Here is a 71,043-nt window from a genome sequence, read left to right as displayed (position 1 = left end):
TAAAGGGCAAGGGAGATCTCAGACCTCTTATAAGGGTACTGACCCCATTCACAAGAGTTCTGCCCTCATGACCTAATCACCTTCCAAAGGCCTCACTTCTTAATACCGTAACATGGGGGATTAGGTTTCAACATAAATTTTGGAGGGACATAAACATTTAGTCTATAGTAAGTTGCTAAGCATCAGTAGAAATTAAGAATGTGTGTATTTTCCACACCTTTTATTTACCAATCAAGACCTGTGACCATCCTATCCAGGTCATCATAGAAAAGGGGTTTCATTTTCTACACTTGTTTCTATCTGGTGTTACTCTCTACACAGCCTCCTTTAGACCTTGAGGAGTCTACTTTTTTCCTCTGAGTACCATTTGACCAGGAGCTGCATGATAATTCCAGAGACTCAAGTTTTTATAATCTAATTGCAGTTTAAGGCATGTCAAAGGATTTGCTGTATATTTAACTGAGAACTCTGGCCCTTTGTATTTATTTCAGTATATGTTCTTTTTATCCCTGGTGTTCATTTAGTCTGTGTGTTTGTACCCTGACATGAATCTTGGAAATTTTAGTGTTCTGCTATAAACTAAATTTGACTACTCTTACCCCAGCCTACTGTCAATAAAAATGTTATTTATATATTGTCAGAAATGTTTGTAAATTGCTCAAAAATTCTCCAACTTTAAGCATATTTTAAGAGGTAAAGACCAACCATAAAATGTCTTCATATCATTCAGGAAACCAATCACATTTCTAATTGTTCATCTGGGCTTTACAACTTTTGGTGTCACAGATTGGGGAATACCTTCCACAGCCTATGTATCTGTGAGAAGATTAAAGAGTAGAGGAAAGATGTTTCTACTAAATGGTGCTTAGCATCCTCAGGTCAAGTACAGGCACCACTCACTTAGGGACAATGGTGGAAAAAGGGAAGGAAGAACAAACTTCATATAAAAAGTAGTTAAAACTAGGCAAGATAGGGTAAAAAGCTGATTTAGTGTAAATTTTAAATTACATTTGGGTTTTGGGAGGACAATATCACCTAGAAGTATAAAAACGATAATATAATAATACCAATCCCTATTCAAATTGCTAGTAATCTACTAGTCCAATTATGTATTAAAGGTCTTATAATTTTTTCACGTTTTCACTTTTTTAAATATTACAACAGGACTTAAGCTGGAAGCTCTTTGCCCCTGCGTTTGCCTTTTCCTTACCTAATTCTTTTCTAGGTCCCAACTGGACAGCCTGGAGATTTAGAGCCAATTGAGCTGTCCTACACCATAGGTATTATTGGAAAGGGGGAAGGGTGTTGTTCCCCTGTAGTAATATGTATAATGTGACATCTGTGGATTACCCTGTCATTCCAATTAATGCCCTCAAAAAAATTTAAAAATCAGATTTTTTTTACTGAATTGTTCTTTATGTTTTTTTTTTTTTTAATGTAGCCTATCTTTTAACTTCTGTTCATCTATAAACCAGATAATCTGCCCGTAGGTTGAGTTGACTATACATAAAATGTGCATACCTCACACCCCATCCCATTCTTGCCAATTCACCCATATACATTATCATCGTGTCAGAAAATTTCACATATCTGAAGAATCTAAGAGGTGAAACCAGATAGATACTCAGGCATTGCTAGATATGGACCATTTACCTCCATCTCTGTTCTACTTCTGTATTGGCTATATTTTCATCTGTCTCCTGCAGTGATGACAAATCTATCTACTGGCAATTCCAAGCTAGTACGATCCTTAGCTTTTGTAGTCCTAAGAATCTCTCTTTTGAAATAACCAGTAAAATCACCATGGTTTGCTTGAGTCATGCTGATCACCAAACCATCTACTGCCTTGAATCGGGGTCCTTTCATTGACCAGGACTGACTCCCATGTAAAATCCCAAGGCTGGAGAGAGTGATATTCATCCCACTCAAACAGTTTACACTGCAGAAAGGAAGGGTTGTTTCCCTAAAAGAAATCCAGGGATACTGGGCAGATAAACATGTCTACTGCAATTGAATAGCAAACTTCAGCATAAATAAATCTGTCCAATCTCCTCCTCCCCGTCTTCCCCAAAAAATCACTTGTTTTCCAAAGATCAGTGACACACTGGTAGAAAGCCAAAACCTAAGGAAATATTCACACACAGGATTTCAGTGGAGATTACAAGATGACACGTGAAAATGCTTTGTAAACTTTAAATCATGTTGCAAAATCATAATTTTCTTCAAATGTCATGCTCTGGTGTATAATATGTATGTACGTATATAAATAAAGCATATCCTTCTCACCAGAGTGCCAATTCTTAATGCTAACTTGTGCTACCTATCTACTGTGGGTTGGCAGGGAGTCTTTGCTCATCAATAGCTATGTTTCCAAGGTGATAAAGAGTAGCTACTATCTTAAATGTTACTTTTGGCATACCAAAACATGAGTATTTTATGTATAGTCGACTCAATTCTCAGTCTTATGATTCATGCATCCCATGTTTTAGTGAGTTAAATCTACTGGGTTATCTATGACTCAATTTGTGAAAACCCATTTCAGGCAAGCTTAAACAAAAAGAGCTTAGAGAGTTTAAGGGTTAGATATGGCTTCAGATATGACTGCATTCAAGTACTCAAAAGATATCATCAGATCATTCTCTAGTTATCTTAGCTCTTTTCCTTCAGATTGGTTCCATTCTCAGGCAGGAAGAATGATAGAGATGGTCATTGCAGCTTTTGGCTTGAGTTATTGTAACAGCTGTTGATTTCAGAGAACAGAGTATTTCATTATCCATAGTGCCATTAAAAGTTTCAGGGTGGATTCTGATTGAATTATTTAGATCCCATACCCATCTCTGAACCAATCAATATGGCCAAAAGAATTGAGTACTCTGAAAAGAGTAGGAAAGAAGGGGAGAAGGGAAAGCATGCTGAGGGACAGAGGCTGTAATTACTAAGATAGTACAGAATGAGGGTATTTTGCCTTCTATAGACTTGGAAAGCAGTAGAGTAAAAAAATGACTAGTGTGAACATGAATTACTCTACTTATTTGTCCCTCTTCAGGAGTTGTAGTTTCCTTCAGATTTATGGCAACCCAAAAGTATTGAAGAACTTGGCTCTTTATTTCCAGGGATTTTATTTCAAAGGGTTTGATGTGAATGTGGACATAAACATTGAAACAAAGATCCCTCAAGCCCTCCACAGAAAAGCTGCTGATGACCATCTCTGCCATTCTTCCTGCCTTAATTCCATCTTCTTTACATTTAGAACCATGTATATGTGTAGTTACTCGGTTCGAGTCCCCTGATGTCATCTGTAATAGACATGATTGAAAATTGGAGAGGGAAACCCTTTGGGTTTGCCTGATGGTGGAGGAGATTGACCACATCCAATCCCAGATATCCTATAGCAATAGAGTCCTAAGAAGAGATAAACATGTGAGAAAGAGGAGATATTGTGTGATAATTTTTCCCCTGCAGTGAGACTACAGAAAGATATCTGAGATTTTCCCTATCACTTAACTAAATTGTGAAGTTAGCTAACCGCTGCAATGCCATCATTTGCCTTGGCCTTCTCACTAGAATGCCAATTAGTAATGCTTGTTTGTGTGACCTATTCATTGTAGACTGGCAAGAAGGTTCTCATCACAGCCTCTCAGGGACCCAAGCTGATAAAGCGGCCACCATCTCATTGTTTTCACCATGCTAGAAGAAAAGGAACAATCTAGAGGGTCTTGCACTGACATACAGTTTTATTCACCAAAACAGGTCATATGCTCCCACCCATCCTTAAGTGGGGAAATGCCATCTTCTTTACTGCTCTCTACAAGAGAGGAAGCTCACTCTCCCACTTTCCATACATTGTAGGATTAGTAGATGACACAACATCCTTGCCGTTTGAAACCCTCATCAATCTCCATATGCAAACACCTTCTCTGAGGCTACTGCCTCTGACTCTACCACTTCTCTTCCTCGTTTCCATCATCTACTGACTCCTTGTTCACTCCTCTATATTCTTTGAACTTTTTGGCCTCCTCTTTTGACAATCCTGTCAGTGTCATTCTGAGTGATATCAGAGCCCATGTGGATGACACCTCTAATATCCTGACATCACAATTATTTGTACTCAGTTGTTCTATTGAAGTATAATTGATATATACCATTATATTAGTTTCAGGTGTACAACATAATATGTATATGTTGTAAAATGATCATCACAGTATGTCCACTTAACATCCATCACCATACATAGTTACAAAATTTTTTTCTTGTGAGAACTCCTCAATTTTAATGACCACTTCTTTTTACTCCAGCATCTTGCTCCCATGGTCATTCCCTATCTACACCCAGAATTGTTCAGTAAGTATTTTTGAGCAACTACTCTGGGCCAGGTACTATATACTAGATGCTGGGGATAAAATGATGACTAATACACAGTCTCTGCTCTTTTTTTCCTCCTCTTTAATTCCCACTCCCACTTTCACCCCGACCTATCGATGTGGCTGTTTCCCCTTAAGAACTGGATCTCTGAAGGCAGGGTGTCTCCCCAAACATGTTTGTGGCATGTACCCAGGGGGCTGGTGCACCAGGGTATGGGCTGTGGCTCCACCTGGGGCGCAAACCCAGGACCTTCTGCATGTAAAGCAGACGTGCTGACCACTACACTATGGAGCCACCTCAGTCCCTGCCCTTAGCTAAGAGATATTACTGAGTACAAGCAATTGCAATAAGTGCTTGAACTTATACCATAAGTTCAAGGAATGCATAAGACACTATAGAAACACACAAGAAGAGCAACCAATACAGCCTTTTGTGGTTAGAGTAGTTGGCATCTTTAAAAGCCAGAAAGATGCCATTATACTTGGATACCAAGGAAAAGGAACTACACAGTGAAGAGATTAGGTGGGAGGGCATGATATTCTAGGCAGAAGGAGCAATGTGTGAGGTGGAGGATGGTGTGTTTTAGGAATTATGTGTGGTTTAGCTCTTCATGCCTAGCACATAGAAAACAAGAATGGCAGTGGTGAAAACTTAAGATAAGCTCATTAATGGGCAGATCTTGAAGGGCCTTGTGAGTTAATTTGGAGTTAATCCTGAAGGATGTGAATATGGAAGGATATGGTAGGTTTTGAATTGTTATTTTTGTTAAGAGTGGCATGTTCAAATTTTCATTTTTGAGCTATCACCATGACTGCAATGTCAAGAATGGACTGGAAAAGGGTGAAATTGATGGCCAGGAGCAAGTTTGGAAGTTTACAGCAGTAATACAGGGAAAAGACAATGATGCTCGATTAAGATTTCTCTTTTCTTGCCCTTCTGTATAGGGTTCTTTATGTTCTTCCATTGCTTGTCTAGATTTCAAAGCTATAATTAAAAGCTCTTAAAGACACACACTCACACAATACACTGTTTCATAGTGTATAATTAGTAGACATTTTTGTTTTTATTATAACATTCATACCACAAAAGCAGTTTACAGTATCCAGTACAGAAACCCAGGAGGTAAAATGTGTCAGCATACACTTTTTTAAAAGTTAAAAATATGACTCATAAATATATAGTAAACATGTCAAAAATTTATTGAACTCATTAATGAGGGAACTGTGAGGCTAGTCAGGCTGGTTCGGAGATATCAGAAACTTGTGTGTATATAGTCAGTGAAGGAAAGAATGCTGGGATAAGAGTGCTAGATTAGACAATATTGTCTACGGGACAATAAAACCATGACCTTTGGGGCCATCTTTCCTACCAAATAGAAATTCTTTGCAATTTATCAGGATATTTTGGTTCTTGTTTTTTTACAAGTCAACAAATGACTTCACAGAGTCTGATCCTAATCGATAGTAAATAGTTTTACCTCCTCTTGTTAAGAGCAGACTATCACTTAAGCAAAGATATAACCAAATTCTAATGTTATAGTAACATAATATTTAGAATTAAATATTTCACAAACATTCAATGAATAAACCCATCAAAATCAAGCCAACTTTTGTCAAAATAGTAACATGTTTTATTGCTTCTTTTTAATATTTGCAGCTATTATAAACACAAGTAATGTTCATTTTCCCTTGAAACTTCTAAGACTTATTGTATCCACTCCAGTTTTGTCTTCTACTTCTACATTCTGGAACAACTAGACCTTTCACTTTAAGACAAAATTACTCTTTTTCAAAAAAACAAAAACATCCCATTCTCTTACATACATGTTTGGGGGTCTCCAAGATGACTGCTAGGCTCAATTTTTGGCTGAAAAGACTCACAGAACTCAATATATTTTCACACTCATGACTGTAATTTTTACAGTGAAAAGATACAAAACAAAATTATTAAAGAGAAAAGGCACACAGGGCAAACATTGGAGGAAAAAAGGTGCAGGTTTCCAACAGTCCTTTCCTAGTAGAGTCACATAGAACATACTTAATTGTTATGATAACATATGTGAAATGTTTACCAAGGAAGCTCACTAGAATCTCAATACCCAAAGTTTTTATAAGGTGCTGGTCACATAGGCACCTTCTCTAGACTGTACTCAAACTGCAGATTTCCAGAAGGACAGCAAGTGTTTATCATGAACCACATTGTTTGTATAAACATTTTAGGCACAGTGGCCACTCATCAGTTCTAGAAATGTTGGGAACCATCCAAAGTCAAAGTTTCTACATGCCAACCAAGGGCTAACCTTGTCAGGCCTTTCTAAAGATACCAATCTCAGGCTTGCTATATTAAGTCTTTTCTGCAGTTTTGTTGTCACTATTTTTCCAATATAATCTTTCAAACATGTCAATCACAGCTTTGCTAACCAAAGTAATTAACTGGAACACATGTGATCGAAAACTCTGTTATACACAAGCAATTTAGCAGATGAGAAAAGCTCACAAGCTTAATATGACCTCAGCCACACATATCCCTTTTACACTTTCTTAACATGGCAAAAGTGATCTCATATACTTGTATATCTATAGATTTATATACATACATGTATTTCCTAGCTTTGTTCACTTAAAGAGGCTAGAAGCAAACACCCAAGTCACAATGAGCTCAGATCTTGATTTCTGATACCATTTTCCACTAAAAGGAACCAGAGTTCCTCAGAGAAATGGCTGATTCCAGGTCTGAGGGAAGGCAGTTACAAGAAGACCCTGAAACATTTTGTTCCAGAAAATAAGGTATTACTCAAAAAATGATGAAAGTAGGTCAAAAAAGCAAAGGAGCAAGCTTGAGTAACCCTCACTGACCAAATCTGGGACAATTTGAGCACCAAAACAAGACAATAATGAATTATTAAACCACTGAAAAAAATACTGCATGAATTCTCACGATAAGAAGAAGTAAATATACAAGGGAAAACAGCTTTTGCTTACAGCAGAATGCCAGATGCAAACTGGTAATAGTGAAGCTGGAAAATCATTTCACAGCCATCACCATAAAGATTGGTTCAGGCAAATATCCTCAATGGACAATAAATCTAAGAGGGGACCTTTTGATGAGGAACAGGATATTTGCATAGTATTAAAATATCTTCTCTATAGATTGCGTGTTAAAATTGGCAATTGCAAGGAAAATAATATAATCATTTTAAATAATCATATAATAATATATGGGAAACACCTTGATTAAAAATTAATATAATGGCCAAGGGGTAAATGGCCATTATGTGCCCCAGATGTGATACCATGAGAAAGATACAACATAACTTATGTGATATTACAGAGTGCATAACTGGAATCTAATCATGAGGAAACAGTCAACAAACCTCAAAATGAGAACTGTAAAAACAAAAGGGCTGAATTTCTCAAAAATGTTAATGTCATAAAAGACAAAGAAAGACTGACTACCCGTTCCAGATAAAAAGGGACTGAAGAAATATGACAGCTAAATACAATATACGATCCTTGACTGGATCTTACATAAGAGGGAATATACTATAAAGGTCATTATTGGTTCAATTTTTCAAAAGTGGAATACAAGAAGTAGAGTGGATAAAAGTATAAGATCAATGTTAACTTTACTGAAGTTGATAACTATACCATGGTTATGTTAAATAATATCCTGATTATTGAAAATGCACATTGAGGTATTTAGCGGTAAAAAAGTATAATGTATGCAATTTACTCTAAAATTTAAAAAAAAAAATGTGTTTAGAGAGAGCAAATGATGAAACAGGATGAAATGTTAACAATAAGTGAATCTGACCAAAGGGAACATGGATATCCTTTGTACTTCTAATACATCTTTTCTGTAAGTTTCAGGTTATTCTTGAATTAAAAAATGTAAGTAAACAGATACATTAATGTGATCCAAAGTCAGACATAGTCTATAACATGAAAATAAGAGGCAAAAATATACATAATACAAATATGCTCAATCACTTTTTTATCATATTTAAAACCTAAATATCTAAAGATTATCCATTAAATAAACTATTTTTGAATGAGAGAAAATATTTTTACATTTAACTGAAAAAGTCTCAAGAATTTATTTTTTAAAATTCCTCAGAATCATTTAGAAACATTAACAGCACAGTAAAAAAAAAAATGTGCAAAAAATTTGCAGATGCTTAAAAACAATATATAAATTTTTAATAAACACATATAAAAAGGTGCTCATGCCTTTTAGTAATTAAAAAACCAAAATAAATAAAGATGAACTACCACCACCTAATAACCAAAATAGCTAAAATGAGAGAGCCTGACACAATCAAGTAATTCCCAGTATTGTGTAGAGGGAATAACTATGACTATCACGGTTTCTACTCTGGACATCAAGAAAGAAGATATAAACTAATTAGAACTCTCTTAAATAGGTGGTTGAATTGCATATTGGTCAAACATCTTTGGAATACTTTTTAGTGACGTGTATTAGATTTGAACATATGCAGTCACTATGACCAAGCTATTTTATTTGTAAGTCCATACTTAACTAAAATATCTATGCATGTGCACCAAAAGAAATGAACAATAAAGGTCATAGTTACATTACTGCTAATAGCCCCAAACTGAAAGTAAACCAAATGTCCATCAATAGCAGTATTGATAAATATGGTATATTCATACACAGAATACCACAGAGCAGCAAAAATGAATGGATTATTCCATGAAACCACATGGATGAACATCAGAAATATAATGCCAAGGAAAAGAAGTCAGATACAGAATGATTCTTACTGGTTCTAAATACAGAAATTTATAAAATAGAAGGTACTAATCTGTAGTGTTAAAAACTAGATGATAGTTAGCTTTGGCAAGATGAAATAAGTAATGGTCAGGGGCTATCAGGAGATGAGCTTCTGGGTTGCTAGTTTCGTCATATTTTATTGAACTGTGTTTTTGTTGCAAGGGCATATCCATTTTGTGATAAATTACTGGGTAGTAGAGTTGTGATTTCTTTGCTTTTTGGTATATATGTTATACTTCAATAAATGCATTTGAATACATTTTTGCTATTAGGACAAACAATATAAGTTATAATAAGAATTTACAATCTTAATATTATTTCCATTGCATGAAAAATAGTCACTCAAAGGACTCCAAACTTAAGTGTTTCAATTATAGAGTTTATATTTACAAATATGTATATATATATATATTTGAAATCCACAGCTATCTGATTTAATGTCATTTGAGTTTAGAAAAGCACAATTACATTAACAGCTGAATCCATAATTTTTTAGGTGAAAGTTGAACTAGTTTTCCACACCTGTCAATGAAATTGCTTTCACAGAAGAGTCTAATCCATGACAATTGATAGAGACTTCAGAAAAGTCATTTCTTCTTCATTATCTATGTAAAACATTAGATTTCTTAGAAGCACCAAACTCTCATTTCAGGGTTTTCTTTTATTACTTTCTATTGTTTCTGGTTCTGGGGAGTCCTGGAACTCCCAGTTCTTGATTCTTGGTGTCTAGCAACAATGAATTGAAGACAGACGCCCCAGCAGTTTATAAGCAAGCTAGTTTTATTGAAAGTGAAAGTACATTCACAGACAGGCGAGTAGGCTGCAAAGGGCAGTCAACCTGGAAGGTAAAGTATGCTCTCAGAAGGGAGAGTAGGATGCCGAGAGAGGCCAGTTGTGAAGACGCCTGCTTTGGGCTCTATTATTCTGCCTGCAAGGCTTTGGTCCTCCTCCATCACCACAGCCCTTTCCCTATAATCCTTGATTAACAGATAGTTTTCTTATATAACTTTCTTCTATCTCAGCATGCATATACCCATAATGCACTCGGTTTGTCCATAACAGAGGTCAAACGGCAATGTAAATTTATTACAATGATTATATAATGAAGCAGCGGTGAATTCTAGGTCACGCCAGCTGTTCTTCTGAGGATACCTATGTTGGAGAATTTTCCTATCACTGCCTTGCTATCGTGTCAGGTCCACAATCGTGTGAGCAAGAGCTAGGACCTCATAAAGACAGACCAAAACCTATATCCATTCTTGATGTCTCTGACCTTAGTGACGGATGTGTCCTGCGGAAGCCAGGACCCTTTGTCATAGAGCTAAACAGACATCTGTAACCCAAGAAAGAGGAACTAAAGGAAAAATCCAGGAGACAGCAAAGCAACTGCAGGTCTAGCTTTTGCTTCATGCCAGTGAGGTGAGTCAACAGATCAGCAACAATGTGCATGTGTGTGTGCTCATGCTAAAAAATACAACTGGTTCATTTTATTATTAGTTCTAGGTCTTAAAGTTAACTAAGTCCTTTGGAAATTATGTATCAGCTAACTACAGAGCAACACAATTATTGTTGATAATAAAAAGTTTTTCACAAATATAATTCAATGCATTAAACATGTTAAATTTTCTTAGTGTTAAGCATATGGAAGTAATATAATTTAGCTAAGTAAAACCAGAAGTTTAGATTAACTAAGCCCCCGCATAAGGGTGGGGATTGGTTGCCAGGAAAACCAACCATGTGATCAAAGGGTTGAATTTTCAGTCCAAGCACCTGACCTTTGGCGGAGTAAGGAGGGGCTAGATCAGCAACCAATGATCAATGATTTAATCAACCATGCCTAGTTAATGAAGATTCCATAAAAACCCCCAAAAAAAGGGTTCGCAGAGCTTCCAGGTTGGTGAACACATGCTGGAAATTTGGGGAAAGCAGTGTGCTTGGAGCAGACATGGAAGCTCCACACCCTTCCCCCATACCTTGCTCTATGGATTTCTTCCATCTAGCTATTCCTGAGTTATATATATTTTTTATAATAAAATGGTGATCTAGTAAGTAAAATGTTTCTCTGAGTTCTGCGAGCCTCCATAAAAAATTAATTGAACCCAAGGGGTGGGGAGAGGGATGTCGGAACCTCTGATCTCTAGCCAATGGGTCAGAAGTACAGGTAACAACCTGTACTTGCAACTGGCAATTGAAGTGAAGGTAGAGGGGTCAGTCTTATAGAAATGAGTCCTTAATCTTTTGGATCTGATGCTATGCTATCTCTGGGTAGATGGTGTCGGGATTGAATTAAATTGTAGGACACCCAACTGATGTCTGAGAATCGCTTGGAGGGAAAAAACACAATTGGAACTGGTGATCAAAAACGTACCAAGTCTTACAAAAAAATAGAATGCATGCTTACAGTATATTCTGTACTGATAAAACTCAGGAAGAAACATCCGGCTCTTTTTAAACCAAAATTATAAGTCATTCTAATTTGTTCACAGGTCCATATTAATTATAAACACTTAAATTCATATATAAAAATCCCTCTAACTAATGTTTCTATGAGAAGTTTTAGTTTTAGTTTCCTTAAAAGGCTGCATTCAGAATATTAGAAATTTAGTCTCTTTCTTTGGAAATCCTAGAGTTTCCTTATATTAGACCCTTATAATTCTCTATAAATTAATCAGAACTCCTTTACCTTAAGAGTCTTTATAACCTAATTTATTAATTTCTTCCAACTGTATGAAAATATTTAAAATACACACAGTGAGGTAAAAGTAAATGTGTCTCATTTCCAGACATAGATACCAATATAGCTTGCAGCTCCATTTCACCAAGCTTACCCACAGGTCAAAAGTAAACAATAAAGAAGCTCACCTGTGCAGGTTTATAGGACTATTCTCTTTTTGGGTGGATATGAGTCATTTTCTGGAGTTGTATGAAGTCACATACAAACAAATAAGATTTTCTGTTTTCTCTCGCACATCAGAGAATATCGCCTACCCCAAAAAGATCTGATCTGAAGAATTTTCTAAAGCAGAAAAAACCTAGGGGGCTAGAATGGGAAAACTTAAAAAATAATGTTATTAGCAGTTCATTGTGGAAAAATCCCCTAGCAACACAACAAGGGGTGTCATCTGATGTAGAGTTCAATTTCTTACAAGATACCTCAAAATAGGGGGTTCTGGTCAAGATAGTGGAGAGGGTAAATGCTGTGTTTGACTCTTCCCATGACCACATTAAAACTGCTATTAAATTATAGAACAATCAACCTGGAGAACTATCCGAAGCCTAGCTAAACAAAATTTCTACAACTAAGGATATAAAGAAGCAGCCATGTCAAGATTGGTAGGAAGGGCAGAGATGTGAAACAGGCTGACTCCACACCCACATGTGGCAGTTGAGAATTGAGAGGGATAGCTCAGCTACAGAGTACCCTCCTGAGGAGTGAGTGGTCCCAGCCCTACACCAGGCTCCCCAGCCCAGGGTTCCAGTGCCAGGAAGAGGAGTTCCCACAAAATCTGGCTGTAAAAATCAGTGGGGATTCTGACTATGTAGGTGAAACAGAAGGGAGCTGGAAACCCAGACCTCCCCTTAAAGGCACTGCGCACAGACTCACCTGTAGGCAATCACCTTGGATTCTAGCAGAGGGACAACCGTTTGGAAGGTGCTAAAGACATACAGGGGAAGACTAGGATGTGTGGCTTCAGGATGAGGACTGTAAGGACAGCTGCTATTATCCCTGTGTTGAACCCTACCCCACATGGCCAAATCTGAATCTACATTGGCTTGGTGAAATATGCTGTCTCCACCCTGGCGATTCTCTGGGACCCCACCCTCACCCAACTCGCACACTGCCAGAAGCATTTTTGGTGGTTGGTGGGGGCCAGTAGGCAGCTGGGGTTGGCCAACACTGAAGACTGACTTGGACAACTTTCAGGGATCTGCAGACCTCAGGTGGTCAGTGGCTGAGCCTTATGGGCAGCCTGGCGGGCAGCCTGGCAGGCAGCAGCAGGCCTTGGGATGCCCTGGGCCTTTTGCTGAGCTCTCCAGGCCTTGTACTCCTGGCAGCCAGCCTCAGTTCATAGCATGGCCTCTTTCACGCACTTCCAGATCCAGTACAGGCAATGAGCAACTGCGGATTGCTTTGTAGCTCCTACCAAGTAGCCCCAGGACAGTCACAGACAGTGGCTAATCTTGCCCTGCACAGGATCACCTCCCAAGAAACCCCAAAACCAACACACGCAGAGGCTGGCTTCAGACCACAACAGAGCACCACCCAATTAGCCTCACAAGTAGCACACCCAAAGAGTGGTCTCAGCAGGCACCATAGCCCACTGAGGTGAATCCCACTCGGTGGGGCTAACCCTTGGACATGGCCAGTCCTCACTGCCAGTCAGCCTGAGTGTCATTCCCACCCACTGATGTGCCAAAAGCATTCAGAGCTCAATTACAAGAGGAGAGCACACACGAACCACACAAGGGACACTCCTGGAACATCTGACTCAGGCGACCAAGGAGACTGTGCCACTAGGTCCCACAGGACACCTACTACATAAGGCCACTCTGCAAAGACTGGGAGACATAGCAGATCTACCTAATACATAGAAACAAACAGAGAGGCAGCCAAAATGAAGAAACAAAGAAACATGTTCCAAATGAAACAACAGGAGAAAATACCAGGAAGAGGACTAAATGAAAAACAGAGGCAAGCAATCTATCACATACAGAGTTCCAAAAACCAGTTATAAAGATGCTCGAGGAATTTAGTGAGAACTTTTAACAAAGAGATAGTAAACATAAGACATGACATAAAAACTATAAAAAAAGAAAGTCAAAAAATGAAGAATACAATAACTGAATGAGGAATACACTACAAGGAATCAATAGCAAAGCAGATAAACCAGAGGATCAAATCAGTGTTGTGGAACACACAATAGTGGAAAACACTCAGAACAAAAAAGAAAAAAGAGTATAGTTTAAAGAACCTCTGATGAAAGAAATAGATATGCAAGTGTAGGAAGTGCAGAGTCCCAAACAAAATGAACCCAAAGAGGCCCACACCAAAACACATAATTAAAATGGCAAAGGTTAAAGACAGAGAGAATCTTAAAAGAGAAAGGCAGTTAGTTACCTACAAAGGAGTTCGCATAAGACTATCAGCTGACTTCTCAACAGAAACTTTGCAAGCCAGAAGGGATTTTCATGAAATATTCAAAGTGATGAAAAGTAAGGACCTACAACCAAGATTACTCTACCCAGCAAGGCTAACATTTAAAATTGAAGGAAAGATAAGGAGCTTCCCAGGCAATAAAAAGCTAAACAAGTTCATCATAAAACCAGCATTATGAGAAATGTTAGAGACTTTTTAAGAAAAGTAAAAATATGAATAACAAATTGGAATAACTACATACCTATCAATAATCACTCTAAATGTAAATGAATTAAATGTTCCAATTAAAAGACACAGAGTGGTAGAATGGATAAGAAAACAAGACTCATACATTTGCTGCATACAAGAGACCCACTTCAGATTAAAAGACAAACACAGACTAAAAGTTAATGATGGAAAAAAATATTTCATATAAATGGAAACAAAATAAAGGGTAGTAATACTTATATCAGACAAAATAGACTTTAAAACAAAGGCTAGAACAAGAGATAAAGAGGTACCCAGCAATTCCACTTCTGGGTATTATTTCAAAGAAACCCAAAATAATAATTCAAAAAGACACATGCACCTCTATGTTCATTGCAGCATTATTTATAATAGTCAAAATATGGAAGCAACCTAAGTGTCCATCAATAGATTATTGGATAAAGAAAATGTGGCACATGCAATAGAATATGACTTAGCCATACCAAAAAAAAAAGAAAGAAAAAGAAATCTTACCATTTGCAACAACATGGATGGACCTAGAGGCTATTATGCTAAGTGAAATAAGTCAAACAGAAAAAGAAAAATATCATCTGACTTCACTCATGCATGGAATCTAAAAAACAAAATGAATGAACAAAACAAACAAACTCATCAGTACAGAGAACATTTTGATGGTTGTCAGATGTTTGGGGGACTGAGTAAAAAAGGGGAAAGGACTGAGATGTGCAAAATGTGAGTTATAAATATAGTCACAGGGATGTAAAATACAGCATAGGAAATACAGTCATAATGCAATAACTATGTATGGTCTCAGATGGGTACTAGACTTATCAAGGTGAGTGCTTTTTAAGTTATATAAATGTCAAATTCGTAATTTTGCATTCCTAAACATGGCAAAGTGAAAGCCATCCCCAGGTCTCACCCCTTGAAACAATAAGCTGACCATCTAAAACTCAACAAACACCCAAACCGAAGGAAAAAAAAAAAAACCCGCACTCCACATCAGCATGTCTGAACATGGGTTCTGCACATAAAAGCTGCCACAGGTTAGAACGGCAGGAGTAGGGCGGCACTGGGAGAAAAAAAGAAGCTGCCTCATGCAGTCGGAACTTCATGTAAGAGGAGGAAGGAGGAGAGAAGTTGAGTGGAGTTCCCTGAACAGCCCTGCCTGGGAGAGCTAGGAGCTCTACATGGCCAGCGGCCATGCCCAGGACTCAGCGCAGAGTGCAGAGAAGTAGGAACATCAGAGAAGCAGGGATGGCTGAGAAGCAACAGTTGATTTTTACCAGCTGTGGTTGCAAAACACAAGGCTGAGCCTCAGCCCCCATCCCCCAACCAGAGGGTCCCTCCCCCCATGTCTTCCGAGAACTATCACCACAGAATACCAGGGGAATCTGAGCAAATGCTACCAAAACTGTCACTAACACTAATAGGGACTGAGATTGAGGATAGTGAGAGTGATTGAATTTAAGAAAAAAAAAAAGGCATTATTAAGACTTTATATAAAGCAGGGATAGAAAAGGCTTAGACACTACCTACTGGAATCCAAAAGAAAAATGCCGTCTTTGCAAGAGCTAAAGAGAGATCTCTATATAATAAATCTTCTTTCTGGAAAAACAGCATAATACACCTCCATTGATGCCCAGGCAGAGAAATAGTCCATTAAACACCATGAATATCCAAGGTGACAAGGCAGCTCAGAAAGAAAAAGAAAAATCTCCAGAAAATAAGTTAACAACATAGAAATATGAGACTTAAATGACAGATAATTCAGGATGATACTTCTGAAAAAGCTCTATGAGATCCAAAACAACTCATATCGACGATTTCAGAAACTGAAAAACAACTAGATGAGTAGAACGACTTTTTAGCAAGAAGATTGAAACCATCAAAAGAAACCAAATAGAACTTCTGGAGATGAAGAACATACTGCAAGAGACGAAACATTAAAAAGCAAGCTTGGGAAATAGAGTCAACCAAATAGAGGGAAGGATCAGTGATATTGAAGACAGAATTCTAGAAATAAATCAGAAAGAAGAAGAGAGACACAAAAGAATGAAAAATAATGAAAGAGAAATTCAAGAACTAGCTGATACTGTAAGGAGAGGAAACATAAGAAAAATGGACATTCTCTAAGGAGAAAAAAAGGAGCAGGGATTAGAAAGCATTTTCAGACAAATAGTTGATGAGAATTTCCCAAATCTAAAGAATGAGCTGGAGCTTGACTTCAAGAAGTCAACAGAACACCCAATTATCTCAACCCCCCCAAAAAAAACCTTCACCAAGACACATTGTAAAATTATCAAAAATCAATGAGAAAGAAAGAATTCTCAGGACAGCCAGAAAAAAGAAGACAGTAACCTATAAAGGAAAACCCATTAGATTATCATTGGACTTCTAAGCACAAACCTTACAATCCAGAAAGGAGTGGAATCAAATATTTGAACTATTAAATGAAAGGAACTACCAGCCAAGAACAATATATCTAGCAAAGCTCTCCTTTAGATATGAAGGAGAAATAAAGACCTTCCCAGACATACAAAAGTTGAGGGAATTTTCCACTACAAGGCCAAAATTATAGGAACTAATGAAATGGGATAGCTCGCCTAAAACAAAATAATCAAAACACACACACACAAACACACACACATACACACACACACACACATACACACACACAATTAGGAGTAAGGTGACTAGCAGGCAGATAAAATAAAAGCAAAGGAGTGCAATCCTTACTAAGAACAGGACTATAGTCTTAAACAATAAGATATTTGCTATTGCAAGATAGCAATAAATTTCAGCATACATAGGAACAAATTAGATAAAAATGACTGAGAAGATTGGGATTCAAAGATGCAAATTTGCAAAGGGGAATGGAGATAAGGCATGTGCAGAAGAAAATGGACGGCTGTATATATAAATATATAACTATTCTTTACATATTCATAATGGTAACCATATGCCAAAGATTCAGAACCATAGTGTATAACATAAAGCAAGAAGACCAGAAGCAAAAACCACTAAAGCCAACCAAAATAATGGAACAGAAACACAAAGGCAAATAAGCAATGGAAACACTGTGCTACCAGAAAGCAAAAGATAAATGGATATTAAGAAGACATCATAGTTCAATAATCACCTTAAATGTCAATGGACTAAACTCACCAATAAAAAGGCACAGAGTTGCAGAATGGATCAGAAAACAAAACCCAACCATATGCTGCCTCCAGGAGACACATCTCAGCTCCAAAGACAAATATACTCAGAGTGAAAGGGTGGAAAATGATATTTCAAGCAAATGGCATTCAGAGAAAAGTGGAAGTAGTGGTACTAATATCAGATGAAATAGACTTCAAAATGAAAAAGGTAAAGAGAATACTGAGGGACACTTCATAATGATAAAAGGAATCATGCACCAAGAAGACATAACATTTATTAATATCTATGCTCTCAATCAAGGAGCCTCAAAATATGTACAGTGATTACTAATAGTACTAAACAAAGAAACAGACCAAAGACTATCATAGTAGGGCACCTAAATATCCCACTGTCAGATAAGAACAGATCATCCAAACAGAAAATCAAGAAGGAAATAACATCCTTAAATGACACATTAGACCAACTGGACATAATTTACATTTACAGAGCCTTCCATCCCAAAACAGCTGCTTATGCATTCTTCTCTAGTGCACATGGAACATTCTTAAGGACTGACCTCATACTGGGACACAGAGATAGCCTCAACAAATATAAAAGGGTTGAAATCATACTAACCATATTCTCTGATTATAATGCTTTAAAACTAGAGATCAACTGCAAAAAGAAAGAGAGAAGAACCACAAATACATGGAGATTAAACAATATGCTACTGAAAAATAACTGGGTCAGGGAAGAAATAAAAAGAGAGATCAAGAGACACATAGAAACAAATGATAATGATAGTACAACATATCAAAACTTTTGGGACATGGAAAAAGTGGCCATAAGAGGAAAGTTCATATCATTACGGGCCCAGCTCAAAAAACAAGAATGAGCCCAAATAAACAACCTAACATTTCATCTTTAAAAACTAGAAAGGAAGAACAAATAAGGCCTTAAGTCAGCAGAAAGAAAGAAAGAATCAAAATTAAAGCAGAAATAAATGAAATTGAAAGCAAAAAAAAAAAAAGATAGAAAAAATAAATGCAACAAAGAGCTGGTTCTTTGTGAAGGTCAATAACTTGACATATCCCTAGCTAGACTTACTAAAGAAAAAAAGAGAAAAGACACAAATAAACAAAATTAGGAATGAAAGAGGGGAAATAAGACTGACATCGCAGAAATAGAAAGGATCATACATGAATACTATGAAAAAGCAAATAACAACAATTTTAATAACCTAGAAGAAATGGACCAGTACTTAGAAAAATACAACCTTCCTAGACTGAATCAAGAACTGGAATATCTAAATATACAGATCAGCAGTATGGAAATGAAAACAATGATCACGAACCTGCCAAAAAGTAAAAGTCCAGGGCCAGACGGCTTCACCAGTGAATTCTACCAAACATTCAAAGATTTAACACTTATTCTCTTCAAACACTTCCAAAAAATCGAAGAGGAGGCAATACTTTCCAACTCATTTTATAAAACCAACATTACCCTAATACCAAAACTTGGTAAAGATAACAAAAAAAAAGAAAAAAGAGCAATATCTCTCATGAACACAGATGCAAAAATTCTAAATAAGATACTAGCAAAACAAATAAAGCAACATATTAAAAAGATTATACACCACAATCAAGTGGGCTTCATCCCAGAGGCACAGGGATAGTTCAACATACACAAATCGAATAATATGATACACCACATAAACAGATTAAAAAATAAGTTATATGATCATATCAATAGATGCAGCCAAAGCCTTCCACAATATACAGCATCCATTTACGATCAAAACACATAACAAAATCAGTATAGAAGAAAAATACCTTAACATAATAAAGGTCATATACAACATACCCTCAGCTAACATTAAACAAAATGGTGAAAAACTAAAAATCTTCCAAAATCAGGAACAAGGCAAGACTGTCCACTATCACCATTCTTATTGAATATAATATTGGAGGTCCTAGCAAGTGCATTCAGAAAAGGGAAAGATATAAAAGGCATCCAACTAGGAAATGAAGAATTCAAACTGTCACTATTTGCAGATAACATGATACTCTTATGTAGAAAACCCTAAAGACTTAACAAGAATACTACTTGAAACGATAAGCAAATACAGTAAATTTCTGAATACAAAATCAATGTTCAAAAATCCATAGTATTCCTATACTATAATAATGAAGCGTCAGAAAAAGAAATGGAAAAAATGATTCCTTTTGCAATTGCAATGAAAGCAATAAAATTCATAGAAATAAATTTAATGAAACATGTGAAGGACCTATATAATGAAAATGACAAGACCTTATTAAAAGAAATAAAAGACACAAAGAAATGGAAAGGTATTACATGTGTTTGGATTGGAAGAATCAACATAGTTAAAATGACCATTTACCTAAAGCATTATACAGATTTAACTCAATCCCCATCAAAGTCCAATCAGCATTTTTAATGAAGTGGAACAAAAAAATCATCAGATTTGTATGAAAGCGCAAAAGATACCAAATTGCCAAAGCCACCCTGAGAAAAAAGAATCACTCTGCCTCACTTCAAATTATACTACAAAGCAACAGTAATCAAAACGGCATGGTATTGGCAGCAAAACAAACACACAGACCAGTGGAACAGAATTGAGAGTCCAGAAGTAAACCCATATTTATATAGAAAACTAATAATCGATAAAAAAGCCAAAAACAGACAGTGAAGAAAGGAAAGCCTCTTCAATAAATGGTGTGGGAAAACTGGAAAGCCACCTACAAAAGAATGAAATAGACTCTTGTCTATCACCACACACCAAAATTAACTCAAAATGGATTAAGGACATGAATATAAGACCTGAAACAATAAAATGCATTGAATGAACCATAGGAACTAAACTCAAGGACCTTGGACTAAACAGGATTTTTATGAATTTGATCTCAAAGGCAAGAGAATAAAACTAAAATAAATGAATAGGATTGCATCAAGGTAAAAAGCTTTTCTGCTCAGCAAAAGAAATCATCAACAAGATAAAGAGACAACCATCCAAATGGGAAAATGTATTTGCAAGCAATGCCTCCAATAAGGGCCTAATATCTAAAATATACAAAGAACTCATATGACTGAATAAAAACAACAAAAAAATGAACCAATCAAAAAATTGGCTGACGACCTGAACAGACACTTCTCCCTAGAGGACATACAAATGGCCAACAATCATATGAAAAGATGTTCAACATTGCTAGCTATTAGGTAAATGCAAATCAAAACCACAATGAGATACCATATCCCACCTGTTAGAATAGCTATAATCAACAGGACAAGTAATAACAAATGTTGGAGAGGATGCAGAGAAAAAGGAACCCTCATACACTGCTGGTGGGACTGTACATTGGTACAGCCACTATGGAAAACAGCATGGAGTTTCCTGAAAAACCTAGGAATTGATCTACCATATGATTCAGCAATCCCTCTACTGGGTATTTACTCGAAAGACTTGAAAACCCATATCTGAAAATATATTTGCACACCAATGTTCATAGCAGCATTATTCACAGTGGCCGGGATATGGAAGCAACTAAAGTGTCCTATGACAGATGATTGGCTAAAAAAGCTGTGGGACATATATACAATGGAATATTACTCAGCCATAAGAAGAGATCAAATACTGCCATTTGCGACAACATGGATGGATCTTGAGATAATCATCCAAAGTGAAATAAGCCAGAATGAAAAAGTTGAAAATCGCATGATATTACTTATATGTGAGAAGCAACAAATGAGCAGGACAAACAAACGGAGACTCATGGGCATAGAACATAGACTAGTGGTTACTATTGGGGTGGAGGAAGAGGAGGAGGGAGATGAGGTAAAGGGGGTCAAATATAGGGTTTAGGGAGAGGGTGAAGTGGGTAAAGGGGATCAAATATATGGTAGCTGAGGGAACTGGACTTTGAATGGTAAACACACAATAGAATATACAGATGTCTAACGATAATGTACATTTGAAAATTACATAATTATATAATTTTACCAATGTTACCCCAGTAAACTTAATTATAAATAGATAGATAGATAAAGATCAATGAAAACTTGGATACCGTATTTCACTTACATAGTGTTTAAAATGTGTTCTTAAATAAGAAAAAGATTCATTTAAAATCATCCTCACTAGTGCTTCTTCTCATCTCTTTGAACCATATTAAGTCAGTAACTGCAAAGCATGGTAATGCCATCACATACAATATATATATTTTTAATTATGCCTAAAGGCAACAGCAGTTTACATTAGGCCAAGAACTCATTTAACCTAAAATGATCTTGTTCTAACTTTCTATGAAAATATGGAATTTTGAGAGATTTTTTGTTATGTCCAAGAGTCTTCTTAAAGGGCAACAATGCCTAAGTTTTTAAAAATCTACAAATAAAAATATAAAAAACAATTTTTAAGTTCCAATTTCAGTTAAAGTAGAGAAAGATCTTTTTAAAATACGTTTCTCTCACTATCTTGCTCCTGGAATCACAGTGCTATACAAAAGACTTGGAACTATTTGGGCAGTACAAAAGAAGTAGGACATAGTATACATGTCATTGACTAAAGAAAAACTCCTGAAAATAAGTGTTTGAGGTCTGCCAGGTCAATTTTTCCAGTGAGTTGTGCTAGAACATGAAAGCAAAGAACAATTTCTATAAGATTATATTTTAAATGCTTTTAACAATCACGTGGAAACAATTTTAAGGCTATACAGCCTTAAATACCTAATACTTTTTAAAATATGCCTTCAACATGAAAAATATTGGCATTATTATCATAGAACCATCCATTTTAAATGGTCAAAAGTTCTATTTTGGTAGAACATGAAGACGAAGACCAGGCTGCTTTTCTGCAGCTCTGATTATGTGAAATATTCTTCCATAAGAATATACTGGGGTTGTGATGACACCAGTACCTGACAAATGTGATGAAATATTTTGAAAATGGAATCTGATAATTCACTATTATTTGAACAGCTAATCTTGAGCTAATGCAGAAATTTGGTATTCCTATGGAACTGAGTTAGAGAAAGTTTTGACTTTTGAGTGCAACTAATTTGCACTGCACAAAATGTATATATTTCTGCAGAATCCAGGAAAGAATGCATCCCCATGCTCTAACACATTCCACTGTGAAAGGCTAGTACCCATCCCAGGAAACCAGCTCATCATTTCTGCAGTAAGTATCCAGGTTTTCTTGGTTATAGATATTTTGAACTAGTTCATAGGAAGGTTCTTCCAATCCTTCTGAGCCCAACAAATCTCTTAAAATACTGTCTTAGCATCCATACATCTTCAGATAAAGACCCATCTGTCTACACTGCAACCAGAAGGCACTTGGTTGACTTATACATTGCATACTAGATATTTTGGGGTTTTTGCTAGATCATCTATTTTAACCCACGCTGCTTCTTATTTTTTCACTTTTAGCTTCTCTTCCAGTTTTGCTGCTTTTAATTATTGAGTGTTATCATCAAATAGTTTTTGGTTTACCTCCAGGAAGAATTTTAGCACAATTTATATCAAGCAATGTATGTTCTTGTTCCAATGTATCTTTACAGTACAAGGGCAGAAACATGGTGGGAAGAATTTTTGCTGCACTGTTACTGATTAAACTCATAATCTCAGTTGACAATCTTTCAGTACTTGAAAAATGTTGTCCTTCTGGCCTCCATGGTTTCTGATGAGAAATCCGCTGTCATTTGATTGTTTTTCTGTTTCTGGTATAGTGTCCTTTCTTTCTGCTTCCAGAATTATTATTTGTCTTTAGTTCTCAGGAGTTTATTATGTCTTAATCTGGATTTCTTTGTGTTTATCCTGCTTGGTATTTTCTTCACTTCTTGAATTGGCAGATTTATGTATTTTGCCAAATTTGGAGACACTTTGAGAATTATATTACTTTGGATTTTTATTTAAATCTTATGTTTTAGCAAGCCTTCTCTGATACCACTCTGGTGAGAGAAGGAAGGTCACCACCACTTGGTCCAACGAAAAATCAAGCAGTAACTTGGAGAGAAGAATTCAAATTTATTACACGTAGTCCCAGATGAGCTAGTGCTCTGAAGATCTGGGCAGTGGGCTCAGTTGAAATATTGCTTATATATCAGAATTTTTACGGAAGCTAATGTTGTGGAGACGGTTAGGAAGAAGAGTCAGAGTCTGGAAATGCTTTTACTAACATGGATAAGGGAGAGGGGATGAATGGCAATGCTAGCATCCCCCACCCCTGTCTCCATGGCTTTTTTATTAAGTTTCACTACAATGCTGGTTTTGTAATTAAGTAATTGTTACTCTAAGGTCAGCAGATATTAGCAGGATACAAACTACAGCTAGCTCCCAGATCTGGCCTTAAAGCCACCTCTGTGTTCTCAGCTATCTCCTCTTAAGTATCTTTTCTAGTTCTTGTCACTGTGTTATCCTTGTCCCTAGAGCAAGTCGTCCCAGAATAGGTCAGGCGTGTGCGCCCTCCCTGCAATGCGTCCTTGTGTGCAAGTCCACATCTATTAGGTCAGGCGTGTGTGCCTTCCCTGCAATGTGTCCTTGTGCAAGTCCACATCAGCTGATGACGATGTTGCTCCAAGCACTAGGCATCCCGCCAGAACTGCAGGCAGTTTCTCACAACAGCTAATTGGTCAGTTTGAACTCAAACCTTTACAAATGATGGGGGTTACTATGGAGACTACAAGTAGTAACACTGGTAAGGCCAGGAGTTGTCACAGTTGCCAACAGATACAAATTGTTACAGAAAGAGGGAGCTGTTAGGGTACAGTCTCTTCGTGGAGCAAAGGAACAGTTACATTTGCAAGTCGAGCAAAGTGCAAGGGAGCTTTTGTAGGAGCGCTTGCATGCAGTAAGCTTATTTGCAGAAAGCAAGCATATTTACAGAAGCAGAAAGCTGATTAGTTTTTAATGAAATTCCCCAAATTTACTCTTCGTTTCTCCCCTTTGACGCCCATTTAAATTTTTAGTGCATCACCTTTTTGCTTTCTTTCTTGCTTTCCTAGACTAGAAACTGATAATTCCATTACATAAAGGTTTCTACTACAGTTTTTTTCTTCTATGGCCTTAAACATTTGTATATAAAGGATCTTTCCATTGGCCCTTGCTGTCTTATATCTTACTTCTGATAATGACGGCTTATTCTTTTAAATTTAACACGTTTTCTCGAATTCTACTAGGCTGTGATCCGTATTTTCTCTTTTTCTCCCTCTTTTGCATATGCTCTTCCTGTGGGAGTCTCCTTACCTTACCTTTTTTGCATCTTCCTGTTTGGGTGCCGCTTGCTGAGTCCAGCAAGTGGTAAATCCTGCCACGCTCAGCGCAGCTCTGGAAGATATACCTTTGCTACTTCCAAACTAGTGCATCACCTCCCAAAGTAAAGAACTAACCTTTAAAGAGATTATCAGGGTCTTATCCATGCCATATCTGCACGGGTTTATGTGCTAGTTGTGTTATTTGTTCAACATTGTCCTAAACTACCTGGCCCTGGTTATCTATTTGTATACAATAGTTGGTGAGATTGAATTTCCTATGCATGCCTTTTTCTGCTGTTAACAGATAATCAAGTGCCAACTTATTTTGGTAGGTGGCATTTCTCATCTGAGTCTGTTGATGTACAAGGAGGGTCAGGGTTCTCCTAGTTTCTCTCTAAAACTGTCTGCTCTGAATTTCTTTTTCTTGAGTAACAGGAAGACTATACTTAGTGTTAGTGGTTAACATACATAAGGCTGATTACCTCCTGGATTACATACTGAATATTGAGTCTAGCTATAGTCCAGGTCCGTTTTTGACTTCTCTGACATTCATAGTGACTATGGAAAATTTTCTGATCTCCTTTTAGTAACATGGATGCACAATGTACAGTTTTCTGCTCTAATTTCCCTCCTTCCCCAGTGTCCAATTATAAGGAGTCTCACGGTGAAATTCCTCAAGCTTCAGCCATACGTAGACCAGACAGCTTCCGGTTTGTGGCTGGAGCAGGGCACGTTGTCTTGACAGGAGCCGATGAAATCCATCTGTACCATCTATAAAAGGATTTCTGCAGGAGTCAACTGTGAAGAATATCTGGACAGTCCTGATGGCTGGTCTTTATGCTTAACTACACTGACAAACCAGGAAAAACTGAGAGAATCTGATTAAATTAGTATAACAATTATCTCATAGAATCTGTGTCATATTGTGCCAAATCCCTTGTAAATTTGACAATCTTATATTCTAATAACACCTATTATGTTAGACTAATGAACACTTTAGCTAAACCAAATTATGAAACACATTTTAGCAGATATTTCACACTGTATTTTCAGTTCCTGACTCTAGGTTGCTTTAATTTAGGGTAATACATTAGATTAAAATTTATAGTACTCTTTCTTGGTTTCAATCTTTTACAGCATAGGATTATTTGTTATAACTTGGTTGGAGCAGCTTCTTTTTCCAATCTTTTAACCTGTACTTTTTCTTCCGGATGAAAGGGGTGGACCTAATGCTCTAAAAGGATGAGCCCCTTTTCTAAAATTTCTCTAGTGATGTGGCAGGAGATTTTCCCTAAGACCTGAAAGTGTTGGGACATTTCCAGGTCAGCTATTACCTTAGTGCCTTTACAAGCAGACTCAGAAACTCCCTTTAACTAATTTTCCTGCCTAATTCTTTTTTACAAGCCATGAACCCCCCTTGTTATTACATGGATGTTGAGGGACTTGAGGTCTCTTCTTCTGTACTTGCTTCCTGCTGAGAATGGTTGTAGTCCCTGCCTACTGGGGTTTTATGGAGCTCTTTCCCTTTTCTGCCTTGATTAGGGCAGGGTCTTAGGTTTCCTGAAAAAGCTAGCTATGGTGGTTCCATGGGTCCAGTTCATGCATTCAACTTCCCCTTCATCATTGGTGAAAGGCCCTCAGTATATGCAAGGCAACAAAAGCACACCTTGAGATGTTGTCAATGTTGGCCTATTTCCCTTTAACCTGTTGTAGTGCCTGGATGAGTGTCCATAGTTTGGTCCATTATGATAACCAGTCTGTGGCAAAGCCTTAACTCTAATTATATTACCAGCAGCTGTTATTGTGTCGCTGGTTTTGTGCTGTCCTCCATGGATGAAGTTGCTCCTATCTGTGAACATTACTAGTTCTGGGTTTTAAAGTGAAACATCTATTTAGTCTGGCTGCTAGAGTAAATTTTGTCTGTGGCCCCCTACAATCATGGTTGAGAGCCCCTACCATAGCAGCGTTCAATGTACTTACAGTTTCAAGGCGGACTCATGGACTTCTAAAAAGCAGCCCTTGATGACAAGTTATTCTGGCGACGTCCCAGCGTAAGCTTGTTTGCTTCCTTGACCAGGATTACTGTGGCAGCTAAGGCCCTGAGATGCGGCAGCCTTCCCAGAGCTTTTAGATCTAGCTGTTCGGACAAATATGTAATTGGGCATTGTCATGGCTCGACTGTTTCTGTGATGACCCCAGAAAAGGTTAAAGTCTCATGTCACATCCAGTATTCTTAATGCTAGAGTACTGATTAAGAGTTTCTTTATTTCTCCGAAAGCTTCTTCTTGTTTGGAGCCCTAAACCAGAGGATCTTTCCTTATTTGGTAGCTTGACAATTTCAGAGAAACCCAGTACCTAGATTTGGCTTCCCCTAGGAACTCACAGACTCCTTTTGGTGTTAATGTCTGCTATAAAAGTCAATGATTGGCCCCCTACTTCTATTGTAACTGTAGGCTCCTGGGAGCCTAGGACCAGGAAGCCCGGTTGTTCCTAGATTGATTATTCCTCAGCCCGGCCACTGAGCTCTTGGATGACTGGGTCAGGCTGGTGTCTTAAATTCTTTGACCTTTTCGATATTTTCCTATGATGAGAGCACTCATTTTTCCAATGGCAGGTCTCTTTTCAGGAGGCTCATTGGTCTCAACAAAATGGAGGTCTCCTTTTGGTTTCTTTCTTTTGTGAGGGCCCCACAGTCTGTCATTCTGGGCCTGAGTTCCCCATTAAAGCTATTAACAAGGACACAGATACCCCTTGGGCCTTTTGTTCATGGCTTTCTCCTTCAGTAGCTGAGTGTTGTTCATCTCAGCAAAGTCCTATAGTTGTTGAAATTTGAGGCAAATGTCGGTGGAGGATTGGGCCATGAATGCCATGTTAATTATGCACTCGTTCTCTCATACTTTGGGGACAAAAGGGGTGTGCACACAGTACGCCTTGCACAGTTTCTCAAAGAACTCTGTGGGTCTCTCATGTACCTCTGCCATTCTTGACATACTTGTTGGCTTCCTAGCTCTAGCTTTTGCCTCCAATTTGGACTTTTCGTGTATTCTATGTCATGAGGATTTCATATGCTCCTTAACGAAAGGGATGGGTCTTCCTTGTTCCAGGCACTGCACCACTGTTCTTTAGGGTTTTTATTACCATTAGGATCTCACCCTTCTTAAAAGGCAGGTCTTCAGCGTCATTCCCAGGAAAGTCATAGAGACCCCAAACATATTTCGATGTGCTTAGATACCTAGGCACAGGCTCCATTGGGGTGGTGGTGTTCAGGCAGTGAGTTTTATAAAACTCCAGCAGGGCTGGCAAGTTATTAATCTCCAAGTCCCCAATCTTAAATAAGTGTTTGGATAGCGAGATGATAGGTAATGGGAAACTCGCGCATTCTCGGACACAGACAGTACACTGTCCCCAGGGAAGGTGGAGGAGTCACAGACTAGGAACATGCCGTGGAACTGGCCCTGGAGCCGGGTCTACGCCTCCTTGCAAGAATTTTGCCCCACATACCGGACAAAGTGATTTGAGGAGTCAAACTTGAATGGGATGGAGGGTATAGTGCCAGCCCGGGGCTCTGAAGAAGTAGGGGGCAACAAAGGCAATGATGATGGAGACCTGTCCAGCAACCGATAGTAAAGTGTCCTCGCAGGGGCTTACAGAGCTACTGGGGTATATGGCAGTTGGAAGATAGTTTCTTCCTCGAGGCCCCCTTGGTGGATTAATTCTGCTGACTGCTTCTTGACCTTTTACCTAGCTGGTTACATCTCAAATTCTTTATTCTGTCCCTGCCTATTTGTGCCAAGCGGAACCCAAGGGAGCACTATAGTAGGAGTTTGCAACCATGTGTCTATGTACAGCCACTGGTCTGGATATCCAGGGGTCTCTGTCACTACCCAATATACTGCTTTTACTGTGGGAAGATTTAGAGAGTCCCTTCCAAGGGCCAACCTACCCCTAAAGCAGGTCATTCGAGTTCACAAAGAATACAAAGCTTTTCTGAATTCAACCTGATCCCGTAATTCTCTAAGAAGCCTTCCTTAAAGTTCTCCAACAAACAGTCTAAGACAGTTGGCTTAGAGGAACCTCCCTCCATATTTGCAGGAAACGTCCTTCGAAAATTGGACGCAGAGGCCAATGTTAATATATTCCCTGAAGCTCCATAGACCTGGTTAAAGCAACACAAAACACCAAAATTAATTTGACAACATACAGAATTCTAGTTCTCTATTCAGAAAACCTTTTCATAGCATTTGCAGCAGACCAATAGTCTTAGAAACATTAATGTGCAATTCCAATTTTACATCAGCTTGCTTTCGACACTTAAACTTCCAGTCTTGTTTTGCTTTATCACATCAAATTTCTCCTCAAGATCTTTTCCGAAAACCTTCTTCTATATTCTTTCTCTCAGAGTTTCCCTTCACAAACCTTCTACTACTTCCATGAACCTTTTATACACTTGCCTCTTTTTCATTCCTTCAGTAATAACCACCTTCGAGGCAAAAACCTTTCTTTTCTTCAACTTAAGTTTCCATTCTTTATTCCCTCTGTTACAATAGAATACTTTTCTACTTACTTAAACCTCCTTCAACATGCCTCATTCCTTTATATAGATATGAGGTTTCTCCTGCTCCTCCCACAACAGACAACAGTTATGCCACACAATGGAAAGGGGGATAGTGTCAGGGATATTGGAGGGGACGCCACTCACTTCACCCATCTCTGGCCACTTCCCTCCTGGGAATTTAAGGCACCTCTTAGCATTGGTAGGTCGATATAAACCCCTGACCCAGACCATTGGAGAAGACTCCTCATGGAGTTCCAGTAGAGCCACTGTAAGCCATACGGAACCGCGGATTGGGGCTCAGCTCTCGCTTCGTAGCGAGGCTATGTCTCAATCAGTTAGCACTCATTCCCTTTCACACACCTCCCACCATTCCTTAACAATGTGCGTTAGAGAACGAGCAGCCACTTCCCCATAACTTGTGGAGGGCAGTTGGTTGCCCTCCAAAGGGTGATGGAACTTCCCCCATTACTTACTGTTGAATTCTGTGACGGTGACACAAAAACAGACAAGAAGTCAAACAAGGGTGGGTGCCTCCCCCAAAGAGGAGGCTATCCAAATATTCATCTGCACTCAGATATTCTTCCGCAGCCTTTAAGGGACAGCATGACCCATCAATGCCGACCAAGCCACTTTATCTGGTTAAGGCAGTTGCCTCCCGCAGTATACCAACAATTTTACCCTGGACTGTGGATGGATGCCCTTAAACCCTCATTCATACATCAGGTTAAAACATTGCCTCCCCCCCACCAATACTAGTAGATGTGTGCTTCAACCTGATGCCTCCTTCACTAGGAAAACTCAGCCTCTGCCCACATAGAGACTTCTGGTGAACCTGGCAATGAACCTGGCAACAGGTTCCTGATCACACATCTTGTTCCCTAACTGGTTTAAGTTAAGGAGGTGTTCCTACTCCTCTTCCCTCCAACAGAAGGGCTAGTTTGGGGGCTGTCCTCAGACTGACTTAGCGCTCTGATCTTACTTTGTACATTTATTTTTTTATTCTTTTTACCTGGCTTTTTTAACAAAATATAAAACAACCATTGCGCAGAATTATACACTTTGATCTTACCTTAGTATCTTCTCCTGTTTCCTTTTCTGGTGTTTCTGGTGAATTTAGTCCTTCTCTCTCATGAGTCTGGTTGGTGGCTCAGCTATGCCAGGGAGTTGGGGCGCCAATCTGAAAGAGAACCTGAAATAGATGGGTGATGCATCTCCTCAGTCGTCTTGGTTCTCGATCGCCTCCGCCAGGCCATGCCACGGGCCCACCGGCTCAAGAGGCCAGCGTGGTTGGAATCTCCCTGCGGCCTCCAGAAATGTGGAAAAATATCCCAAAAGCTCCAAAACCAATTCAAATTTATTACGTGTGGTCCTAGACAAGCTAGTGCTCTGAAGATCTGGGCAGTGGGCTCAGTTGAAATATTGCTTATATACCAGAATTTTTACACAAACTAATTGGTCAGTTTGAACTCAAACCTTTACAAAGAAGAGGGGGTTGCTATGGAGACCACAAGTAGTATTACTGGTAAGGCCTCCAGTTGTCAGGGGTTGCTGACAGATACAAATTGTTACAGCAAGTGGGAGCTGCTAGGGTACAAATGGTTACATTCATGGAGCAAAGGCACAAATAGTTATATTTGCAAACAGTTACACATGTAAGTCCAGCAAAGTACATGGGAGCTTTTGCAGGAGCCCTTGCATGCAGTAAGCAAGCATATTTACAGAAGCAGAAGTTTGTGAAATGCCACAAACTTCCCCTTCAATAATACATTAGTTGCATGTTATATTAATATTATTTGGATGAGTCAAGGAAAGATGCTCTGGTTCAAAGACCCAGCAACTCTACTAAAGGCATTATCGATTTTTTTTCAGTCAAGAATTTAAATGAAAGGCAAGCAACCCGGGGGACACGCACCTGCCATCTCTGCAGGTCTCAGGGGTTTTAACTAAGTTATAGAAGGCCTATCTCTTCTATTAGGGACTTTAGTTCTTTAGTCACTGTGAAATGTTCCCAGCAAGGGTTATGTCATCCTTCTTTGTAACGTTAGTGACTAGAGATTCAATTTGAATTTTCAGGTCGCCCAAATTGTCGATATACACAACCAGATCTCTCAAAAATATGAAGAGAAAGGGCCAGGCGCTAAGGACTCTGGGCACTGTAGTTCCGACGACTTGTTTGCGCAGGCGCAGTGACATTCTGGCGGCCGGCCAAGCCGAGCCGGCGCCATTGCTGGAAGCGTTCCCGCCCTGCTCTGCGAGTGCCCTCAGTTGTCCTCAGTTCGGCCGCCAGGTACTCGTTGCCCCGAGCGCCAGGTCCTGGTTTCCCGCTGCCCCTCCCTCGGCGCTTGGCTCCCTGCGGCGCCCGGGGCGTGGCTTTTCCTTAGTCCCAGTTCCTGAGCTGACCAGCCCACCACAAGAGGCGTTTGGGGCTGATCAGCCTAGTTTTCGATTCAGTCTAGTCCTGTCCTATCTCTGAAGGCGCTGGGTGCCCTCGATGGTAGGCCTCGTCGCGCTGAGGTCGGGAAGCACCGAGCGCCGGGCCTGGGCTGGGGGTTCCACCGAACCTTACCCCTCTTTCCTGTCCCGCACCTTTTGATGGAGCGAGGTGGGGAACTCCCGAGTGGGTAGAGAAGGGCTGTTAGTGAAAGAGGGTGAGACTGGAGAAGGGGCAATCTCCATTCTGGTGCCTGAACCGGCAGGGATGGAACTAGGTTTCCCATCTGGTGACCTGACAGGTGGACGTTCTCCTTTCTTTCGGTAACTCAGACAGTTTTTCCTTACCTGCTCATTTTATGGCATTTCAAATAACTGTTAAATCACTCATCTCTCCCTGACATGACAATGATATCACTGCTTAGGTTGGAAAAGGCTTGTCTGGCCCATGGCGCTGAAGTTCACAGCAAGAACATGGAACTTCAGCAAGTGAAGTTTCTCCTTAAGCCCTTGATAATTCTTTAATGCTTGGGGTGGTAGAGCTTGGATGAAGTCACAACATCCAGAAAAAATATTTAGGAAATTATGACTGGAGAAATATTGACCTAGATATCTTCTGCATAATGTCAAAGTAGAAAGTAGAAACATACGTGGGTAGCCTCGTTTGTTAATAACTGGTTCATTGTGCTTAGTGACTTGCCTATTATCATTTCCACAGTAGCCAAACCAACATTAGAAGCTAGAGGTGTTCACAGCCACTCTGGAATTTTATTACCATAGGAAATTCCTCTATATAAAAATACTTCTTATTGTCTACTTGGAAAGTATAGAAAAGTAGAGGGGTAAACAGGCCAAGATCTCAAGACTTCTCAGTAGTTCTGGAGTACTCACTTTACAGTCTTTTTCTCTGCATTATTTTACTCAATTAAGATCAAACAATATATTAAATTTTAAGTAGCATTGTTTATTCTGATTATAAAAATTAAAGATGTTTATTTTACAGTTTGTACTATCTACATGGCATATTGCCAAGGAGTTTATTAATATTTACAAATTTAAAAAGAAATGACTCAGATCATTCTTAAGTTTTAAAGATGCAGAAAACCAATACTATAGTTCCTTGAAATTGAAAATGTCTTAAGGCACTCTTTGGAGGTCTGCTTTTGTGTTTTAGGAAAAAATAGTTTTTGTTTATTATTTCTTTTAGCCAGTTTTTTCTTTCCAACCTTGTAAAATTCGATTTCTTGACCAAGTTAGTGTATGAGTTTGGGAGGGGTCAGGCTTCAAACTCATTGAAATAATATGCAACATCATATATCTATGTGCATTATTCTATGGGCTAGATCAGACTCTCAAACGGATCTCCCCAAAATTAAGATCTACTGGTGTTGATATGTAGTTATTGTTAATATTTGTTATAACAGCTTCAATTGTTTTAAATTGTGTTTAAACTTGGCACAAGTATTGCTTCTGCACTGTGTGATGAAGAGTGGTTGAAGAAATACCAAGTGTGAAGCAGAAATTCAGCTAAGAAAACTATTGTAGGGCTACAGCTTTGCCTGGGTTCTAGAATCCTTTTGGTAAAACATTTCAATTGGATTTTCAAGTGTGTAAAGAAGGGTCTTTAATTTGGTAAAGGAATTGTCTTTAGAACTGTATATTTCAAGATACTTGATGAAAATATATTTTTCTGTACTTCACACCCAGAGATGCAGATTTAATTCTTGGATGGAGCCAAAAATTTTTTTTTAATTAGCATGCTTTGTGAGCTTTTTTGCATCCTCAGATTTGAGATCTTTCTAATTTTATGTGGGAATTTTCTGGGAGAAGGGTAGTGATTTTCATTAGATCTGCAAAGGAATCTGTGACCTGAAAAAAGTAAAGAAATACTGGTATAAGGGAAAACCTCTTTTATTGGTAACCGTGAGCCTTCAATAAAGGAATCCTCTCTAATTATTATTTGACCAAGTCTTATCTCCATACTACAATGTGTTTGTCTTCCCCAACTTCTTAATGTTTCTCTTCCACCAAAACCTTTTTATTGTGTCTAGTGAAACCCTCTAGTGTCATGGAATAAACTACATTCTTAAGATATTCATATTTTTTCTTGATTTAACTAAACTCTGCTCTCCCCTGTTTACCTGATACCTTTAATTTTTTCTTTCATGACCATTCACTCTGTTAGGAAATTAATTTTGCAGCTTTAGCAGAGTCTAGGTGGTTAGAACAAGAAGGAATTTCTTTCTCAAATAAAAGTTTGAGTTCATAGGTGGCTGGCAGTGATCAGGGTGGGTAGGATAAGCAGCTTTGGTCCATTAAGTCACCTGGAAACCCAGGCTCTATCCGTTTTTTTGCTCCACCACCCCGTAGTGGGTGTTGTCCTCCCTTTGGTGAAAGTTGGCTCACTCTCATACTGTGCATTTCAGGCCATTGTAATGGTAGGCCAAGAAATGGAAGGCAAGCAGCTCCCTTTTAAAGGTGTGACCTGGAAGTTGTATACCATCTCTTTTATTTAGATCCCATTTGCTGCAATTTAATGACCTGGCCACACCTGCCTGCAAAGAACCTGGGAAATGTCTCCAACTGGGTGGCCTTGTGGCCAGCTGAGACTTTGAGCCTCTGTCAAGCAGACAGAGGAGACTGGATGTTAACAGTGTCTATTACATTGGTCTACTTAAGTTTTCTGTTGAGTCAGCTTTAGAAAATTTTTAAACAAAAATTGTTCTTTGGAAATTTTTATTTCTATTGGCCCACAGTTTTAAGACATTTTATCTGTTATAGACCCTTCTTTATTTCTATTTTTAGTTTATTGGTATTTTTTTTTCTTTTTTGACTCCCCTGTGGCTTGTATATTTAATTATTCAGAGAATCAGCTCCTGCCTTTGACAGCTGTTTTGTTCAAATGTTTGTTTTCTTATTCACTAGTTTCTTCCATAATTATTTCTTCCTTATGGCTTGCTTGTTAATTATTTTTCTTCTTTAGTTGAATGTTTATTTTTTTTTCTTTTTAAAAACTTTACTTGAAAGTATTTAGGGATGTAAATTTAATCTCCTTAAAGCTTTGATAACAACCCATGCATTTTAAATCTATACTACTTCTTATTTTCCAATTTATTGGCAATGATAAAGTTCTCTCTTTGACTTAATAGCTACTCAGGAGGGTTTATTTTTTTCCCTGCCCTTCAGACATTTTTAATTCTACTGCATTATGGTCAGAGAATGTAGTATATTCAATTTCTTCTTTTTGATTGAGGTTTTCTTTAGTCAGTGGTCTTTGGTAGTGTATGATTAATTTCATCATATGCTTGAATACTTGAAGATAAATTTTCAATATACTCATATCTATTTAAATTGTATATCTCTAATGTTAGTCTTGCTTTATATATTATAGTTCTTTTTCAGAAGATAGTGGTTAATTACTACAAGTATCATTTCGCATGAGTTTCTAATTGACACAAACTATAAGATTAAATTCTGCTTTCTTTATTGAGCGAAAGCTCAATACTGAATCTTATGAGAACCAAGGTGCCCATTCAGGGCAGGAACAGATTCAGCATGCTTAAGCATAACAGAGTTCCTAATTGAGGGGACATGCAACTGATGGTAACAAGTTGAGTTACTCTTTAGCTAGTTACTGATTCTGTCTTCAGAAAAAGAGTCCATAATCATCAGTCCTTGTCAGGATGTCTGCTTTTCCTGTTAGTTTTACAGTTGCTTGTAAGACAGTGTTGCTATGGCCCAGTCCAAAGGTTATTTTGCCCAGTTCAAACATTCCAAAGGTTCAGGGAGTGAGACATGCAAGGCAGCTCCTCTCGAATAGCTGCTCTGGCTCCATTTTAAAATGGCTCCACTTATGTCAACTTATCACAGCATCACTCAACAAGTTGACTTAGTGGAAAAGGTGCAGGCATTGGAATTAGACTGATTTGGAGTCATTCATGTATAAGTAGATAAATTTTTCAAATCCTCAGTTTCCTTGTCTATACATAGAATTCCCATTGTATTGATGTGAAGATCAAATGAGAAAGTATTTTAAAAGCTCCTTGTACAATGGCTTGCCTGCTATCTCTGACTAAATTTAATAGTAGTAAAAATCACAACCACTCTAGGAGCAAGAATCTTTTTTTTTTTTCTCACTGATCTTGGAAGTTACTCAGTTACTCTTGGGTTCTTTAGGGAAGTCATGCTCACTTATATGTTAGTATTCCAACAAGGTGAGTCCAAGATTGCCATAGCAGGACTGGTTTTCATGACTTATTTCTTTTTCTCAGATATGTCTTTGTAGGACTGTACTCCTCAAGAGGGAAGCAAAGAAGAGAAGAATGGCTGCTGTGGTTTCTTCAGTTGGACCTCTGGTAAGTTGGGGTTTTCTTTGCTTCTCACTTGCTGGCTTGGTATGGGACATGTCTTTTCCAGAAGTCTTCTCTATCCTACTCACTCCCCTCCTTGTAACTGAATCAAATTGATTTGTGAGTAAAGGTTATAATCGATAGGAAGATTCACTGTACATATTGAACCAAATTTCAAGACACATAATCTTTCAAAAAAAATACCTGGCATCTTTAGGTATGATAGACAGTCTGGGAAATTTACTTTGCATTGTTCCCAGGAAATTTTGGTTATTTATAGGGTAGCAAAATGGAATATGTTTCAATTAAGAAATATGATTTAAGAAATTTTGGGGGAAAATATATGTGCACACACGCACATGCTCACACTCACACCTTTAATTCAGAGGGACCATTCCCCTTGTGCCCACTCTTATTGATCTCTTTTCTACCCATTAAGTAGTGATCAAGATTAATAGATGACATGGAGAGAAGATGTTTAAGACACAGTGCTTGGCTGTAGGGAGCTTACATTCTCATTGAGGTAAGGCATACAGAAGAAATAGTTACATAATTTATTTAGGTGGATGATAGTTGCTTAGCTATATGATAAAGATAATGAGTGCTATATAAGGAAATAAATGCGACATTATTATGGGCTAAGTTGACAGGAAAAGGTCATGAGGATACTTAGATTTAAGCTGCTACCCAATTACAGTAGGATTCACACTGTCAAAATATTTGTGAAGGTACTTCAGGTAAGAAAGGAGTTTAAGGCAAGACTGTGAGGCAGAGAACAGTGGGTGAGCTAGTGATTCAAAATGGAAAACTGTGAAAGGTAGGACTGGAAATTAGATATTTAAGCTGAATTTTTTCATGTTTACCTGAAGACATTCAAGTGTGTGTGTGTGTATTTGAGATAGGTATTAATGTGATAAAAGCTGTGTTTTAGCAGTGATTTTTTGAAATAAAGTCAGAAGACGGTAATACTAACAAATAGAATCTATTATAGTAATGCTTCAAAATAACCTGTAGTAGTGACTTTTTATTCTTTGTAGCCAGGATACATAACAGGTAAATAGTCCTTAAAACATACCCTTGAAAAGATAAATAAAAATCAAAATGTTACGCTTGATTAGTAGATCCAAAGTATCTGTCTAGTATTGGCCTGATCAAACCCATCCTTAATTGTCAGAGTTTGAGGTTCACATCATTGTAAATTCTCTGGAAGGTGAATATTTTTATTTTTTTACATAAGAACTTGGGAGGGAAGAACTAAAGTAACATTTTTCTCAATGAAATTTAAGTAATTCATTTTATTACTCATATTTTTTAATGGCACAAAACCTAAAATTGACAAGTACTACAACAAAGTAAAGTAAAATTTCATTTCGTTTATAAAATCAGGTCCTGACAGCAATATGGTTTCTAAGGCTTGGACAGCAGTGTTACAAGAGGTCCCTGAAAATCTTTCCTGAGAAGCTACTGAGACATGCCTCCCTCCCAAACACTGTAATGAGTCAACAGTAGCAAATAAATGGGGTTAATGGGTTTTGAATATTATTAGCAAGATAGATACTTTCTGAAAAATAGATTTTATCTTTATAAAATGAAGTATATAGCATCTGAAGCCCCCTTATTATAAGTTTATTTTTGTTTTTATAGGTTCTTTATTAAAAGCTTCCTTCAAAAACCATGTGGTCATAGCTTTCTCAATCTTGTGTGTTTGTTATTGTCTCTAAGTTAAAGGAGATTATGATTAGATGTTATCATGGGACCTTGATTTCAACTCCAAAAACTGTAAAAGAGGTCATCCCACATGCACCACATCCACAGTGGACTGCTGGTGCTTGTTGAGGTTCTGCTGTAGGTCACAGGCAGCCTATCCTTGAGTGATCTTATCCTGTATCCCTCAGAGTCCTGAAGTTTCCCACCCAAATGAAGATCTTCATCTTCAGGCAGAAGAACCAGAATTGGTAAAGGTAATACTATTGTATATAAGGGGAATAAAGAAAATGTGCCTCTTTTACTGCCGCTAATTCTTAATGTTCCCAGTTCATTGCACGTTCACAATGAATACCATCTTCTTTGATAGCTGTGGTAACCCCGGAGATGGTAGCATTAATTTGACAAATTTCATTTCTCTCAGTGGTGGCAGCCCTAATTGGACAGATGGTCACATCATGATTGCTAATGATAAAGTACCCTATATATCACATAGTCTGATTCTTGCTTCCCATTGTAAAACCCAATACCATTAAAAATATCAAGAATATATCAACATTAGTGGAAAATTCTTAATATAAGTTTGTTTAGTTTTTATTAAATTATATTTGTTAAGCTTACTTTCTTATTTGTGAATACAGAATCCACTTGGTTTTTCCTGAAAAATACCAAAATCGGAAATGTATAAATTGTGTTAAGACTAATTATACAAAATTTAGAAATAAGGCAAAAGATATGCCCTTTGATTTTCATATTAGACCACTGTATAACCAGCCTGAGGGTCATCTGACATACAAAGGCAGTTATATTCTTTGACTTAGTATTTGTTATTGGTTAATATCCAGGCCCTCACAGTTAGATGTTAACTTGTAGAAGATTAAAAAGTGCAAATTATTTCTACCTAGGAGAAAAGATAATCCCAAAAAGTTATGGTTTTATTGTCTATAGGACATTCATCAGGTTTCTGTCTAATTTTGCAATCTTATTTCAGCATTCTTTTCCCACTATATATACATATGTTTCTTACATCTCTTTTGAGACAAATTGTCAAGCTACTTATCTCTCATTAATGACAAGTAAATATTTGACATGTGTTGATTATACTTTTAGGAGAATTATGGTTTTTTTAAAAACAAATTTATATAGAAGTTCAGCCTTCTTTTTTTAGAATTATGTTTTTATGTTTTTGAAAATTATACTTTGAAAGTTGGTTTTAGTACAAAAATGTTTCATGTAAAGCTGGGTTTTTGTTTCAATGAGAAAATAGATTCTGAAATTGAGTCTTATACATAAATTTTTTAAAATTTATTATTGGATGAATGATTCTTTTTTTTTTTTTAGACGAGGCAACGCTTGGTTGACCTCACAGATTGCAAGGACCTTGTCAGTTTACAATCCCTTATTTTTTTATTTTTTATGCCTACAGCACCTGGTCTTTCTAGGTGGTCTCCCATCCAAGTACTGACCAGGCCTGACCCTACTGCTTAGCTGATGAGATCAGACAGGATCAGGCTTGTTCAGGGTAGCATGGCCATAGATAGACCTGGACAAATGATTTTTAAAATTGTCCTTTAATATATGACAGTTTAGACTTTATAAAATAGTCTAAAATGATTTCAAATTTGAATCATGAATCTTAGGAAAATACCATAATGTTTAACATGCTGAATAAATCATATGGTTTATTTTTGTTCTTCTGACAGAGGGAGTCCCTGGAAGAAGATTAATTTTCTCTTCCTCTTCCTTAAAGTATGCATCCTATTTATAAATACTGAACTTAACTTTAATTTTACTTTGAGTAGAACCAATATTTTACTACTAATTTTTAACATTTTTATATCTGCAAAAAAGGCAGATGGACTTTTCATAGGACTTGGATTTGTAGGTCAATTTGGGGAATATTAATAATATTCTTATCTATCTTAACAATATTGTTTTCCAATAGAAAGAATATGAAATGTCCTCCCTTTTTTTTAGATATTCTTCAGGTTTTTTCCGTGATGTCTTGTAGTTTTCAATATATAAGTCTGGCACATCTTCTGTTAATTTTTTCCTGAGGGTTTTTTTTTTGTGTGTGTGTGTGTGTGTGTTTTAAATTGATTTTTTATCTTAATTTCTTTTTAGAATGTTTATTGTTAATATATAGAAATAATTGGCTTATGTATATTGATCTTGAATCCTGAACCTTGCTGAATTAATTAATTTAGTTCTAATAGGGTTTTTTTGATTGCGTATGTGCAAGGATTCTTTAGGGTTTTCTATATGCAAGATAATGTCATCTGTAAATAGAGATAATGTCTTTTGCAAATAGAAATTTGCTTCTTCCTTTCCAATTTTGATATCTTTTCTTTTTTTCTTTTATAATTCCCCTTGCTAAAACTTACAATATAGTGTTGAACAGAAGGGGAGAGAGGACATCTTGTCTTGTTTGTGATCTCAGGGGGAATATATGTGGCTGTTCACAATAAAGTATGATGTTAGACTTGGGTTATCATAGATAGTCTTTATCACGTTAACAAAGTTTGCTTCTATTTATAGTTTGTTGGATTTTGTCAAATATTTTTTCTAAGTCAGTTAAGATAATTGTGTGGGTTTTGTTCTTTATTAATATGGTGTATTACCTTTATTGATTTTCAGATAATAAATCAACTTTGTTTTCCTGAATAAATATAATTTGGCTGTGTTATATTATATAGTACTATGTTTTATTTGTTGCTTTATTCTGTTTGCTGGTATTTTGTGTGTATATTCACCAAAGATATTGGTCTGTAGTGTTTTTTTTTGTTGTCTTTGTCTAGTTTTGGTAATACTGGTATCATAGAATGAGTTGGAAATTGTTCCTTTCTGTTTTTTGTTGTTGTTGTTAAAGTTAACGAAGGATTTCTGTTAATTCTTTTGAAACTATTTGGTAGAATACACTAGTGAAGCTACTTGAATCTGGGTTTTTATTTGTGAGAAGTTTACTTATGGATCTATTCATATTTTCTTTGTCTTTTTGTGTCAGTTTTGGTAGTTTATGTCTTACTAGGAATCTGCCCATTTCATCTAGGTTATCTAATTTGCTGGCCTACAATTGTTTATAGTATTCCTTTATAATCTTTTTATTTCTGTAAGGTCAGTAGTAATGTCTCCTTTTTATATCTGACCAGTAATTTGGGTCTTTTCTCTTTTTCCCTTAGTCAATCTAAGAGTTTATCATTTCTATAATCTTTCCATTTAACCAAATTTTGTTTTTGTTTATTTTCTCTAGTGTTTTCCTGTTCTCTATTTTGTTTATCTTCATTCTAATATATATTATTTTCCTCTGCTTTTTTTCTTTTTTGAGGATTAGATTAAGATTATATCAAATCTACGAATCAGTTAGAGGACAGTGAACATCTTTATTATGTCTTCCACTCTTAAACATGGTATCTCCCTATTTATTTACTTCTTTAATTTCTCTATAAATTTTTGAATATTTTTTAAATTTACTTATTTAAATTAGTTTCGAGTATGCAGTGTATTGGTTAGACATCTATATGTAGTTCTCTTCCTTTTCTAGTTTTTTAAGGTATAAATTTAGGTTATTAATTTGATATGTTCTTTTTTAATGTAGGCATTTACAGCCTCATATTTCCCTCTGAGCACTGCTTTCACTGTATCCCACAAGTTTGAGTATCTAGTGATTCATTTTCATTTGTCTCAAAGTATTTTCTAAATTCTCTGTGATTTCTTCTTTGACCCATTGGTTGTTTAAGAGTCAGTTGTTTATTTTCTACATATTTGAGAATTTTCTAGTTTTCTTTTAACCAATTTATAGTTACATTCCATTGTGATCATAAATGATACTTTATATGATTTCAGTCTTTTTAAATTTATTAGGACTTGTTTTGTGGCCTAACATATGGTCAGTCCTGGAGAATATTTCATGTACACTTGAGAAGAATGTATGTTCTCCTGTTACTAGATACCTCGGTGTTCTATGGATGTCTGTAGATCTAGTTTGTTTATCGTGCTGTTCAAGTTATCTGTTTCCTTGTCGATCTTCCGCCTTATTGTTCTATCCATTATTGAAAATGAGTTATTAAAGTCTCCAACTATCATTATTGTCAAATTGCTTTTGTCCCTTCAGTTCTATAAATTTTTGCTTCTCGTATTTTGAGGTTCTTTGGTTAGGTGAAGAGAATATGTCTGAACTTGTCTTATTGATATATTAACCAGTTTATCATTATGAAATATCTCAGTTTCTAGTAAAAATTTTTGTCTATTTTGTCTGCTATTAATATTGCCATTCTAGCTTCCTTTTGTGTACTGTCTACATAGTACATTTTTTCCATCCTTTTACTTTAAACGTATTTTTGTCCATGAATTTAAAGTGTGTTTTCTGTACAGTTTATTTGTATCATTTTAACAAAAGTCTCTTTGCTAATCTCTCCATTTGACTGCAGAGTTCAGTCTATTTACTTTTAATATTAATAAGGTAGGTTTAGGTTAGAGTTATATTGCTGTTTGTTTTTGTATGTCTTATGTCTTTTTTGTTCGTTTCTTCCTTTACTGCTTTTTTTTTTTTTTTGCATGTTAGATATTTTCTACTATCCCATTTAATTAACCCTTCTTATTTCTTTCACGGTATTCTTTGAGTTACCTTTATAGTTTCTCTGGGGATTATAATTAACATCTTGACAAAAAAAAACCATTATATTTCAGATTAATGGCAACTTAGTATTAATAGTATTTAAATCTCAAAATAGCTCTATTCCCTTCTTCCTCTGTGCTATTGTCATACAAATTGCAGCTTTTATACATTTTAATCCTATCAACACAGTTTTATAATTATCATTGTATGCAGTTATCTTTTAAATAAGAAAAGAAAAAGTTACAAATAACTCAAGTAAATAACACATTTATGTTATATTTTTATTGTTACCTATTTAGTTACCTTTACTGGTGCTTATTATTTCTTCATGTGGATTTTTGTTACTATCTAGTGTCCTTTCATCTCACTTAAAAGATACACTTGAGTACTCATTGTAGGCCAGATCTGCTGGCTGTGAATTATCTCAGTTTATGTTTATCATTTGTTGAAGGATAGTTTTGCTGCATATGGAATTCTTTGTTGACATTTTTTTTCTTTCTGCATTCTGAATGTCATACCATTGCCTCCTAACCTCAATGGTTTCTGATGAGAAATTTGACAGTCTTACTGAGGATCCCTTGTACATTAGAAATCCCTTCTCTCTTGCTGCTTTTAGGGGTCTCTCTTCTTTACCAATTGATTATGAGGTATCTAGACATGGATCACTTTGATTTTATCCTACCTGGTGTTTACTGAGATCCTTGTTTGTGAAGATCAATGTTTTTCATCAAATTAGGGAAGCTTTCTGACCATTATTTCTTCAAATATTCTTCCTGCCCCTTTCTCTCTCTTCTTCTTGGACTTTCATTATGCCATTATGCATATATTGATATTCTTGTTGTCCCACTAGTCTCTGAAGCTCAGTTCATTTTTTTTTTTTCATCCTTTTGGCTTCTATTCCTCAATCCGGATAATCTCAATTGTTCTGTCCTCAAGTTAACCAATTCTTTTTTCTGTCTGCTTATCTTACTCTGTTCAGGCTTCTTTAACAAAACACAACAGACTTAGGTGGCTTGTAAACAACAGAAAAAAATTTTTGAAGGTTAAAAATTTTTATTTAGAAAGACTAAAATGATTGTATGATCATTTGAACAGCTAGAATGTACAAGAAATGATTTGAAAATTCTCTTTTTGGTGTCATCCAAGAGTTGTATTCCATTATACATGCTTTGTTCTTTCTTTAGACCTGGAAAAATATACAATGATTTTTCAACAAGTGATTTATTCCTCCCTTTTCCATGTTTAGAAATCCTTATGATCCCTCAGAAAGTTCCTTCTGGAACAAACTTTCCTCTTCTCCCCCAGCCAGCCCTGACGTGTTCACCTTTATAGGCTCTGGGACTAGGACAAGAGGTAAGACATGTGACTGTTTCCTCGCTGGGACGAAATTTATTTCTCATAGTTCTAGAGACTGGAAGTTCAAGAACAGGGTGCCTGCATGGTAGATGAGGGCTCTCTTCTAGGTCACAGACTTCTCATTGTATCCTCACACCGCGGAAGGAGCTAGATGTCTCTCTGGAGCCTCTTTTATAAGACACTTAATCTCATTCATGATGGCCCTACCCTCATGACTTAAGCAATACCATTACATTGGGCATTAGGATTTCATCATATCAATTTGAGGGAACATAAACATTCAGACCATAGTACTATTCAGATTTGCTGTTTTCTTTCACTAAAACTTTCTAGTGAATTTTTTACTTCAATTATTGTATTTTTCAACTCTGGAATTTCTATTTAATGAGAGGTCATTCTCATACTTTGATTCTTTAGACCTGGTCTTCTTTAGATTTTTTAACATACATAATGGCTGATTTTGTGTCCTTGTTTAATAAGTACAACTTCTTGGCTTCCTTAGAAACAGTTTACATTGACCGATATTTTTTATTATTTATGGTCCATGCTTTTCTGTTTGTGTGTGTGTGTGTGTGTCTTGTAATTTTTTGTTGAAAACATGATATTTTAAATAATGCAATGTGGCAACTCTGGAAATCAGATTCTCCCCTCCCCAGCGTTTGTTGTTGCAGTTTGTTGTTGTTATTGCTGCTGCTATTTTACTTAGGTAGTGACTTTTCATGGACTAATTCAGTAAAGTTTGTATTCTTTGTCATGTATAGCCACTGAAATCTCTGGTTAACATAGTGATTAGTTAATGATTGGACATAAATTTCCTTAAATCCTAAAATCAGTAAGTCTTCCAGCATTTGCTAAAAGGCTTGTTTATGTGTTGGGCATACCTTCTACAGTTTACAACTCTGCCTCACCCTTCATTTCTTCTCTGCACAGAACCTCAAGGTAAACCAGAAGTGAGAGCTAGGGGCCTTCTTTATTTTTCCTGGGGTTTAACTCTTGGTGGAAAAAGAAAACAAGCCCAGTAAATTCATTATAATTTGTTATTTGTGAAGCAATTAGCAATAAAGTTTATGAACTGTCATTATTACCACATTAGCCATGTTTTATTATTAGCAGAATTATATAAAACATGCTTTACAAACTTGGAGGCCCAAATAAAAGGTTTAAACATTTTTACAAGCATACTTATCTATATACAGAAAAACACTCCAGAGGGAATCTGTTTCTTCTGAGAGCAGACCTTAACCAAATATTATCTAACTGATTAGTCAGATAATCAAGGCTCTTAGTTTACTAGATCATTGAGTATAGTGATTACAAGCTTAAATTCTGGAGCCAAACTGTCTGAATTTGAATATAGACTTTGCCCTCTCTGTGAACTTAGGCAAAGCACCTAACCTCTCAATGCCTCACTTATACACACTATTATTTATACAGCAGTATAAAGAGTAGTTTGATGAATCTTGTTGAACTTATTGCCCATCTTCAACAATTATCAACCCATGGCCAATCACATTTCATCTGTAATCATACCCTCCCTCACTAATTATTTTGAAGGAAATATAAGACATTATGTAATTTCATCTGTAAATATTTCATTATATAATCTGTAACATTTTTTAATGTTCAACATACAGTTGACTCTTGAACAATGCAGGGGTTAGGGACACTGACCCCCATGCTGCCAAAAATCTGCATATAACTTTCAACTCTCCCAAAATTTAACTACCAATAGCCTACTGTTGACCAGAAGCCTTACCAATAACACAGTAAACACATATTTTGTTAGAGGTAGTCTTAAAATAAAGTAAGCTAGAGAAAAGAAAATGTTAATAAAATTATAAGGAAGAGAAAATACATTTACAGTACTATACATATTTATTGGAAAAAATATCCATGTATAAGTGGACCCAGGCGGTTCAAACCCATGTTGTTCAAGGGACACCTGTATCACCATTATTATAGCTAAAAAAAATAAAAGCGTTAATATTATCAAATATCAAGTTGATATTTCTTTCCCTAGTTGATTAATATGTTATAGTTAGTTATTGTCATCTCTTAGGTCACTTGTAATCCAGAGGTTTCCCTCTCCCTCTTTTTCTTCTCTTGTAATAGTTTATGGAAGAAACCACGTCATTTGTACTTTAGAGTTATGTTGTCCTACACAGCTACCACTACCCACATGTGGCTTGAAATTTGACTGGTCCATTCACAGGTGTACTGTAAATTTAAAATACATGTCATGTTTCAATGCTTAATATAAAAAATAAAGTATCATTAATTTTATATTGATCGCATGTTGAAGTTATATAATTTGTATGTATTTTGTAACATAAAGCTAAATAAAATGTTATTAAAAGCATATATTTTTCACCTGTTTTGACTTTTAATGTAGCTACTAGAAAATTTTAAATCGTTATGTGACCTGCATTATATCTATTGGACAGCATTGATTTAGAATTATACACAATATGATTTTATTTATTGTATCCTCGTGAAGTTATTTAACATCCTCTTCTGTCTCCTGTATTTCCTGTATGTTGTCAGTTAGATCTACAGGCTTGATCAGAATCAGATTTCGATTTTTTAAAAAATGTTTTGGCAATAGTATTTTATATTTCTAGTATATACCATTAGGAGGCTAAGTTGAGGCCTCTTTGCTGTGTTAACAGCCATTGATGATCCTTTAATTGATTAGAGATTGCAAAATGGTAATGATCTAATTCTTCATTTCTCTCATGTAGTAGCTGGAGTACTCTGTAAAGAGAAACCTTCCCTTATCAACTATTTGATCACACTTGATTTCTATAAAAATTATGTGTTTAGCATAAAAAAAGGACAAAAGGTTGATTCTTTCTCTTTACCAATTTCTAAGCATCTTTCAAAGATAATCAATGAGTATTTTTATAGTATTATGAAATCATGAATTTTAATATATATTTTTGAAATCCATTATAGTTATCATCCTTATTAAGACTCAGATTGTCCTATCATTGGCCAGTGGGAGCCTCTTCAAATTGTATCTTGTATTAGACATGATCCTAGCAGTCTTTGATAGCTTCCTTGCTTTTTGGTATGGCAGAAAGTTACAGGCCCTCGTTCCTCTTAGTGGGAAGTAATGTTTTGAGGCCATAGTCTGGCTTGCATAATGCTGTCTTACAGGGTATTGTTTCTAGCCCAGAGTCAGTGGACAAATCTAGGAAATGTGGTTTTTTCCCCTTAAAAATAAAATACCTCGTAGTTTAGACTATTTCTAATTTAAATTCAGATCTATGGAGTTTTTATATAATCTCATCAATATTATATCTTATTTTTCCTATGCCAAATGTATTAGTTCTCAATGGCATCAATACACTAATTTGTTTTATCTAACACTACACACACAACAGTTACAAAACTGCATTTCCATCACTACCACCAACATTATGATTATTTATTTACTTAAACATGTCGCTTTTGTTTTTTGTAGTTCTTTTTCTCCTTGGTGTGTATCTCACAAGGGATATCTAGAAAAAGTACTGTGTTTTAAAGTCATTCAAAATAGTTTCTTTTGATGAATGTGTATGCTGCCCACTGGTTTCATTTTACTTTTAATTTTTAGGGATTGCTTTTGTTGGGAACAGATTTTTTAAAAATCGTATCCCAATATTTCAAAAACATTCAGTGTGGCAAATCTTTAAATAGTACATCCATATTGCTTGGATTTTTAAGACTATTTGGAGAATGTGGTAGGGATGATTGCAAACATATTTTGGGCATCATATGCCAAAGGAGTGAGCAAGATATAACTTTTAATTTTTTTCTGCCGTGATTTCATCTTGTGCTATAGAAATCTTTTCTGGACTGCCTTGTATAATAGTAATCTTTTCAGATGCTTTAGATGTGGTAGAAATGTACTACATTCCCACACTACTATAAATTTTGTTTACTTTTGAAACAAATAGGTTTTATAGATTATTTTTTAATTAAAATTTTTCTTTTATAATAATATAAAGTGTTCATATGGTTCAGAAGTCAAATCTACAAAAGAAATCTTTAAGGGAGTCCAGTTTCTATTTCAGTCCTCTGCACTCTATTTTCTCCTTCCAGTAGGTAACCATCAAAAATTTGTTATGGTTCATTCTTCTATTTTTGACACAATTGCATATATATTTCATATCCTGGCCAAAAATGTTTCCCAAAGTTCTGTGATTTTATATTTTTATTTTTCAGAGAGAGAGTTTATAATCTAAATCTAAAATCCAAATGATAAACCGTATCTTTTAATAAGCCATATTTTATGGATTAGAACTGAAAAATAATTGATTTGTCTGGAAACTACTAGCTGTTATCAGGTGTTTTAATGACTTTCTAGGGAAGGAGGAAACCATATTTTTTTTTACCATTTAGGTAAAACTAAAAATAGAATGGCCCTTCCTCTTGTAGTTTTAAGTTCTTGTCATTGGAGAGATTCATACATCCTTCAAGGTTTAAACTGGTTGACTTCAATAGTCATTTGGTGATTCTGATTTCTGGAATTCTTCTCCAGTTTCATATGAATTATTTTAACAGGTCTAAATGTATAGTCCCTGGGTGATGACAGTGTATTTATTTTAGGAATCAGTGACATTTAAAGATGTGGCTATCGACTTCTCATTGGAAGAGTGGAGGTTGATGGACCCTACACAGAGGGACCTACACAAGGATGTAATGCTAGAGAATTACAGGAATCTTGTCTCCCTGGGTAAGGATAACTTCTAAGTTCATGTACATGCCCATTTGACCAGGTTTTCTGGATATAGAGCCTCTCAAGTACTTAATTGAATTTTGGATTAGAGTTTAGGCATTATAATCTCATAATTTTAGGAGCATATTGTTGGGAGTTATGTTATTCCTTACTCTTAACTAAATGGTCTATCTATTATAGGATAAGAAGTGCATGTTTCATATTGGGAGAGGTTGTTGACAGTCCCCCAGTTTTAGGACTAAAGTTTTTCTAGTCACTTCCATCAATGAGAATTATTTGTTCCTTTTCTTTCTAAACTCAGATTATTCCCATGATCCATTATCCCAGCAAACCTGGGATCATAGTGTTGAGCTTCTTTGCAATAACTTTGTAGTTCTCTGTGACACCACTATGCAATAGAATGTTTTGCTGAGGTGGAATGTTCTATATCTGTGCTGTCACATAGGGCAAGCACTAGCCACTTGTGGCTGTTGAACATTTGAAGTCTGGCTTCCCAATTGAAGGACTGAACTTTAAATTTTATATAATTTTATTTAAATTCAAATTTAAATAGCCACATGTGGCATTGACAACTGTATTGAACAGTGCATCTCTAGAACTTCCTATAATAGTCACTCTCCATAGGAAATTAAGAAATGAGACTGAATTTGGCAATAGTTCTTGCTCATAGGTACAACCAAATCCCCTTCATTTTTCTCTGAACAGGGCTTGCAGTTTCCAAACCAGACATGATAGCTCATTTGGAGGATGGACAAGGACCGTGGGTGGTAGTAAGAGAAATTTCAAGAACCCCCAATCCAGGTGAGTTAATAAGAACAAGTAGGATGAAGCAGAATATCTGAAATATTTTGAGGGATATTTTTTTCTCAAAGCTATCTCAGAGGAAGAGCTTTTCTCTTTCTCTTCTCTTCCTATACCTTCCTCTTTCTTTCCCTGTACCACCCTCACTCTTTTTCCCTCCCTCTCTTCATTCCCTCTCCCATCTCTCTCTGTTCTACTTTTGGTTCTTATCCCATCCTGCTTTACTTTCTTAGGTTTATGATTTTCATAATTGTTTCTTTATTCCTTCTTCATTCAAACATACATAAAATATCCCTTTCAGTTCTATTCTTCAGTTGAATTTATATTTTTTCTTTGTTTAAGTGTTATCTGACATCTCTTTCCTTCATTAATTTTCCTGAAAATGTTTTCTTGAGAAAAAGCTCTGATTTCTTCTAAGCTAAACCTGCTTATTCATTATTTAACTTTCTTCATCTATAAGCCTGCCGAAACTTTGGGGGAACCCTCTCCCGCTCCTCCACGTTCCTAACTAATTGAGAATACAAACAAGAAATCAGTTGAAAATCAAAATACAGTACTTATTTAATCAATATTTATTGAACATCCATATATTATGAACTGGGCTAGTGTTTCATGAAAATGTCCTGTATGGAAAGCAGCCCCCAAATGCAAAAGGATCCTAGAGGCCAAAGAACAAAAAAGACAAGTCCAGCTTGTCAGTTTAAAGAGTTTTAATAGGGAACTTACTTACAGAAATTCAGTCCTGGGTGGCAGGAGGACAAAATGGATCTATGCCCCATTGATCTGTGAGACTACCGTTTATAGACCCCACTAAGAAGTGGACCTAGTACTCTGAAAGAAATGCAGAGGTGATCAAGGGGGGAAAAAAGACCGGACACCAGGGGCTCTGGTGCCAGGGTGAGATAACATTGAGGGTAATTTGCCCAGGAGGAAGGACTAATAGTGAAAGAAGGATTAATAGTAGTTCGTAATTAACCTAGAGTCTCTGTGTATATCCCATAGTCCACTCGGGGGGAAGAAGAAGGAGGTCAATGGTTCAGGCAGATTAGTTTTAAAATGGAGTCAGCTATATATACATAGTTAGATACTAGGTCTACAGTAAGTAAATGGATCAGGTGCTTGCACTTACGAAGATTAAATTATGAAAAATAGATAATTAACAAGTAAATAAAAACAAGCTAAATAGTGGTTATAATACTTTTTAGCTATGAGATAAACTGGAAGATGTGAAAGAATAACTGGGATGGAGAATGAGGGCGTCTCCTTCAGATAATGTGGCCAGGGAAGGCTTCTGAGGAAGTGACATTTAAGCTGCAACTTGAATGATCAAAAGAAGCCAGCCACGGGAAGAGGAAAAGAGGAGCATTCCAGGCAAATAACTTAATACAGAAAAGAATGTAATGTGTTCTAGAAATCAAAGGCAGCTACTGTGGCCGAAGTATAAATGAGAGGGAAACTGGTATAGAATAAGATTAGAGTGTTAGATTCAGAGATTTGTGGACAATGGTAAGGAATTGGGTTTTAATCAGAGCGAGTCTGAGGCATTGAAAGATTTTAATCAAAGATTTTTAGGAAATAACTCTGCTTATGGAAATTGAATGTAAGAGCACAAAGCAGGTAATCAGATTCTCAGAAGCAAGTGTTTGATTTGTTTCATTACTTTCTTCTCTTATTTTATTATTTTTTACTGTCCTAGAATTTAATTTACTAATCTTCTTTAACTTCTTAATTTGGATATTTATATCATTGGTTTTCAGCCATTCTTTTTTTCTAATGTATTTAAGGCTATCAAGACTATATCACACCTTTCTTATGTAGCACCTTCATAATTATTGAGTTTAAAGTATTTGATAATTTCATTACGATGTCTTTGGTTCTCAGATTATTAAGTACTTTTCTTAATTTTGTACCATATGGGGATTTTCTAATAGTCCTGTTACCTTAAATGCTACTGCGATCAGAGAAAATGCTCTGTAAGATTTCAGTCTTTGCAAATTTCTTAAAACTTGCTTACCACATGGCCAATTTTTGTAAACATTTTGTGTGTACTTGGAAAATGTGTTGTAGGTATTAAGTGCAGTTTTAGGTATTTCATTTGTTAATTATGTTGCTAATATCTATGTACTTATTGTCAGCTTATTATATCGGTTATTGAGAAAAATTTTTAGTCTCCCAATGTGACCACAGATTTATTTCTTATTTAATTTCCTTTAATTTTTCCTTTATGTGTTTTGAAACTCTGTTATTAGGTTATTTAAGTTCTAACAAAGTTAGAACTAGTATATCTTTCTGGTAAATTGGACCTTGTATCATTATGAAGTGTCTTTTTTAATCTGTATGATTTTCGCCCTAGAGTTTATTTTGCCTGATATTAATATTACTATAGCATCATTCTTTTAGTTATTGTTTATATGGTATATCTTTTTTCATCTTCTCACTATAATCTTTTACATGTACTTATATTTTTTGTTTCTCTTGTAAGAAGCATACTGTTAGATTTTTGTTCTAACACATCTAACAGCCTTTATCTCTTGGAATATTTAATCCGTTTGTACATATACCATTACATAGTATTTAAACCTACCATCTAAATGCAAAAGTGTCTTGCCTGTTCTGTATTCTTCTCTCTATTTAGATTTATCATTTATTTTTCTATTTCTCCCTCTGATCACTTGGTAATTATAAATTTTAAATTATTTGTTTAGTGGTTATCAAACAAATAATATAGATTTTCCCTCTTTCCCAACAATACAAAGATCTTAGAACAGCTTATTCTGTTTAACCTCACTTTATTTATATATTATTGAAGTTGTATTTTTTAATTCTATATGTATGTCGGATCTCATAAGACATTGTTATTAATGTTATGTGCAGTCAATATTCATTAAGATTTACCTATATTTTTACATTACCTTTCTTTTTATTTTTTTCTTTATTTCTGGGCTTCTACCTAGAATTATTTTTCTTCTACTTAAAGAATGCCCTTTATTATTTTCTTTTATTGAGATCTGCTGGTGTCATATTCTCTTCATTTTTCTTTTTGCATAAACATGTCATTATTTAATCTTCATTTTTTTTAACTTGTCATGTCTAAAATTGAAATAATTTTTGTCAAGATATATTTGCTTTAGGCATATTTCATCATTAGTCAGCATTCTTGACTTTGAACACATATGTCTTATTAGTATGACCCATGGCATTTATTTTATGGTAACTTTTAGTGCCACTGGAAATTAATAGAATATTGGCTTCTGCAGCATGGGTTCCATATTCAGAAGAGCAAATGGAAGACAATGGATGACTTCTCTAAGGAAAAAGTTTCTCAAAGTTCCCAAAGTTTATTCTGTGTTATGTGGGATATTAGTCATTTTAAAATAAATTTACCAAATAATATCTCAATACCTTCAATGTGCTTATATTTCTCATACTCGAGGCATGCCAAAACACATTGGCTACAGGATATTTATTTTTCCCCCAAGCGACTTGGGTCCATACATAAAGAAAATTATATTGTAACAATGATAATAACTATCACAATTTTTTAGACGTCTACTCTATTACTGGCATTCTGCTAGGAAATTTATTTATATAATTTCACTGAATGTAACCCTTAAAATAGCTCTATATAGTATATATGTAGATGTTTATTAGCAGGAGACTGAAGCTCAAAGCAGTTAAATACATACAGTTATTGTCAGAACTGGTATTTGGAAATGAGTATGTCTAACTAAATCTATGTTCTTGTCACTCATATGATTTTTATGTCCTCGTATGCCTATTAAATCTTTTCATTGTCAGGCATTGATTATGAAAACCTATAATAATAATTTCAGGTTCTGAATTATGTAATCTTTTTCCACAAAGGATTAAAATTTGGTTTTGGTGAGCTGCTAGGATATGGGGCTCTAACAATCCTGTCACCTGGATTCATTAAGACATTTAAATGAGATGAGGTTTAATCCTTGAGTTACAGGGTTTTCTTCTTTGTTAGCCCTGTGAATCCACTGATAATTATACTTATCTTGAGTTTTAAAGTCATAAAACCATTCTGCTACCCACAAAAAATGTTGATCCAATTCGTTTCTAAATATTTAGGTATAATTATCTAAAAATGAATTAGAAATATAAAAGAAATATGAGAGTGTTTTTAAAAGTCTGATATTGAGATGCATATACAAGAAAGGAATTTTGACAACCTGTCAGAAATGTTCTTAAAACCCATAAATTGGTTACAAAACTCTTCTTGATAATTATCACTACTTGAAATATCAATAACTATAAATATTAATTTTGACTAGCTTATTCAGCCTACTTTCTGAAAATTCAGTACTTTTTCCATAAATGCTTTATTAAAAGGTATGCACAAAGACTTGAATAAGCTAGTATGGCAAGTACATTTGAGAATGCCCTCACCAAAAAAAGAAACCAAACTTGTCAACAAAGAATGAGAACAAATAGGAAGTATGGTTGTGGACAAATATCTTGTTTGTGGAGTAACTGAGAAGCAAAGTTGTCACAACTTAAGAGGAATTCTCTCTAAAGAAGCTGACTCTAAAGGGAATGAGAAAAGAAGTATTACCATCAATTATTTTTTTTTCATAGAAGAAAAACTTAAATTTACTACTTTGGTTCTTTGCTCAACCAGCCTCTCTTAACTCTACCTCCTCCTTTCTAGAAAATAGGGCCACTTGCAAGTAGTTAAAACCACATATTCATTGTCATCCCAAGTTACCCTTTTATTTTTCAGTTTAGTAAGATCTCCCCAACTTGGGAAGTGGACTCATTGATTTTTCTTTCTCCTCCGCAGAGTTGGAGACCAAGCTTGCAATCAAGAATTCCATAATAACAGAGGATATCACTGAAGATTTATCACAGGACACCATAGTAGAGAAACTCACAGAGAATGGTCCATGGGACTCCAGAATTGGAGGATTATGGAAATGGAATGACAGGATATTGAGACTGCAAAATAGTCAAGAGAGTCAGAGCCAAAGAATAGTTACACACAAGAAAACTCCCACTGGTCAAAGAGGCTTTAGATTTGGGTCTGTTCTTTTTCCAGACCCAGTAGTTATCACAGAAGAGCCCCACAGCAAATGGCAAACACATCAGGAAAATTTCCCAGAGAATTTAGATTTGAATACAACAAATACCCATTTGGGGAAGAAGAATTGCAAGGATACAGAAGGCAGCAAAGCCTTAATGCCTACTTTAGAACTTACTTTAGGAAAGAAATTCAGTAATAAAGAAAAACCCTATAAGTGTACTACATGTGAAAAGGCCTTTCGTTATAGGTCATTACTCATTCAACATCAGAGAACTCATACTAAAGAAAAACCTTATGAATGTAACGAATGTGGAAAAATGTTCAGCCAGCCTTCATATCTTAGCCAACATAAAAAAATTCATACTGGAGAAAAACCCTATAAATGTAATGAATGTGGGAAAACCTTTATTGCTTCTTCATCACTTATAGTACATCAGAGAATTCATACTAAGGAGAAACCTTATCAATGTAATGTCTGTGGAAAATCTTTTAGCCAGTGTGCCCGCCTTAATCAGCACCAGAGAATTCAGACTGGAGAGAAGCCCTATAAATGTAGTGAATGTGGGAAAGCTTTTAGTGATAAATCAAAACTTGCACGACATCAAGAAACTCACAATGGAGAGAAACCCTACAAATGTAGTGACTGTGGGAAAGCCTTTAGAAATAAGTCCTATCTTAGTGTACATCAGAAGACGCATACCGAAGAGAAGCCATATAAATGCAATGAGTGTGGGAAATCCTTTAAGAATACCACAATTTTTAATGTTCATCAGAGAATTCATACTGGAGAGAAACCCTTTAGATGCAATGAATGTGGAAAAGCCTATAGAAGTAATTCAAGTCTGATTGTACATATAAGAACTCATACTGGGGAAAAACCCTATGAATGTAATGAATGTGGGAAAGCATTCAATCGTATAGCAAATTTCACAGAACATCAGAGAATTCATACAGGAGAAAAACCCTATAAATGTAATGACTGTGGGAAAGCATTCATTAATTATTCATGCCTTACCGTGCACCACAGAATGCATACAGGAGAGAAACCTTATAAATGTAATGAATGTGGAAAGGCCTTCATGCGTTCATCATCTCTAATTATACATCAGCGAATTCATACTGAAGAGAAACCTTACCTATGTAATGAATGTGGAGAATCTTTTAGAATAAAATCACACTTAACTGTACATCAGAGGATTCATACCGGAGAGAAACCATATAAATGTACCGACTGTGAGAGGGCATTTACCAAAATGGTAAATCTCAAAGAGCATCAGAAAATTCATACTGGAGTGAAACCTTATAAATGCTGTGATTGTGGAAAGTCCTTCAGAACTAAGTCATACCTTATTGTACATCAAAGGACCCATACTGGAGAAAAACCATATAAATGCAATGAATGTGAGAAAGCTTTCACTAATACATCACAGCTTACTGTGCATCAAAGAAGACATACTGGAGAAAAACCCTATAAATGTAATGAATGTGGGAAGGTTTTCACAAGTAACTCGGGATTTAATACTCATCAGAGAACACATACTGGAGAGAAACCATTTAAATGTAATGATTGTGGGAAAGCATTTAGCCAGATGGTACATGTCACAGAACATCAGAAAATTCATAGTGGAGAGAAACCGTATAAATGTGATGTCTGTGGAAAGGCCTTCAGGAGGGGTTCATACCTTACAGTGCATTGGAGAACACATACTGGAGAAAAACCCTACACATGTAAGGAATGTGGAAAAGGTTGTATTACTCTATCACAGCTAACTCTACATCAGAGAATTCATACTGGAGAGAGGCCCTATAAATGTGAAGAATGTGGAAAAGCCTTCAGAACTAACTCAGACTTTACTGTACATCTGAGGATGCACACTGGAGAAAAACCCTATAAATGTAATGAATGTGGAAAAGCCTTTAGGAGTAGCTCAAGCCTTACTGTACATCAAAGAATACATCAGAGAGAAACTCAGTTAATATAGAGACTAAATCATCCAGGTGTCTATGAGAAGAATCATAAACTGTATATTTAATGAATGTAAGAAGATTTCAGAAGCAATTTGCCAGAAAATAGACACAGAAAAGACTCTAAACATATGGATGTGGAAAAAGCTTTTATTCATACTAAATCTTAGAAGTTGTAAGAAAATTCATAATAGAGTAAACTAATAGACAAACGAAAACCTTCATCCAGATTTCATACTTATTCATTTAACAAGTTGTTTTCAATAAATTGCCAACATATTTTTTGCCTATTTTTCTATTGATTTGTCAGTCTTATAAATCTGGAGGTGTTTTTTATATTTTTAGGTATTAATTTTTTGTCATATTTGTTGCACATGGTTTTCTTAATATAGTATTTGTCTTTATACTCTTTATGTAGTAAAAGAAATCAAATATTTTTTAATTTTTATTTTTATCGTAACATATCTTTTCCTTTTTAAATTCTTGATTTACTCTTTTAGTTAAAAAGGTTTCCTTAATCTTGAGATTACAGTCTCCTAAATGTGTTTACGATTTTGATAATTTTGTTTATTACATTGAAGTCCTTAACCCATTTGGACTGGAGGGCTATTGATAGAAAAGCAACTTCAAATGATCATTAAGCTATGAAAATATGATAAACATAAATAGTACTCAGGGAAATAGAAATTAAATCATCCAATAAGACATCACTTACTCTTCATGGAGTTGGCAAAATTAATAGATCTTTTGCTAGTATGGTTTGGGAAATTACTCTTACCAAAAGGTTATGTGAACTTATATTTCCACCAGCAGTTCAGAAATACATATTTATTTTTAAAATTTCAAAAAGCCTTTGACCAAGAAGTCTCACTTTTGGGAATCTGTCCTACATAAATAACAGCATCAATGCATAACAATACACATAAATAAGGATGTATGTTCAAGTATTGTTTGTAGCAGCAAAGAAATTCAACCGGAGACAAAATGGCCATTAATAGGGAAATGGTTGGACGAATTGTGATATATTCTGATTCATGGAATAGCATTAATTTTTTAAATGAGTTATATCTATACTAGTTATTTCAAAGTATTTTCACAATTTTTGATAAGTAATTGCTTTGTTACAGATATGTATGTAAAGATTACATTTTTGTTGAATGGTTACACCCATTTATGTATTTATGTATGTACGTGATTTAGATGAGCATGGAAACAAGTATGGAAGAATATACACCATACTGTTAATATTGGTTAAATTGAATGGAGAAGAAAAGGAAAAATAGGGAGGAAAGACTGGGGGGAAAAAGAAAAATGCAGCATGTGTGGTATAAAACTATATGTAAAAGTAAGTATTTGTATGAACTTTTGAGAGCCATGAATGGAAAAAGTCTCCAAAACATTGATGATGCTTGTTTCAGAGTTGGCGGAGAATCGTGTGTTTTTTATTTCTTTAATTTTTCTGTACGTTTTCATATTTTTAAGTTTCTTTCCAGTGAACATGTAATGTTTACATGAACAGGAAAAGCCTACTTTTCTTATGAGTTATTGGACACCTGTTATATGCCAGGAATCACCCTAGGTACTGGATATAATTGGTGGGGGAGGGATGGTCATGGATCTAAGAACATGAGAATTAGTTTTTATGCTGCCTAGATTTTAAAGAAGTTATCCAGCACCTCACTGCCCTCACACTCTGTTTCATTTAAATGAGGTAATAGAATTTTCATATAAGTGGAAAACATATCCAGGAATATCTAGACTTGTGTCCAGGCCATAGAGGAGAAGACCATAAGCCTCAGAGAGAAGTTCCATTTTCACCATGGCACCAAAGTAAAGGTCATAATGATAAAAAGTTCTGTGTGTGTAGCCTCATGGAACATTGGAGTAAAGAGAGAGGAAATAGCCAAAGATTCTCAAGTCCGCAAAGGTAGGCTTGGAAGTTCTGGGAATAAAAGAGAATACTGGAATCAAAATGAGAATTCAGAGGCTATGGACCTGATAACCAGGAAGCTCTAACAGACCATGGACCTGATATCCAAAATGGACAGGACATGATGAGCTATGCATCAATGAAGACTGAAGGAAAGAAAATCAAATACCCCTCTTACAATGTATACAATTAAGTATCTTTAATATTGGGAAGGGAATATTGGATGAATGATATGAACTATCTCCTATTATAAATGAATAATTTAACAAATGGTTGAAATGACCATTTTTTATTGGATTTTAATGGCGAAGTTTAATAATTAGAAGAGACATTTGGATATAATGTATCACTTTTTGATCAGAACTTTTAAGGGTTAGACCTTGAAATACTACCCTTAAAAAACCCTACTTTTGCTACAAAATAGTCACAGGAATGTAAGGTATAATATAAGGATTATAGTCAATAATATAATTATCATGTCAGTTGGGTACAGGATTTTTGGGGAGATCACCTTGTAAGATATATAAATGTCTAACCACTATGCTCTGCACCTGAAACTTACATAATATTGACTGTTAACCTTAATTGAAAAATAAATTTATAAAAACCTTGCTGTCATAACAGTTGACATGATGATGCCAATTCTTTGGATGCTCCTTTTAAACTCCAAATTCTCATCACAATTAAACTCTGCTCCCAGCTCCTGTCTTAGAGCCAAGCATTTCAAGAAGTGTCAACAGATTCAAATGGCCTAAGAACTGAAAAGCATCCATTGGGTTAGGGGATGGAGATGACACAGGCCAACTTTACTAGAGCAGTTTCAATGGGGTAGTAAAGCACCAAAGCCTGGTTCTAATGGGTAATGGTGTCTTATTATAGGTATAATTTCCATTTTGCTAGTTGCTGACAATGTTAAGACCCTTTTAGGTATTTCTTGGCTTTTTGAATATCCTCTTTTGAGAAGTGCATGTTAAGATTTTGCCCATATTTTTTATCAAAAAAATTTTATATTTATTTTTTGGTGACATTGGTTAATGAAACCTAGGAACTTTAAGGTGCACAATTTAACAGTAAGGCATAAATATATTGCATTGTGTGTTCCCCTCCCATAGATTTTTTTTCTGTCACCACATATTTGACCCCTTTTACCTCAGCTAATTATTTGCCCATATAAATATGGGTTCATTTATGGATTCTCAATTTTCTTCCATTGGTCTTTGTGGCTGTTTTCCTGCCAATACCATGTCGTTTTCATTATTGTCATTATGTAGTGTAATTTGAAGTCAGGCAGAGTGATGCCCCAGCCTTGTTCTTTTATCTCAAGATGGCTTTGGCAATTCAGGATCTTTTTAACTTCCATACAAATCTGATGATTTTTTTTTTCTATTTAAAAAATGACGATGGGATTTTAATGGGGATTGCATTACATCTGTATAATTCTTTAGGTAATATGGTCATTTTAACTATATTGATTCTTCCAATCCAAGAACACAGAATATCTTTCCATTTCTTTGTATCTTCCTCCATTTCTTTTAATAGAGTCTTACAGATTTCATTATATAGGTCCTTCACATGTTTCATTAGGTTTATTCCTAGGTATTTTATCATTTTAATTGCAAAAGGAGTTATTTTTTCCACTTTTTCTGAAAATTTATTATTAGAGTATAGGAGCACTATGGAGTTTTAATTGATTTAGTATCTAGAAACATTATTTGCTTATTGTTTCTAGTAGTGTTCTTGGGGAGTCTTTAAGGTTTTCTATATAAAGAATCATGTTATCCGCAAATAGTGACAGTATGTTCTTCGTTTCTTATTTGGATGCTTTTTACATTTTCTCATGCCTGATTGCACTCACTAGGACTTCCAATGTTATATTGAATAACAGTGGTGAGAGTGGACAGCCTTGCTTTGTTCCTGATCTTCAAAGATTTTTAGTTTTTCACTATTAGGTATAATGTTGGCTGAGGGTTTGTCATATATGGACTTTATTATGTTAAGGTACTTTTCTTCTATACTGATTTTGTTAAGTGTTTTGATCATAAATGGGTGCTGTGTCTTGTGGGAAGCTTTTGCTGCATCTATTGGTATGATCATATGATTCTTATTTTTTAATTTGTTTATGTAGTGTATCACATTAATTGATTTGCATATATCGAACCATCCCTATACTCCTAGTATGAAGCCCAGTTGGTCATGGTGTATAATCTTTTAATTCGTTACTATATTTGGTTCACTAGTATCTTATTTAGGATTTTTGCATCTGTGTTCATGAGAGATATTGACCTGTCATTCTCTTTTTTTCGTGTTATCTCTACCGGGTTTTGGTATCAGGGTAATATTGGCCTCATAAAATGAGTTGGGAAGTATTACCTCCTCTTTGGTTTTCTGGAAGAGTTTGAGGAGAATAGGTGTTAAATCTTCTTTGAATGTTTGGTAGAAGTCACTGGTAAAGCCATCTCACCCTAGACTTTTACTTTTTGGTAGGTTTTTGATTGTTGTTTCTATTTCCATACTGCTGATCAGTCTAGTTAGATTTTCCAGTTCTTCTTGATTCAGTCTAGGAAGGTTGTATCTTTCTAACTACTTGTCCATTTCCTCTACTAAATTTGGTGTTACATATTGTTTATAGTATTCTTGTATGATCCTTTGTATTTCTGCAGTGTCTGTTGTCTTTTTTCCTCTTTCATCCCTGACTTTGTTTATTTGTGTCCTTTCTGTTTTCTCTTTAGTGAGTCTAGGCAGGGGTTTGTCAACTTTATTTACCTTTTCAAAGAACTAGCTCTTTCCTTGCATTTATTTTTTTCTGTTGTTTTTCCTTTGTTTTCAAATTTATTTGTTTCTGCTCTAATTTTGATTATTTCCTTCTGCTGACTTTAGGCTTCATTTGTTCTTTCTTTTGTAGTTTTTAAAAAGAAATATTAGGTTGTTGATTTGGGCTCATTCTTGTTTTATGAGCTGGGCCCGTAATGATAAGAACTTTCCTCTTATGACTGCTTTTGCTGTATTCCAAAAGTTTTGATATGTTATTATGAATGAAACTATCATTATCATTTGTTTCTATGTATCTCTCAATCTCTTTATTTCTTCTCCAACCAAATCATTCTTCAGTAGCATGTTGTTTAACCGCCATGTGTTTGCGATTCTTTCTTTTTGTAGTTGATCTCCAGCTTCAAAGCACTACCATTAGAGAATATGATTGGTATGATTTCAACCCTCTTATATTTGTCGAGGCTATCTCTGGGTCCCAGTATGAGGTCAGTCCTTGAGAATGTTTCATGTGCACTAAAGAAGAATGTATAAGCAGCTGTTTTGTGATGAAAGGCTCTGTAAATGTCAATTATGTCCAGTTGGTCTAATGTGTCATTTAAGGGTGTTATTTCCTCCTTGATTTTCTGTTTGGATGATCTGTCCATATCCGACAGTGGGGTATTTTGGTCCCCTAGTATGATAATATTTTGGTATGCTTCTTCCTTTAATTCTGTTAGTAATTACTTTATATATTTCAGGGCTCCCTGATTGGGAGCATAAGTATTATGTCTTCTTGGTGCATGTTTCCTTTCGCTGTGAATCTATATTTGTCTTTGAAACAGATGTTTCTCCTGGAGGCAGCATATGGTTGTGTTTTAGTTTTGATCCAGTCTGCAACTCTATGTCTTTTATTGCTGAGTTCAGTCCATTTACATTTAGGGTGATTATTCAAACATGAGGCTTTCAATTTTATGTTTTGTGTTCTGGTAGCTTGGTGTTTTTATTGCTTCCTTGTCCTTGTGTGTCTTTTTTTGTTTATTTTGATTCAGTTTTGTGACTTTTCACTTTGGTCCTTCTTGTTTTATGTTATATGCTTCAGTTCTGAATCTTCGACATGTGGCTACCATTATGAATATGTCAAGGATATATATATATATATACACACACATACATACATATAATATAATATAATATAATATAATATAATATAATATAATATAATATAATATAATATAATATATATATATAAGTCCATTTTCTTCCATATGTGCCTTATTTCCATTCCCCTTTGGGAATTTGGATCTTTGAATCCTCCCTTTTTCAGTCACTGTTGTCTCAATTTGTCTCTATGTATGTGGAACATTAATTACTATTTTGCAATAGCAAATACCTACATATTGTTTAAGCTTATAATGTCCTGTTCTTGGTAAGGGTTGCACTCATCCGCTCTCTTCCTGCCTGTCACTTTACTCATAGTTATGTATTTTTTTGTCATTTTGTCATTGAGCTAACCCCTTTCAGTATTTCCTATAATGCAAGCCATATATTGGAGAATTATCTGAATTTTTGTATGTCTGGAAAAGTCTTTATTTCTCCTTCATATCTAAAGAAGAGCTTTGTTAGATACGTTATTCTTGGCTGGTAGTTCCTTTCATTTAATAGTTTGAATATGTGATTTCACTCCTTTCTGGATTGTAAGGTTTGTGCTGAGAAATCTGACAATGATCTAATGGGATTTTTCTTGACAGGTTACTGTCTTCTCTTCCCAGGCTTCCCTGAAAACTCTCTCTTTGTCATTGATTTTTGTTTATTTTAATACAATGTGTCTTGGAGAAGGCCTTTTTGGGTTGAGATGATTGGGTGTTCTGTTGAATTCTTGAATTCCAAGCACCTTAGATTTGGGAAATTCTCAACTATTTGTCTGAAAATGTTTCTAATCCTTTCTTCTTTTCCTCCCCTTCGAGAATGCCCATTATTCTTATGTTTTCTCTCATGATGGTATCACGTAGTTCTTGTATTTCTCTTTCATTATTTTTTATTTTTTGGTTTCTCTTTCCTTCTTATTTATTTCTAGATTTCTGTCTTCTCTATTCTGATCCTTTCCTCCATTTGGTTGACTCTATTTCCCAAGCTTACAGTGTGTTCTTCATCTCCAAAAGTTCTATTTGGTTCCTTTTCAGGGTTTCAACCTCCTTGCTAAAAAGAAACTTATCCTACTCATCTAGTTGTTTTTTCAATTCCTGGAATTGTTTATATGAGTTGTTTTGGATCTCTTAGAGATTTTTCAGAAGTACCATCCTGAATTCTCTGTCATTTAAGTTGTGTATTTCCATGTCCTTAAGCTTATTTTCTGGAGATTTTTATCTTTCTTTCTTTTTTTTTTTTTTTTGAGTTGCCTTGTCACCTAGGTTGTTCATGGTTGTTAATATACTATTTCTCTGGGCATTAATGGAAGTGTATTCTGATTTTTTTCCAGAAAAAAAATTATTATATAAAGGTCTCTCTTTATCCCATTGCAAAGCAGGTGTTTTTCTTTTGGATCCCTGCTTTATATAAAGTCTTAATGATGCCTTTTTTTCCTTACAGATATTCAATCATGCTCACCCCCCTCAGTCTCAGTCCTTTCAGTGTTAGTGACATTTTCAGTAACATTTGCTGAGATTCCCCTGGTGCTCCACAGTGTTTAGTCTTGGAGAGTATGGCGGGGAAGGGCCTTTTGGGTTAGGAGGTGGGGACTGCGGCTCAGCCCAGCATTTTGCAACTGCAGGTGGTAATAATCAACTGTTGCTTCTCTGCCATCCCTGCTTCTCTGCTGTCCCCACTTCTCTGCTTTCTGGCCTGATGCCTGGGCATTGCCACCGGTCATGTGGAGGTCACAGCTCTCCCAGGCAGGGTTGTTCAGGGAACGTGCTGCATCTTCTCCCCTCCCCCTGCTCCTGCAGAGATCTTGGCTGTGAGAGGCAGCTTCTTTGTTTCTCCTAGGGTACTTCCCAACTCCAGGGGTTCTGACTTGTGGTGGCTCTTATGGGCAGATTCCACACTTAGATGTCCTTGTGTGCTGGTTAGGTATTTTTGTTGAGTTTTAGATGTTCAGCTTATTGTCATTTCAAGGGGAGAGGTCTGAGGATGTCTCTCACTCTGCCATGTTTCTGACATTTTTATTGGGAACTCTTCATCTGTAGGTTTCTTTAATATTCTGTATACAAGGTATTTTTTAGATATTTGCTTTACAAAAAATCTCCCCATTTTCAGCTGGCCTTTTATCTCTAAATCAGGGGTCCCCAACCCCTGGGTTGCTGTCCGATACCATGGCCTGTTAGGAACTGGGTCACACCACAGGAGATGAGCAGCAAGGGAGAAAGCGCAGCTACATTTATATTTGCAGCCACTCCCCAGCGCTACCATCACTGCCTCAGCTACACAAGATCATCAGGCATTACATTCTCATAGGAACAGCAGTTCCTGATGCCAAAAAGGTTGAGGGCTAATCCTCTAAAAAATGTCCTTTGATGAATAAGTGTCTTTAATTTTGGTGAAGAGTAATTCATCAATCATTTCTTTTTTGATTAGTGCTTTTTGTGCTCAATTTCAGAAATGTTTTCCTAACCCAAGGTCAAAAAGATATCTTTCTACATTTTATTCTGCATATCTACTGTTTTAATTTCAGGTTTGCAATCTATCTGAAATTAATTTTGATGTATGGTATGGAATAGTCAAGATTAATATTTTTCATTCAGCTATATAATATTCAACATCATTTAATGAAAAGACCATTTCCCCTCCCCCTTCAGTTGTAATGGTACTCTTATGGAAAACAAAATGATCATATTATGTGAGGGTCTATTTATCTCTTGATTGTCTATTCTGTCTCATCATTTTATTGAACACGAAAGGTTCTTAGTGAAAATAGATTTGTAGTAAGTCTTGGCATCTGGTGGTATATGTCTTCTAATTTTGTTTTTGTTTAAAATTGTCACTGCAATTCTAGGCCCTTGGCATTTTCATGTATATTTTTTCATGAATTTTCTTCAATTTATTTCAGAAAGTTGATATTTTCATTGGCATTACACCAAAAACATAGATTAACTTTGGAAGAATGGGCAGCTTAACAATATTGAGATATCCAATTTAGAGCATGCTATACCATATAATTTATATACATCTTAAAATTTTAGCAACTTTTGTATTTTTCCAGTGTAGAAGTTTTGAATACGTTTGTTAGATTAGTCCTATATATTTGATATTTGGATGTTATAATAAATACTATCAATTTTATTTTCTAATTTTTGATAACATTAAATATATAATATATATGATATAGCAAGTTAAATTTATAATATGTATAGTATAATATATATTATAGATTTTTTTCACTGACCTATTCAGTGACCTTGCTAAATTTGCTTGTAAATTATAATAATTTGTTCATTCTTTTGGATTTTCTGTATACACAATATGTCATCAGCAATAAAGATTTTTTTTACCTCATTCTTTCCCATCTTTATACTTTTTTTTACTTTATTGTACTGGCTAGGACCTCCATGAGTAGTGATTATGGACATTCTTGCCTTTTGCACAGAATCTAAAGGAAAACTTTAAACATTTTACTATTAGGTATGATATGAGGTATGAATTTGTAGGTATTCTCTATCATATCAATGAAATCCCCCTCAAATCCTAGTTTGCTGAGATTTATTATTATGGACAGGTGTCAAATTTCATCAAATACATATTTTTGCAACTATTGAGATTACCATATGGCTTTTCTTATTCTGTTAATGTAGTTTAATTATATGAATTGATTTTTTAGCTTTAAAAATTTTACATAAAATACACATAAAATTTACCATCTTAACCATTTTTAAATGTACAGTTCATGTATATTGTTGTACAACCATCACCACCATCCATATCCAAAACTTTTTTCATCTTTACAAGCTGAAACTCCATACCTACTAAACAACAACTCACCATTTCCCCCTCCCCTTACCACCTGGGAACTACCATTCTACTTTCTTACCTAGTAAGCTAGGTAAAAGCAGGGCTCACCTCCTTCAACAACCACATTAAAATTGCAATCATACTGTAAAATAAACAACAAGACCACTAGGAGGGGCAGAGAAACTAAGCGGGGTGGGTCCCACACCTGCATGTAGTAGGTACTGGAGCAGCAATAGGGAGATTGTGGCTTCAAAGGCCACCCTAAAGGAACGAGGAGCACTAGCCACACATAGGAGTTCCCAAGCCCAGAGTTTCAGCTCCAAAAAGAGAAGTTCCCACAAAGTCTCACTGTCAAAACCAGAGGGGACTATGGCCATTTGGGTGAGATGGAAAAAAACCTGAAAACCTAGATGACCCATTAAAGGGCCTGTGCATAGACTCATTCACAGACACTCACCCTGGGCTCCAATGGAAGGCCAGCAGCTCAGGAGGTGCAAGAAACATGCAGAGAAAGACTGAGTTGCATGTTGCTGGAGCAAGGTCTGGAGTGACAGCCACCATTGATGGGCAGTCTACAGATGGGTGCCATCTTGCTGTGTTGAATCTTCCCTCTGGATAGCAATTTGTAGAACTGCATTGGCCCAGTGAGACCAACCTAATCTATGCTCTGTTTCCTTGGGGCCCCTCCAGACCCAGCCCACAAATTACCAACAATAATGGAGTCAAGCGATCTAACAGATGCAGACTTCAAAATGCTGGTTATAAAGATGATCAATGAAATTAAGTAAAATGTAGATGAACTCAGTGAGAACTTTAACAAAGAGATAAAAAAAAAACATAGAAATGGAAATGAAAATTATAAAAGGGAACCAGTCAGAAAGGAAGAATACATTATATGAGATGAAGAGTATATTAGATTGAATCAACAGAGTGGATAAAGTGGATCAAACCACTGATATAAAGGCTAGAGAAGCCAAGGACAGCCAATCATAATGGCAAAAAAATAAAAATAAAAAAAGAAGCCAAGAATATAATAATAATTTAAGGAGCCTTTGGAACACAAAATGTAAAAATATCTGTTTCATAGGGGTACCTGAAGAAAAACAAGATGCTGAAGAACTAGTTGAAGAAATAATGATGGAAAACTATCCTAACCTGGTGAAAGAAATAGACATAAAACCCCAGGAAGCTCAGAGAGTCCTAAAAAAAGAGGAGCCCAAAGAGGTCTACACCAGGATGCATTATAATTAAAATGCCAAAAGTTGAAGACAACGAATCTTAAAAGCAGCAAGAGAAAAGCAGTTAGTTACCTACAAGGGAGCACTCATAAGACTGGCAGCTGATTTCTCAAAAGAAACTATGTAGGGTACAAGGGCTTCTTCAATGTGATAAAAACCCAGGATCTACAACCGAGAATATGCAACAAAGCTATTGTTTAGAGTTGAAGGACAGGTAAAGATCTTCCCAGACAAAAATAAGCTAAAGGAATTTATCCCCACCAACCCAGTATTACAGGAAATGTTGGAGGGACTTTTGTTAAGAAGAAAAAACAAGTATCAAAAACAGGAATAAAGAATGGTAATAACTACATTCCTATCAACAAGACCTCAAATGGAAAAGAATTAAGTGCTTCAAACAAAAGATAGCATGGCTGAATGGATAAGAAAACAAGACCCCTACATATACTGCCTACAAGAGACTCGCTTCAGATTAAAAGACACACATAAAGTAAAAGAATGAGGATAGAAAAAGATATTGCCTAATGGACCTAGAGGGTATTGCACTGAATGAAATAAGTCGGATAGAGAAAGATAAATATCGCATGATTTCACATACATGTAGAATCTAAAGAACAATAAAGCAACATAGATACAGAATATTTTGATGGCTATTAGATGGGACAGGGGTTGGGGCAACAGTGATAAAGGGCAAAGGGATTAAGAAGTATAAATGGCAAGTTATAAAATAGACATCGAGACAGAAAGTGTAGCATAAGGAAAATAGTTAACAATGTTGTAATAAATATGTAAGTGTGAAGAGGGGTACTACTAGATTTAGTGCAGTGATTACTTTGTGAGTTATATAGATCTCTAACCACTATGCTGTACAACCGAAACTAATATATTATTGTATGCCAACTATAATTTTAAAAACTCATTGAATTGTACAATGTAAATATGAGCAATTAATTGTCTATTTCAATAAAAACAAAAAAATAAAAAATAATTACTTTAAATGGATTAGAGAAAAAAATGGAGTAGATGATAGAAGCTCTGTTCATCCCTCTAGCAACCAAATCAAAGTTGTGACAGAAACAAGGAGCTGGAGCAAAGAAAAATCACCTGGAATCTAGATGAACAAGCCATATAACTGCTGAGAAATCCAAGAAAGCACCTTGCAATGGCAGAATGTAGGAAAGAGCAAGAACATGGGGCTGTCCGGTCCAGAGCAGCTGAATGAGATGGAGGCTGTGGCAGCGGCAGTGGCAGAAGCTTCTTAAAGGGGCCATGTCCGTGAGCAGGTTTTCACGGTGATGGACTTGCTCGCTCTGAGCACTAGTGCCAAGTGCGCTGCGCTCAAAGGGCGCCAGAGATTTACAGGGAGACATTGTCTGAGTGAGGACCAAGGTGAGACTTGCTTGGTACAGAGTGCTAATGGAATCCATTGTTCCCTGTTGAGCTCTCCCTCCTCCCAGTAAGCAGACACAGTGCCTCTATAGCCGTAATGGCATCAAACTGGATAACAAAGGTCGCTCCACCCAGAGGATTCCCTGACACCCTTCCTCCCCCAACACGGGCCCCACCCAAGCCACATTTCAGATATGTCCTCAACAAGTCAGGTACTCTGTGCTGAGACACACTGGTGGAGGCAGCTGGCCTCAGTTTCTGGTGTGGCCTTTCGAGGCAACTATAAGCACAATATCTATGGATTTTGCTTGATGAATCTTAACAGGTGGCCCCAGAGGGGTAGAGGCTTGGGCAAAATTTGACCTGCAGCTTAATGCTCCTCAGGACTGTGCCACTGGACACCTACTTCACAAATCCACACTAATAAGATTAGGAGACTTAGGAGCTTTGCTTAGTACATAGAAACAGACATGGAAAGGCAGCCAAAATGGGAAGATGAAGAAGCAGACCATATGACAGAACAGAGATCCAGAAATAATGAAGCCAAGTAATCTAACAGATACAGAGTTCAAGACACTAGTTATAAAGATGCTCAGTGAACTTTTGGGAAATGTAAAGAACTCCAACAAAAAGATAAAAATGGAAATGGAAATTATAAAAGGGAACCAGTCTGAAATTGAGAATATATTATCTGAGATGAGAAGTATATTAAATGGAATAAACAAAGGAATAAACAAAATGAATAAAGAAAGAATCACATGCCCTATCTAGAGGACAGGAATGCCATCAGGACACTGAGACAGAATGGCAAGAAAAAAATGCCAAGACTATAAAAATAATTTAAGGAGAATACAGGGCACTATTAAGGGTCCAAATATCCAACTGATTGGTGTAACTGAAGAAAATCGAGATGTTGAACAGCTGTTTGAAGAAATAATGATAGAAAACTTCCCCGACCTGGTGAAAGAAATGGACATACAACCCCAGGAAGCTCAGAGAATCCCCAAAATCAAGGATCCAAAGAGGCCCACACCAAGAAACATCATAATTAAAATGCCAAAGGTTAAATACAAAGAAAGAATATTAAAAGTAGCAAGAGAAAAACAGATTATTACTTATAAGGGAACACCCATAAGACTGTCAGCTGATTTCTCAAAAGAAACTATGCAGGAAAGAAGGGCTTGGCAAAAAAATATTCAACGTGGTGAAAACCCAGGATCTACAACCAAGAATACTTTATCCAGCGAAGCAATCACTTAGAGTCAAAGGACAGGTAAAGAGCTTCCCAGACAAAAATAAACTAAAGGAATTTATCACCACCAAGCCAGTATTACAGGAAATGTTGGAGGGACTTCTTTAAGAATAAAAAAACAAGTATCAAAAACAGTAGTAAATAATAGTACCAACTACATTCCTATCAATAAGTACCTTAAATGGAAAAGTATTAAGTGCTCCAACCAAAAGATAGAGTGGCTGAAAGGATAAGAAAATAAGACCCCTACATATACGAAAAGGAAGAGAATGGAAAAAGATATTGCTTTGATGAACCTAGAAGGTATTCAAGTCAGACAGAGAAAGGTAAACACTATATGTTTTCACTTACATGCGGAATTTAAGGAATAAAAACAACAAACTAATCAAAAACAGACTCACAAATATAGTGGACAATTTGGTGATGAACAAAGGGGAGGGGCCTTTGGAGGGCTGAGAGAATGGACCGAAGGGTTGAAGAAGTACAAATTAGTAGCTGACAGATGGTCACGGGGATGGGAAGCACAGCATAAGGATTGCAATTAGCATTAATACGTTGGCTAGGTGGAAGGTCAAGGGAGGGAGGGAGCAATTGGGGGAATCACTTCACTAACTATATAGACGTCTAACCAATGTACTATATACTTGAAACTAATTAAAATTTTAAAAATAAAAAATAATGATTAATAAAATGTAAATGGATTAAATGCTCCAATCAAAAGACCTACAGTAGCTGAATGGATAAGAAAACATGACCTATAGATATGCTGTCTCAAAGAGACCCACCTCATATCAACTAATACACACAGACTGAAAGCAAATGGATGAAAAAAAGATATTTTATGCAAATGGAAATGAAAAAAGCTGGGATAACAATACTTATATCAGACAAAATAGACTTTAAAGTATAAGAGATAAAGAAGGACATTACATAATGATAAAGGGATCAATACAATAAGAGGACATAACCCTAGTAAACATACACACCCAACATAGGAGGACCTACATAGATAAAGCACTTATTGACTAACTTAGGAGAGATTGACTGTAATACACGCACAGTAGGAG

The 71,043-nt window shown here is 36.0% G+C and overlaps 1 protein-coding gene, 1 long non-coding RNA gene, 1 other non-coding gene and 1 pseudogene across 9 annotated transcripts; 1 reads left to right on the top strand and 3 right to left on the bottom strand.

Moving 5' to 3' along the window:
* Nucleotides 1–22,751: 22,751 nt before the first annotated feature.
* On the bottom strand, nt 22,752–31,610 carry LOC118603901. Of its 3 annotated transcripts, none has more exons than XR_004951457.1 (3): nt 31,401–31,610; nt 26,914–30,677; nt 22,752–25,704 (listed from the first exon to the last, which is right to left on the bottom strand). It is a non-coding gene; the product is annotated as an uncharacterized LOC118603901 (long non-coding RNA). The 3 variants fall into 3 exon arrangements; XR_004951456.1 differs by having other exon boundaries at nt 22,752–29,089; nt 30,558–30,677; XR_004951458.1 differs by having other exon boundaries at nt 22,752–27,070; nt 30,558–30,677.
* Nucleotides 31,611–31,618: 8 nt separating this feature from the next.
* On the top strand, nt 31,619–56,768 carry ZNF624 (zinc finger protein 624). 5 transcript variants are annotated; one of them, XM_016161347.2, is made up of 6 exons: nt 31,619–31,775; nt 36,190–36,273; nt 38,163–38,228; nt 48,536–48,662; nt 49,371–49,466; nt 54,274–56,768. In XM_016161347.2, exons 2-6 carry the CDS (start codon nt 36,241–36,243, stop codon nt 56,493–56,495), a joined length of 2,544 nt encoding a protein of 847 aa, XP_016016833.2. In that variant the 5' UTR covers nt 31,619–31,775; nt 36,190–36,240; the 3' UTR covers nt 56,496–56,768. The 5 variants fall into 5 exon arrangements, with proteins under 5 accessions (XP_016016833.2, XP_016016840.2, XP_036079114.1 ...); XM_036223221.1 differs by lacking the exon at nt 31,619–31,775 and adding an exon at nt 31,783–32,242; XM_036223223.1 differs by lacking the exon at nt 31,619–31,775 and adding an exon at nt 36,707–36,790.
* Nucleotides 39,389–39,510, bottom strand: LOC118604220 (annotated as a pseudogene).
* On the bottom strand, nt 43,844–43,969 carry LOC118604426. The gene has a single exon (XR_004951734.1). It is a non-coding gene; the product is annotated as a small nucleolar RNA SNORD22 (small nucleolar RNA).
* Nucleotides 56,769–71,043: the final 14,275 nt, after the last annotated feature.

This window comes from Rousettus aegyptiacus, unplaced genomic scaffold (assembly GCF_014176215.1).
Source record: "Rousettus aegyptiacus isolate mRouAeg1 unplaced genomic scaffold, mRouAeg1.p scaffold_m13_p_6, whole genome shotgun sequence".
Lineage (NCBI taxonomy): Eukaryota > Metazoa > Chordata > Mammalia > Chiroptera > Pteropodidae > Rousettus > Rousettus aegyptiacus.
Note: the sequence above shows the minus strand (reverse complement) of the source record. Positions and strands in the feature narration are given on the sequence as shown.

Bases quoted from the DNA above. Each gene is read 5' to 3' on its own strand.
- ZNF624 (XM_016161347.2), top strand. From the start codon at position 36,241: ATGGCTGCTGTGGTTTCTTCAGTTGGACCTCTG. The intron at 36,274-38,162 runs GTAAGTTGGGGT...TGTATCCCTCAG, and splicing joins TTTCTTCAGTTGGACCTCTG to AGTCCTGAAGTTTCCCACCC. The intron at 48,663-49,370 runs GTAAGGATAACT...TTCTCTGAACAG, and splicing joins CAGGAATCTTGTCTCCCTGG to GGCTTGCAGTTTCCAAACCA.